The following is a 69706-nucleotide window of genomic DNA, read 5'->3' on the forward strand; positions in this document are numbered from 1 at the left end:
CTCGTTCCTTAACCGTTCCTTAACCGTTCCTTAAATTACTATTCATTCAATTTCATTTTTTTTTAATTTCAACTCAATTCAATTAAAAAAACAAACACATTTTATTAAAAAACACACAACATTAAAACAAAGTTACAACTTAAACTTAAAAAAATAAAAAGCACACAATTAAAATCATAAAAAAATAAAAGTACACAATTTTAATAATTTCATCCGCCAAAGTTTGCCCAAATGTGCTCAATTAGATCATGTTGGAGTTGGGTGTGTTTGTGATTGAAATGAGTATGAAATAGGAGTATTTATAGAGTAAATAAATAAATAAATTAAAAAAAAACGGCTATAAAATTAACGGTCTCATTACCGTTAATAAAAAAAAAATTTATTTTTTTTTTATTAAATTCGATTTTTTTTTTAAAAAAATGAATTATTGCGTCATCGGGACGAAGCCCACTCGCGGGGCAGCGAGTGGGCTTCACGCGTCGAATGGGAGTCCGCCACGTCGCCTCGGCGCGTGGCGGAACGTTTCGTTCCGCGTTCCGGAGGAACGAAACGCGGCACGTCATGGGAACGGTGGCGGCACGGAATGGCGACGGAACGCACGCTGCAACGCGTGCCGCCGCGAAACCGTTCCTCCGGAACGGCATAGGAACGGCGACGGCACCGCGTTGCGGATGGCTATGGCTGGGCTATTTATGATGTGGCAGGAGGATTTTTAGTGCTGATGATGTGGCAGTGGCTAGACTATGTCTGAGCTATTGCTAGGCTATTCCTATTGTGGATGGCCTAATAATTGAGAAAAATGAATAACATAATAATTGTGATAAATATATAAAGACTAAGTAGGGGTAAATGCGGAAATGCAGAAATAGTGGGCTGAGAAGTAGCCTAGGTTTTAGATCACACATCCGGGCTATAGTAGTCTACTCGTCTTTATCCATTTCTTCTTCCGCCATTTCCACTTCATTTCCATTTTTCTTTTCTGCCAGTTGTTACATTTATCCATCTTCCCGCATTTATTATTTTCTCTCTCTAATACTATATTATATCCTTATCTTTATCTTTCTTTCTCTCTCTATCTCTAAACTCTCTCTCTCAAAACTATATCCATCTGGTTGCCGAATACTAATTTCTCAATTTCTTCTTTCTATCAAATTTGTTCGGTGATTCTTCAATCGTCTTCTCCTCTATTCAACCACGGACAAATTCCGGAAGGTTCATCGGCGCTGGCGTCGACGGCTTATTGTTGTGATCGAAGGTGTGCGATTTTGCGTCTTCTCCCTTTTCTTATTCTTTTGACTCTTAGATTTCTCTTCTGTGTATTAGTTACAAATTGTGGAATATGTCCAGACTTCTTCTCATTTACAGTACTTCTGATTTTCCTATTTTGATGTTACTACATGAATTATTCGAGTTTGGTGTGCTTTTTGCTATTTGATCTGCGTTTCTTAATCTTGTAGCGTTCAACTAACTTTTACTACAACTTTATTTTCCTGCCTACAGGAGTTGAATTCCGAGTATCGTGACAACGCTCTTTGTGAAGAAATCTCCTCTTTTTAGGCTAAGGTGAATAAATTTGTTTTTTATTTCTTTTTCTCTTTTTTCTTGGGTGTCTCTTTGGATTTTTTTAGAAAATCAATGCTTTGAGTACCTTGTCTAAATATAAGCCAGTGGTTTCTAGAACATGTTTATCGCACGAGAGCCATTCTATCAAATTTTTCTTGATTAACTATGAATTTAGCAGTCATTCATTTTATACAAGCATATTTTGCGGTGGATGTGTTTCTTATCTTTCTCTAAATGCTCTTCTTTGGAAACTTGGGTGGATATATCCGTACAAGTTACAGCATCCTTTGAATATATCATGTTTCAAAAGTTTAAATATTTGCCCCAATTATGTACTCCATTAGTATAGGTATAACTGCACAGTGATGGCTCTTGCGATTTGTGACTGCCGTTCAGCTCGAGTTTTGATCCGCAACTAAAAATCTATGTATGTGGCTTCTGCTGTTCAGTCATCCGAAGACTGCTAGTGCATCATGTATTATCTATAAAATTCTGTTAGATATCAGTTGTGTTGTGCATGATCTTTAAATGTATCTCTTTCTTGTTTATTATTCCCTCCGTTGCAACTAAGATGTCCCACTTTTTTGTATGAGATTTTAGGAGGTTTTATTTAATGTGTTATGTGGTGAGAGTAAACTTGGTTGAATGTATTAATGAAGAGAGAAAAAGGTAAATGAAGGAATAATGCATAGAGAAAAAATATAGTTGGATGTATTAATGATGTTTACTTGTCCAAATATGGAAGTGTGACATCTTTGTTGGGACTTGGGACAGGCTAAAAAGTAAAAAAGTGAGACATTTTCATTGAGACGGATGGAGCACATATGTATAAACAGTTTTGTGTCTACTCAGTCAACCACATTTTTCTGTTAGACATCAGCATGTTGATTTTGATAGCAATATTTTTATCGCCTAGGCATGCTTTGATCAGCCAATGCTATTTAATTTGGACATTAACTAATGCAACAACATTTCAATGTTTTTTCTATACATTTGTAATTTTGTACTTTCCTCTAAAGTTTGGTTTGTTATTATCTTCTTTGTCTTTCTTATGCAGTAGACCTACTTCACTAGTTTTTTGTTCTAGATTGTCATTTTTAGTTGATCAACTAGATTGATGTGATACTTGCAGACTAGAGTATCTATTTAATTAGTGGAGAAATGGAGCATTTTTGAATCCCCCTTTTCTCTTTTTATTCCCACTACTTTATTTATCGTTCAACTTTTGTCTTACAAAGTTTAGTACTGAAGAACTTATGTTAACCAAAGTGTAGAAGTGTACTTATATTTAGTACTCTCTAAAATGCTCTGTTATGTGATGTAGACTTGTTGATAGAAAAGTTATGGCAGCCTTTTCATTGACTTCTATAATTGCAGTTTCTAAGGAGCAAGTTTGTGGGGACTCTTCTCTGGAAGTTCCATGGCCTCAAGATCATGTGGAAATTTCTTTGACTTGGCTTCTGGAGAATTGGCGGACGTTCCTCCAACTCCCAGAAGCCTTCCAAGAGTGATGACTATTCCTGGAATTATAGGTGATGGAAATGGGAACAGTGATGTAGAATCAGATAGCGCATCAGCTGTTTCCCGTGAGAGGAAAATTATCGTGACAAATATGTTGCCATTGATAGCTCAAAAGGATAATGAGACTGGTAAATGGCGATTTAGTTGGGATGAAGATTCACTATATTTACAAATAAAGGATGGGTTTTCGCCTGAGACTGAAGTTATATATGTTGGATCTCTAAAGATCGAAATTGAGGCCAATGAACAGGAGGAAATTGCACAGAGTCTTCTAGATGAATTCAATTGTGTACCCACTTTTCTTCCTCCTGATATCCAGAAAAAATTCTATTACGGTTTTTGTAAGCAACAGCTCTGGCCTCTTTTTCATTACATGCTGCCTATGTGCCCAGATCATGGAGATCGATTTGATAGACAACTGTGGCAGGCCTATGTGTCTGCAAATAAGAAATTTGCTGATAAGGTCATGGAAATAGCCAATCCAGAGGATGATTTCATTTGGATTCATGATTACCATCTCATGGTGCTGCCTACTTTTTTAAGGAAGCGCTATAACCGTGTCAAGCTTGGCTTTTTTCTTCACAGTCCATTTCCTTCATCAGAGATTTACAGAACATTGCCTGTTAGAGATGAAATTCTGAAAGGACTACTAAATGCCGATTTAATTGGTTTCCACACATTTGACTATGCTCGTCATTTCTTGTCTTGTTGTGGTAGAATGCTAGGCCTTGACTATGAATCCAAGAGGGGGCACATTGGACTGGATTACTTTGGTCGAACAGTCTACATCAAAATCCTCCCCGTAGGTATTCACATGGGGAGACTGGAATCTGTGTTGAATCTGCGTTCTACATGCAATAAAGTCAAAGAATTGCAAGAACAGTTCAATGGAAAGAAAGTGATTCTTGGAGTTGATGACATGGATATATTCAAAGGAATCAGTCTAAAGTTACTAGCTTTTGAACAGCTCTTGCTGCAGCATCGAGAGTTGCAAGGTAAACTTGTGTTGGTTCAGATAGTTAATCCTGCAAGGAGCTCTGGAAAAGATGTTCAGGAAGTAAAAAAGGAAACATACAATGCTGCTAAAAGAATTAATGAGCTATATGGTTGTTCAAACTATGTACCTGTTATTTTAATTGATCGTCATGCTCCTCGGTATGAGAAGACCGCCTACTATGCTGTTGCCGAATGTTGCATAGTTAATGCAGTGAGGGATGGGATGAACTTGGTCCCATATAAATATATTGTTTGCCGGCAGGGATCTTCTATAATGGATGAAGTTACTGGTACAAAACCAGAATCTCCCCGGACAAGCACACTTGTCGTGTCGGAGTTCATTGGTTGTTCGCCCTCTTTAAGTGGAGCTATTAGGGTTAATCCATGGGATATTGATGCTGTTGCCGAGGCCATGAACATGGCGATCACCATGGCTGATGCAGAAAAGCAATTGCGGCACGAGAAACACTATCGATATGTTAGCTCTCATGATATCGCTTATTGGGCTCGCAGCTTCATGCAGGACTTGGAGAGAGCTTGCAAGGATCACTACGACAAGCGCTGTTGGGGCATCGGCTTGGGCTTGGGTTTCAGGGTTGTGTCACTTTCTCCAAGTTTTAGGAAGTTGTCAGTCGATCACATTGTTTCATCCTATAAAAGGACTCACAGAAGGGCAATATTTCTGGACTATGATGGTACTGTTGTATCTCAATCCTCCATGGTTAAATTCCCCAGTCCTGAAGTGGTGAATATGCTCAATGCTTTGAGCAATGATTCTAATAACACGGTGTTCATAGTTAGTGGTAGAGGAAGGGATCCACTAAGTGAGTGGCTTGCTCCGTGTGAAAATTTGGGATTGGCTGCTGAACATGGGTACTTTCTAAGGTATTGAACATAATCTTGTTCTTGTACTTCTGTTTTATCGAATGTTGGTGTGCCCTTTGATGCTACTCAACATCATTATTTCCTTTGTTTGTCAGGTGGAACAAAACCTCGGAGTGGGAGTCATTAGCTGCGGATCTTGATTGGAAAGGAATTGTCGAACCCATTATGAAACATTACATGGAGGCAACTGATGGATCTTCAATGGAAGTTAAAGAGAGCGCATTGGTCTGGCATCACAGTGATGCTGACCCTGACTTCGGTTCCTGCCAGGCCATGGAACTCCTAGATCATTTGGAAAATGTTCTTGCAAATGAACCTGCTGTTGTCCAAAGGGGTCTGCATATAGTTGAAGTTAAGCCGCAAGTATGTCTTTCTGTCACACACAAATACTTCAACTCTCTGACTTTATGGGTATAAGTTTTCATATTGATGTATCTCTCATCTGTAGGGAGTGACCAAAGGTTTGGTTGCTGAGAAGGTGCTCTCAATGTTGGCTGCTGATGGCGAGGCACCAGATTTTGTCATGTGTATCGGGGATGATAGATCGGATGAAGATATGTTCGAGAGCATATCAAACACCGTCTCTAATTCATCCGCCACTGCAGTTCCGGCGATATTCGCTTGCACTGTTGGGCAAAAGCCGAGCAAGGCTAAGTACTATCTTGATGACACTGCAGATGTTGTGAGGATGCTTCGAGGTCTTGCCAGAGCTTCTAACCCGAATCCTCGGCGTAGTGCCCAATTCAAGGTCGCATTCGATAGAGTTTTCTGACCGAAGTCGAAGGTAGGTTTTGTACTATATTTTTGCTTTTGGACTTCTGAGTTGTGACAAGGTTAAAAAAAAGAAAAAAAAGAAAAATTGACACGGGTTCTAACTTTGAATAGGGTGTGGTGTGGAAACGTTGAGGTAAAATCTTCTCTTGGGATGTTGTGAAATACTTTATAGTGTAGAAGAGCATATTGTAGTTATGCAGATGTTGATAATGGTTGCTCTTCATTGCTTAGATGCCACCATTATTTTGTATATAGTTGAAATTTCCCCTTCAAATGTAATCCTAATTTCATCACGATTTCAGCTTATATCTTTTTCTGCATCCTTTTTTTTGTTTGAAGTCTTTGCATCTGGAATTTTCAATTATGTAGTTGTTATCATATTGTTAGTTAGGTGATTAACCATATTGAAGGATTACAATTTTTAAAATCATAGCTCATTTCCTTTTGTTTATGTTTTAGCCTAGCCGCTATAAAAGGAAAATTTGGAAAAGTGTGATGAATTGTCTACATCGTTATCGTGTTTATCAAGATGGATGAATAATAGTGGGTACCAGTACTATATTTAATTTATAAATCTTATCATGTTAGTTTTCGTGACAATAAGATAAGAAGCACATAAAGCTGGCTTGCATGTGATTACACCTAGCTATATAGTGGATATTTTGGTCATGGTACTTTGATAAATAACACCAAAATATACAAAATAGAACTATCCATACTAAATCTTTTTCTACAAAAAATGATTGACTTGTTGACATACACAAGATCAGAAATAAAAAGGACACATTAATTAAACATCGTTCTCAAACAACACATCCAAAGCTTAAACTTCATTACAGTGACATCTTAAATTATAAAGTATCATTATATTATATTCTATTTTGCGAAAAATATTTACATTAGTAGACGTCTAGACTATAAATCTTTTGATGCACAATTAATAAAGTATATGGGAGAAAAAAAAGTGATTCAAGTATGGGATAAAAAGAGAGAAAATTGGCTGAAGTGATGAGTTGTATATGTATAAGTTGTAAATATGCATATGTATATGGATAATATATTGTGATATATTTTTTTATAAATAGATATGAATTAATTTTGGTAGATGAATTAAAATGGAAGTATATAGCTATTTTTCGTGGAAGCAAACAATACTTCCTTATAATGTCATACTATGATTTGCACTTTTGTTAGATCATTATAATAATTTTCAAGATTGACGTCCAATGTTTCGTGATCACTTTTAATTGTTGGTCGTACATAGATAATTAGATTTGCATTTCCCTTAAATTTGTACTCCTATAAATTATAATAGCAGTAAATCTTTTTTCAGGTAGCCATATTAGGTTTTGCAAACCATATTTTTCATAAATGCAAAAGGCTAAAATGCCCACTAGCCTGTTGATGTGTGTGTGAGAGAATAAAGTTAATGGGCCAATCTATTGTGGACCTACTTGCCTTTTGGCAAACTTGTCTGGGGCCCTGAAATAAGTCCATTTCCAACAATTGATGGTGAATATTGAATATCATTATTTAAAAATATAATAATTGATTAAAAGTAAATTCCTCTAATAGGCCATGGGATTTAGTGTCCCACAACATAATTGTTAACATTTCTTTTGTTGCTTAAAATGAAAGCGATTAATGAATTTTGACAATGTATATTACACACATTTATTGCACATTCTTATTTTGAACAAGTCAATCATTTTTACGATTGACATATAGCCAAAATTGGTCCTGAACATATAGCCATTTTACGATTTTGGTCCTAAACATTATCTTTTGGATTTTTTGGTCCTGCACATATGGACATTTGATCATTTTGGTCCTCTGTCAATATTTCCGTTAAAAACTAACGGTCAACATTATCTTTTGGATTTTTTGGTCCTGCACATATGGACATTTGATCATTTTGGTCCTGCACATATGGAATTTTGATCATTTTGGTCCTCCGTCAACATTTTCGTTAAAAACTAACGGTCAACGGCCGATTTTTGACTAAAACAATGGGTTGGGTCGGGTCGTGTTTGGGTCGGGTTTGGGTTATACGTTAAGAAAAAAAATAATATTTTCTTAAAATCTAAGCATAATATTTTCGTTAAAATCTAAGCATAATATTCTTAAAAAATTAATTAATATTTTTTAATTAATAAAATTAAAGTATAGTATTTTTTAATTAATTTTTTCATGAATTTGAAGAAAATATTATGCTTAGATTTTATTACAAATAATTTTTTAATTATTTAATTTTATTATATAGATTTAATATTAATATACTTTAATTTTATTATTTTGATTAAAAAATGATTATTTTAATTTGGTAATTTTTTATTTTATTGTGTAATATCATGTTTAAATCGTATAATAACATCATGTTTTAGTCGTTATAATATTTTAATCAACAAAAATAACTAAAAATTAAAGTTTTATAATTTTTTAATTAATAAAAAATAATTATTTTTTTTCTTAACGTGTAACCCAAACCCGACCCAAACACGACCCGACCCAACCCATTGTTTTAGTCAAAAATCGGCCGTTGACCGTTAGTTTTTAACGAAAATGTTAACGGAGGATCAAAATGATCAAAATTCCATATGTGCAGGACCAAAATGATCAAATATCCATATGTGCAGGACCAAAAAATCCAAAAGATAATGTTGACCGTTAGTTTTTAACGAAAATGTTGACGGGGGACCAAAATGATCAAATTTCCATATGTGCAGGACCAAAATGATCAAATGTCCATATGTGCAGGACCAAAAAATCCAAAAGATAATGTTTAGGACCAAAATCGTAAAATGGCTATATGTTCAGGACCAATTTTGGCCTTTACTCTTTGAATTGTCAAAATCTTAGATAACATTTGAAGTAGCATTTTTTAGTTTTCAAACGTTATATTATAGGATGATGGACTTGATTCACTTTCCTACTATTTCATTACTGCCTGGAAAGAATGTTTTCAAAAGTTTATATCTAGAGCACTCCAATCCAATGTGATTTGAAAACAGAATTTATGTTAAATTGTAGTATTGGAAAAAAGGTAGATGAGAATCTATTTGACTAACAAATACTAGTAATTGGTGTTAAATTATGTTTTTTTATTAATTGATTGAAAATTAAACAAAATTACTAGTAAGCAACACACACAACTTTTGTCTCTTTTCATCCCATTCTCTCTCCTCTTCACGCACTCGCCCCTCACAAAGTCCATAACTTTTTTTTCCTCCACCTTCCCTTTTTGCTTCAAGAATCTCAAAATCCACAAAGAAACCTTTCACCCCACACCCTTTTCTCTGCTAGGGTTTGATTTCCGGCAAATGCCGAGCTTCTCACTCCGTTTCTGAACCGGTTGCATCATATTTTGCTAAAAATGGTGTTGAAAATGGGAAAAAATGTTGTTGTGCTGCTTTTCACTCTTACTCTCCTCTTTGGCGGCGTGTGCTGCGTTTCTGCTCCTTCCTCACCCGCCAGTAAGTGCACGCATTGTGCGTGCGAATTTCTAGAATTTTCTCTCTCCATTGATCTGTGCTGAAATTCTTTCATTTTTTGGGTACAGGGATTGTTAATGGGGCTTTCTCGAACGCATTCTCGATGCTGATGAAATGGACTCTGTCGCTCAAGGCAACTACTAAAACTGGTAAGGATTGGATTCTGATTCCATTCCTTTTCCCTTCCTCCAACACTATTTTGAAAAACTCTACTGATTTGCAGCCATTTCGGGGCGTCCGATGATGAAGTTCGAGGGCGGATACAATGTGGAAACCGTGTTTGACGGAAGCAAGCTCGGAATTGAGCCCTACTCCGTCGAGGTCTTGCCAGATGGCGACCTTCTCATTTTGGATTCCGCTAACAGTAATCTCTACAAGATTGGCTCATCCTTGTCATTGTGTGAGTTCCGTTTATTTGCTTCCATTTTTGTGAATAATGTGTGTTGATTCGGGAAGAGAACAAACAAACTGAGAGTGTTTTTTTGGTTTGTGATTGATCAATTGCATAAACATCAACTGTATGATTTCCTTGATTGCTATTGGAGCTCCTCTTGTTAGCAGTTTTGATTTTAGGGATCTGCTTTTCCTTGTTGGTATGAGGACTAACTTATGCAATTTTGGTGAAATCAGATAGTAGGCCGAGGCTGGTTTCAGGGTCGGGAGACGGATACTACGGACATGTGGATGGGAAACTTAGGGAAGCAAGAATGAATCATCCGAAGGGGCTTACCGTTGATGACAGAGGCAATATCTACATTGCTGACACAGATAACATGGCGATCCGGAAGATAAGTGATACAGGTGATTTGATATACTTCAGCACTCACTGCATCTAACTGCTGGCTTCACATATATGAAATCAACTACAAGCGATTCAGATGCGTTATTAAGTCCTTTCATATGTACTTGAATCACTAATAGAACATGACTCATTCTTGATTTTGCTGTGGTCAATTTTTTTTTCAGGGGTCACAACAATTGCTGGGGGCAAACGGGTTCGTGGAGGTGGACATGTGGATGGACCAAGTGAGGATGCAAAGTTTTCAAATGATTTTGATGTGGTGTATCTTGGAAGCAGCTGCTCCCTCCTTGTTATCGATCGTGGAAACAAGGCAATTAGGGAGATTCAACTCAATTTTGATGATTGTGCTTATCAGTATGGGAGTGGCTTCCCCCTAGGTAAAATTAGCGTATGATTATCTTAGTTACGTTAAGTTCACAAATAGTAATATACTAACTCTTATAACTTCTTTTTCTTTTTTTTTGCAGGAATTGCTGTGCTTGTAGCAGCTGGCTTCTTTGGTTACATGCTGGCTTTGCTTCAACGCAGAGTTGGTTTGATTGTGTCTTCTGAAAATGTGAGTCGTCATCCACTTATTGCATCTCACTTCATCTCCGGAAAGTAGTTCTCCATATAATTGTTCTTGTGGTGAGGATTGTTGGCAATGTGTAGAAAGAAGAAAAATGTGTTATGGATCTTTGTTCTGAATCTGCTGCTTCTTATCTATATTTGATAACAGTATGCTGTTGTTTGCTCTTGAAGGATCAAGATGCCGTGAATGAGAGTTTTCCCCAAAGTAAGTTTCAGAAGCCATTAAAAACTATGATGAGGCCACCACTGATTCCATCTGAAGATGAGCAGGAAAAGCAAGAAGAAAGCTTTCTGGGATCTTTGGCGAGGCTGGTGGCACAGACGGGGGAATCTGCTGCCGATATTCTAGGAGCAGTGTTTCCCATGTTCAAGAAGAAAAAACCGAACACTCAATATCAGACCCAATATCCGTATCAGCAGCAGTTCAAGTACTCAAATGCTTGGCCAGTGCAGGAGAGCTACGTTATACCACATGAAGACGAGCCTCCCTCCATTGAAACCAGAGCTCCTACTCCTAAGAAGACGTATGCCTTCATGACTAAAGACTCGGAGAAAATGCAGCAGCTTAGGCAAAGCCGTGCCTTCTATTCTGGATGGGATGGCGATCTTCAGAAGCAGCAGCAAACCAAGAAACAACAGCATCTTCATCAGTATCACGCATCACCTGCTCAGACCTACTACGAGCAAAGCCCTGAGACAACTAATGAGATACTTTTTGGAGCAGTACAAGAGCAAGACAAAAGGAGAGAAACTGTGGTGATCAAGCCCCTAAACCATGGTGTTTCTTACTATGATCGTCAAAACATTCAGTCTCGACCTGGCTACAATCATGACCATTGATCAGTTATGCATACAAAGCTACTGTTCTTTGATTTGATCAAGACTACTTACTTGCCAAAGGGTTTCGGTTGTGGAATCTGGAATATAGCTAGATGCAAGATTACAGTATTAGTATACCTTCTTTGAGAGTGGAATCTGTTTATTCAAGTAGGGTAGTGCAAAGTTTACAATGGCTATTTCTGTTGTAGCTCTTTGAAAACAGACTTCACCGGTCCTGTGAAAATGGGTGGAAGTTAATTAAATTTTCCTCAGTAACTAAATACTAGTCCTTTATTTTATTTATTGAATTATGCAGCCAAAGAGACTTCTCAGTTGATCAGGTTAATTTAAGCTCTGTTTTTTAGAGTGAAGTAGTTGGGGTTGTCACTTGTCAGCGGATCCAATGTTCCTAAATAATTTATATCGACTCACATTAATATAATACGAGTAGTGAGCAACAATGAACTAGGCAGATACAGACATTCATCTTAATAAAATTATTTGTGCAAGAATGTCTTTGAGTTAAAAAATATCTCATGCTGTTGGACGTTGCATTAGTTTAATTTAGATCAGTGGACTGTCACTACAATTTGAGGGTCCGAGTCCGAGCACGTTCTCACGTGACCAAGTAAGGGTAAATTATTGGGATCTGTTAGCCAGGTCACAATTTAGATTTATCTCAGTTTTATCCATATTCTTGGAATGTTAGAGCATCTCCAGTGGGCGGATGTCCCACTCGGACATCCACTAGGACTTCCCAAAAACACCTCCTGCCACATTACTAGAACTTCCCATCCCACTGCCACGTCACTAGGACATCCCCTTCACAATCCGCCCTTCCCACTAGGACTTCCCGCAATAAAAAAAATAACAAATTCACAAATATACGTAACGGAATTATAATTTTGACACGGAATACGGGAAAATTGCAAATGCTTCATTAAAAAAAATTACATAAAAAAAGAAAAAAAATACATAATAAAAAAGAAAAAAGTACATAATAAAATTTTTGACTCGGCTCACTCCTCGTCGTCCGTGCCGCCCTCGCCGTCGCCCGTGCCGCCCCCGTCGCTAATCTCGGCGCCATCATCTCTAATGGGTGGCATGCCCAAATCGCGTCGACATCCATCGATGACATCCTTCAACATCCTTTTGTACACAGGATCTGTCGTGCTATGCCACCTATGCATGGTCCAGACCAAGCTAGTCGTTATCTGCGCGCGGGCGAGACGGTCATACTCTTATGGGGGAGCAGGGGCCTCCGATTGGACCTCGAACGACCCGCTGCTGCTTCCCCTAGCCTTCCGCTGCGCAGCCTTTTGCCCAATCGGGCGACGACGCCGGCGGGAGTCTGATTGAGGTAGCGGGGACACTTCCTCGGCTTCTGGGAGCTCGTGCGAACCAGCACTGCTGCTGTATTCACCGGAAGCGTTGATCTTCGTCCGTTTCTACCAGCCCGATTCGACACCCCCGCAAAACTTTTGGGAATCCTTCACCACGAGATAGGACTCCCACTTGTCGAAATCTTTGAACTTCAAAGATCTGTCGGGGTACTGCGCCAGGGCACGGTTCTTCACATCCTCCTCGGACATACCGCTGGTTGCCTGGCGGAGATTGTTTTGGTAGAGGCCGACAAATCGACTAAGCTTAGGCCTCAACCGCTCCCACTGTTTCCGGCATTGTTCGGGAACACGACTCTTCGCCCCAGCCGGTTTGTGTGTGAGGTAGGCTTCAGCGACGCGATGCCACAGTCTGTCAATATGCTGGTTAGCACCCACATAGAAATCCTCGACTATTGAAACCCAAGCCTTCGAAAGCGCGACGTTTTCCCACACGCTCCAGACCGTCCGCTTTCCCGTCTCCTCATCATCCTCCTCCTCAGCCACCGTTCGCGAGGAAGAGCCCGTGGCTTTCCCCTTGCCCTTGCCCCTGCCACGACCCTTGCCCCTGCCCCTTGCCGCTATCCCCACATCATCGGAAGTCTCCCTGATTGGAGATAGCCCCAACTCCTCAAAAGAGAAAGTTTCCACGCCGGTGAACTGAGTCTCCGGAACAAAACTGGAGGGGGTATCAGTAGACAGCATATCGATAACCGGGCGATAGACATCGTCCGCTAGTGGTTCAGGGCCCCTGCCACCCCCTCCACCAGGCATGGTCTGCATCATCCCACCCATCCCCATCATATTTGGGGTCATGCCCCCCATCACCGCTGCCCTGGGCATCATACCACCCATCCCACCCATCCAATTGTACATACCGAAGTAAGGGGACATCATACCACCCATCCCACCCATCCTACCCATTCCACCCATCCCCGACATTGTCGGAACCATTGTCGCATTTCCGCTAGAGTTTCCCTCCAGTTCGGCGGGAAACGTCGGAGTCAGCGACTCGCTCGTGCCGGGGGAGGTTCTGTCGTTCTCCATTAAGTAGAAATGAAATTTGTAGTAAAAGAACAGAGAAACTTGTTAACACAAGTGGTGTGAATGAAATGACAGGCAACGAGCCGTATATATAGAGTTTAAAAAAAAAAATTAATACCGGATGTCCGACCCACACCACAATGGCGGACGTTCGCCCGCCCGTCGCCCGCACGTCCGAGGACATCCGACGTCCTTACGGGACGTCCGTATCCTACCTTCCACGCCACAATGGCGGACGTCCCGGTCGCCCGTCGCGGATGTCAGACCGGACGTCCGCCATTGGAGATGCTCTTAGAGAGAGAGAGGGGGGGAGGGGGGGAGGGAAGATACCAAAACAAACATAGAGCTGCCATAATGCATTTGAAGCATCTGCTACAATCGAAACAAGCATTGTATGGTTATATCACACTTACAATACGACAACGAAGACGACACATTGCGTGGATGACATATACTTCATCTTCGCCTCACCAATCCCAACCGGCTGTCAAAGGAATCGACTTTAAGAGCTTCACCTTCAAAACTAGCTAGATTTGCCTTAATCATACCATCAATCGTTTGGTGCTCATGCTTGCTTACTGGCTCCACAATTTCATCTGTATTCACGGGTGCCATCAAAAGCCCTTTGTCAAAAGTGAGCAGATCTTTCAGTTGATCTGCCACCTGCTGTGAGATGACTGTATTACTACTATTGCTACTGCTACTGCTATTACTATTACGTACTTCATCCAAGTCCAACAAAGACACTTTTTTTACAGAACTAGGACGAGACTCTAATGGCGTACGCCTAAACATGAGGGATAAGTGCGAGAGAGTGAGCAAAATGATCTGTTGACCGCGCAAATATACTGTAGATTTAACAACTGCGCTTCTCAAGTCAGAGAAGAGCATCGGTACATGTCTCTCCAGACTCATTTGGCAACGTGTCCATGTCCAGAGGAGCTGATGACGTCTGACGCCTTCCTGTCTACAAAGTATAGTTAGATAATGGTGGTTATTAGTATTACGCAACTCACTTATATAAGCGGCCAGACTTACATATGGAATAACATATGGGCGGATCACAAGGCCAACAGCAAGGCTGATTACGCTGCAGAGTCCCAAACCAAGAAGCCAGGCAGAGGTGGTTCCGAGAACTGCAAAGAATGAATGGCATCTTAAGACAGACACGATAATGTTTAATATATGCAGTCATCTCACGAAAGAACTTAAAACTCCTCATATGTTTAGCAGTAGGGAAGTACTAAGTTAAACACCTGGAGAGGATTAATGAAACTAAACAAAGAACCTAAAAATACGGCAGTTCTCACCAGAGCCAGACTGCCTGCTACAATCTTCTGTTCTCAAACTTATTTGACGAACTAATCTGTTGCCATGGTCAGATATCAGCAAAGCACACATTTCAGAGATAAAGGTCAACTCAAAATCATCAGAAAATGATGCATCACGAGCAGGTCCATCAGCATGGCCAGCCTTTTGTGAATAACCTCCAGCGATTGTGGTCACACCTGCAATATACAATATAAGAAAGGAATCAAACACGACATGTAAAGAACACGATTATTGTTCTCCAGCAGGAGGCCAGATATGAAGTGTTTAGATTATTTAGAATCAAATGATTCTTGTAGTATGAGAATAAGAAGGAACAACAGGGGTATCAGCAAAACCTGTAAGTTGTAATATAAAACATAAATGCATCACATAAAAGTATCCCTTAAATCAGTAAAAATTTGTGAATATGCTTCACTAAATGTTTTTAAAAAGAGCATATGGCAAGCCTACTTCAACCAGTTAAACTGATTCAGGATTTCATTGGTCTCCTCGACACTGAAACAATGATGTATGTTTGTAAGCAGGCAAAAGAATGTATTGTCTGCTTAAACATGTCCTTGATGTATCCACCTGATTTGGTGATCTTCCGAATGGCATGGTTACGATGGTCAGCAACATATAAATTCCCGCTGAGATCAACGGCAAAACTCTTTGGCTTATTGAACTTTGCTGAAGCCAAGTCACCATCCACATACCCAAACACTTCATTTCCTGCCAGCTTCTTCATCACAGTCTCTGCAAGACAACGATCCCAAGAAAAGTTCATTATATCATAAATTCCCTTCACCCTTCCATTATTAGTATTCACCAATAAAAGATAAGATAAATTAAAAATTTGAAGTATGGACTTCATGTATTAACTTACAACCTCCTAAATACGGCACCGCGTCCTCTGATTCCAACCTACCCATAACACACAAACATATAGAACACGTTCTTGAAATAGCATATTAAATCAAACCATCAAATTTGGGGCACCTTCTACGATAAATGCATTTCTTTGAAAACCACCTCCAAGTCTCCAACCCAACTCTATATCACCAAATACATAATTTTAGCATACAACCATTTCCCACTCATTCTTTAAATTAAGTGTGAAACAAAATTTACTGTTTTTGCTTGAACTTAATTAGAATAAAATCACTAAAGAGACAAAAAATAAAAGCCTGCACTAAAGGATCATTGTTGCACAATTCTATCAAAACCACCTCCATGTCATGAAACAGCCATTTGAGTTTGGGACAGTGTTCTGTTAGTTTGAGACACTACAATTCATTCCCAGTAAATGTAGTGTAGCACTGTTCCTAACCCTAAATTCAGTAAAAAAAAACACAGTTTGGTTGGAGTACTAGATAAAAAGATTAAAGTTTTTAACCGTTGGAGGTTGAGGTTGTAGGCAGCAATGCAGTGTAGAAAGTGCTGGCAACGGAGTCGAGAATGATGAAGAGATCGGACGGCGGAGATTGATGCAGGATGGACTGAGGATTGACTTTGATGTTAGACTTGTCACCATCGATGAGTGTGGTGACTGTGTAGCCGTCTTCATAAATGATTTCCCCACTTCCACCAGCCACTGGAAATATAAGAATTAACTTAATTTCCAAATATCGTAATGATCAAATGGTTCGATTTTTAACCGACAATTTTGATATTTTCTCGATTCTTTTACCTTGGACTAGAATCACACAAAATTGCAGGAAGACAACGACGAAGCAGATGAAAAAGTTAGAATGCGCCATGATCGATTTGCAAGGGGAGAGAGACGATGACTGTTATGTGCACAAGTGAAAAAGGCAAAGCAATGTTACTTGCACCATATCTTCAAGGGGGGAAAGGGTAAAATACTAAAATGAGCTAACTCCAAGATAAAAGGTAAATGGAGAGCTTCAAAGGAAAATATAAAAATAATATTTAGATAAATGAGGAGGTAAAGAGAAATAACTATAATATTTATTTCTTTTTAATAAAATTTCATGTTCTAATAAAAAAAGTATTTGAGGAGGTATTATACTATTTTTTATTTTGAGAAAGTATTTTTATTTCTTCTTGAAGAAAATATAAAAAGTTAGTTACTTTTATTTGCCTTCTTAATTTATCTTTTTCTTTTGGAGTCTATTACTTTCTAAGAAAGTATAATCACATTTTTTATAAGGTAAATAAGAAATATACTTTCTCAACTTACCTTTTCTCTTGGAGATGCTTTAATATTTACTGTACTATTTTCGAAACCACCCCAAATCTATTTGCAAACATTCCAAAGACCCCCTAATAAAAGGAAAGGGGAAAAAAGGAAAGAAATTTCTCAACTAAGTTCATCTACTACTATTATTTTAATATATTTAACAAATCTTTCTTCGAATTTAGCAGCTACTCTGGCATGTTCATTTCCGATTTCCAGATCCAATTATTGAATTCCAGCTTCTCCAGATCTCTGCATCAACGCTCTGTTTCTTTGTGATCTCGTATACTATACTGCGGCGGTTAGGCCGTTAAGAGTGTGTGAAATTCGACACAGCTGGATCTGGTTGAGCTTTCTCGGAGCTTCAAAACGGACCCAATCATGAACCCCTTCTCCTCCGGTACTCGCCTGAGGTTAGTCGTAACTTATGCATGTTCATAATTTGTAGTCTATTTATTTCATACTCGACTCTGGATGGATCAAGTGTGGAAATGCGCGCAATTGCGATAGGTCTGCTTCGTCTTTGTTTGTTTTGGTTCTATTTTTGATGAGTGTTCGGTAATGTCGCATTGGGGCGTATGTATAGGTTTATTTCAACATTGTATTGGACCTATTGCTGTGGATGTTCGTTTAAATTATTGGACGCGGGATTTCTGTCTTTCTTTTGGGTTATATGAGGAGTTCATTGATGAATTGTGGGTTGAATGAGGAGTTCATTGATGAATTGGTTGATAAAAATGATGTGTAGATAATTCAAATAAAGCTAGTAGGGATAAATATAAAACCTAGATGTTGCGAACTGAAGATACTCCTGCATTCTTGGTACTTGGTAGAACAATTAAATCATCATTTTGTGATTTAAACTAATTATATAGCCTTAGTACTCTTAGGTAATCGTGCTCCTGCGCTTAATAGAAATCCTCCGTGTTTCCTGTTAAGCGTAAAAGTATCTTCTTGTTTGCTGTAAAAGTTAGTTGTTTAGTTGTAGTGAAGAATCTCCCTACAGAAGAACTCAACACTAAGGGGTCGTTTGGTAGGTATGTTACGGCAAGATAGCGAGCTTTTTATGGGTTTGCCATGCGTTTGGTAAGTAAGTTTGCTTTTTGAGAGCCCGTGTCATGTATCTAGCCCGCCAAAAAAGCCTATGTTTCACCATGAAACACTAACCCACCAATACTTGCCTCATGGGTTAAATCTAGATAGTAGGAGAAATTTCCATGAATGCCCTTCATATTAACCAAACCAAAATGGTTAGTATGGAGGTTATTTTTGTCCACAAAAGATATACACCATCCGTCCATGAAAAATAGTCTCATTTTACCATTTGGGGATGTCCACAACAAATATTCCCATTTCTAAAAATGGAAAGTTTCACTTTCATACTTTACCTATTTTTTTTCCTTCTCTCTCTTACTCTACCAATTTCTCATTAAAACCTGTGCCGTCCACAAATGTGACTATTTTTTGTGGACGGAGGGAGTAACATGTTTTTCTGTCTTATATATCAAACATGGATTCATGATAAAGTGAACTTTTAACTAAGCTATCAAACATGTCAATAAGATACCTAACTAGTCATGATACATATCATGGTTATTATCCTACCTAGCAGAAATATAGTTAGTCTACCAAACGCGCCCAAGTATGTACTATGATATGTTTATCTATTTTCATTCATTTGCATTGCAATCATATTATGGAACATTAGCATAAATACCTCAAAAACCCAACTTGAATTCGGGGCCATGCATACAGTTGCATTTCGTTGTGCTGATTATATCGATAAGATTGTACTGAAATAAGTTCAATGTTTCTGCTAGGGATATGATTCGGGCTATACGTGCTTGTAAAACTGCTGCAGAGGAACGTGCTGTTGTTAGAAAAGAATGTGCTTCTATTCGAGCTTCTATAAGTGAAAATGACCAAGATTATATGCATCGCAATTTGGCGAAGCTCATGTTCATACACATGCTTGGTTACCCAACACATTTTGGTCAAATGGAATGTTTAAAATTAATTGCTTCTCCAGGATTCCCAGAGAAAAGAATAGGCTATCTTGGTCTAATGTTGCTCCTTGATGAAAGACAAGAAGTTTTGATGCTTGTTACGAATTCCATAAAACAGTATCCTTCTTACTATGTAGGATGAAGCAACATACACAACCATTTCTACAGATAGTAAAATAAGAAAAATGAAATCACTACATATGGTCCATCTCTTTCCTTGTCCCTTGTTCTTTATTTTGCCTTAACTTATGTAAAGAGATCTAAATCATACAAACCAATATATTGTTGGACTTGCTCTTTGTGCTTTGGGTAATATCTGCTCGGCAGAAATGGCTCGTGATCTTGCACCAGAAGTCGAAAGATTGCTTCAATTCAGAGATCCTAACATCAGGAAGAAAGTAAGCTCTTTAAAGACAGTATGAGTCTAGAGATCTACCTATATTGTCTGTCACTAGTTTCCAGTTAAGCTATACCACTGTTGTGATGTCTTCACCTATCAGAATATAATGCTCAAAAACATCAAGCACTGTACTGATATTACTTGCTTATTGGCTATTTTCGGTATTTTTGTCAGAAGACTCAGAACATGGGAGGTCCGACATGTTTCATTCCCTATGTAGACCTTATTTTTTGTGACATAAACAGGCAGCACTATGCACAATAAGGATAATCAAGAAAGTGCCGGACCTGGCTGAGAATTTTATAAATTCTGCTGCTGCCTTACTTAAAGAAAAGCACCATGGAGTTTTAATAACTGGTGCGCAGCTTTGCACAGATATGTGTAAAGTCAGTACAGAGGCTCATGAACATTTTAGAAAGGTATGTTTTGTGTCAGTCGTGTGTGCTTCCTGGAGAAAGGCAAAATGACCCAACATATGAAGATCCAACTTAAAAAGATTCTAATGTTCTCTTTGTTTTATTCTTTCATTTTCCAGAAATGCATAGATGGTGTGGTCAAACTTCTAAGGGATCTTGCAAACAGTCCATATGCACCCGAGTATGATATTTCTGGGATCACAGATCCTTTACTTCATATTAGATTGCTCAGGCTTTTGCATGTGTTGGGCCAAGGAGATGTTGATGCTAGCGATACTATGAATGATGTCCTTGCCCAGGCAAGTTAGCTGCATTGGTCTAAGCTACAAAGAGAAAATTATTGATCACAATTAGCTGTTTATACTAATTCCTCCATAAAAGCCTTAATTATGATGTTTGATGCTTAACTTTCAATATTCAGCACTTTCAAAGGAAAATCGGGTACCCTATTTCTGAATGTTATTTTGTTTCCCTTATGTTTTAGGTGGCTACAAAGACCGAGACAAATAAAAATGCAGGCAATGCCATACTCTATGAATGTGTTGCTACAATCATGAATATTGAAGATAATGGTGGATTACGCGTGCTTGCTGTCAATATTCTGGGAAGGTTTTTGTCCAGCCGTGACAACAATATTAGGTAATTTTCTATGAACAAGTCATGGGACCACGAAAAAGTCAAGGAAGCTGTACGGTTTGGTCTTGCATAACATCATGTTTGCCGTGATATACTTTTTTCAGCTTATCTATACTTTATTGTGAACCGAAGCTCACATGCTGCTAAATGTTTTAGTGAGCGCTTGGCATACTCAGTAATGGGCACTGCAAACTGTATCTTTAAGTATAACACTAGCAGAATGATGATATTTTGCCTTAACTTCAATAATCTTAAAGAATAATTTTGATGCATAATTTTGCTCTTCAACTAAAAGTCTCTTTCAGGGATATTTTGATGCATAATCTTGCTCCATGAACTAATGATATCAATCATGCTTGCATCATATTTATTTTCTCGAATTCATTAGGGAAGTTGTAACGATGACCTGTTCTCTGAGGCTTATATATCTTCTACTCTTAATGATGAATCCTTGTGTGGCAAGCAAGGGCATTGGTGGCTGTATTATTCTATTTGGAGTTCTTCACTTCAATGTTGGTTGAATGTACCTGGATGGTACTCCAATTTTTCTGGATCTTTTTTCTACCTAATTGACCTAATTGAATGAATGTCATCCTCCAGATACGTAGCATTGAACATGCTGATGAAAGCTATTTCATTAGATAGTCAGGCAGTACAGAGGCATCGTGCAACAATTTTAGAATGTGTAAAGGTATCATGTGACCACAATTTATTTTGTTTCTTTAACTGCAAAGTTTTCCCTTTTAATTTTCATATGTTCAATTGAATTCTTCTGTTTCAGACATGATACTGTTTATCTACGGGAATTCACCATGCATTTTATTATTTGAATCTTGACTTCAGTTCTTCCGTTCCAAGTGGGTTTCCTTTACTTGGTAGTAATATACTCCCTCCGTCCGTGAAATGTTGTCCAATTTTACCATTTTGGTCCATCCGTGAAAAGTTGTCCACTTTGCTTTTTTTTTTTCTTTCTATTTTTGGTAAATGGACCCAACTTTCCACTAACTCTTTACACTCACATTCGATTATAAAACTAATATATAAATGTGGGACCCTCATTCCACTAATTTTTTCAACTCATTTTTCTTCACATTTCTTAAAACCTGTGACAAGTTAAACTTGGACAATATTTCATGGACGGAGGGAGTATATGGTAATGCATGACTTGACTTGTGAAATCAGATTAATCCAGTGGGGTATTTAGTTCCGTGCCATCTTATAACTTTGATGATATATTCTCCTAGATTCCCAATCCAATTTATAACGCTGTTATGTGAATTAGTTATATACTTCCCTGGAATCCCAGATTCGCAATCCAAATTTTCAATCCTGTTAAGTGAATGGATTTTATTTATTTATATCCATGGAATCCACAAGTTTCTGCTTAAAATGTTCCTATTAGAACCATCAATTTAAGTTTCTCAGTTTCTTAAATTTCTTTCATCCCGTTTCTCCAACTACCTTCAAACCGTATTGTTCTAGGATAACATATAGGATAGTTATAAAGCCAGCTGATTCGTTGTCAGGATCCAGATGCTTCAATCCGTAAAAGGGCCCTGGAGCTTGTTTATCTTCTGGTAAATGAAAGCAATGCAAAGCCTTTGACCAAGGAGCTTGTTGACTATCTTGAAGTAAGTGACCCGGAGTTCAAGGGAGATCTGACGGCCAAAATATGCTCAATTGTGGAGAAGTAAGTTGGTTATTCTGAAGTTGATAAAGAAGATTTTCTTTCCTTGCTAATAATTTATAATTGTCCTGAGTTGTGGCTATATTTGTTTGTCCCTTTAGAAACCCACAAATATGAAAGGCTTTAAATTGTTTTTGTTCAACTGTAGATGGGTTTTAAGCCACACTTTTGAGCTATAAGAAATTTTCATCAGTGATTCGTTTCACTTTGTATAGGAACCAGATCATGGTTTGTGAAAATAATAGTTTTAACAACAGGACATTTAAAAGTTCTTTATTTCCATTTTCTCTAATACTAGTTAGCTCCTGCAACTATTCTTACAAGTCACAATTACAGGAATGTACTTTTCATGTTAAAACATTGTTTTATCCCTTCATCTGTAGTTTTACTCACTTTATCACAATTTTATTCTCTGAACTTCCATAACTGTTCTGTTTCTCGTCATTTAAAACAGTGAAAGAATGCATGATTGCAATTTGTGTTTAGCAATATAAATAGCTTGAATGGATGTGGAATCTGATATATTTTCCAGTTTATTGCATTTGTTCATATCCTTACTCGTCTGTTTTTGTTACTCCAGGTTTTCCCCTGAAAAATTGTGGTATATTGATCAGATGGTGAAGGTTCTGTCAGAGGTACGCCTTTGTCTTAAATACTTTGAAGAATTTCTGTGTACTTCTATTATTTCGACTTTAGAGGTTTTTCTTGATGATTGATGAATAAATATTCATGTATTTAAGCTCGAGAAGCAGGTTATTTTCTTCTTGGTATAGGGAATGTTCAATATAGGATGCTTAAAGCTTATATGTCCGTGGTTTGAGAATGCCAAGTACTTGTGCTGCTATTGTCCTCATCGAAGTATTTCAGAGAAATCTTTTGATTCACATTAAAATATAAACTTAACGAACCCCCTAGTTTGACTCTGTATTGTATATATCTCTTGATTTGTTATCATAATTTTGTGCGTTTCAATTTTTGAAAAAAAGTTGCTGTCATGTTCATCCTGTTGCTTGTATGTATTTTTTGCAAAAGCAAGATATGCTATTGAATTTTCGTTAATCCAATTTATCTCCTACTTTGATTCTGTATTGTATATATCTCCTGATTTGTTATCAGAATTTTGTGTGCTTTTCAATTTTAAAAAAAGTTGCTGTCATGTTCATCCTGTTGCTTGTATGTATTTTTTGCAAAAGCAACATATGCTATTGGATTTTCGTTAATACATACTCATTCATATTTTCTACAATCAAATTCCTATAGACAGAACTGGGCCTCATTAAATTATCTTTATTTCTTGTCATAATGAAGAGAATTGATTTTTGTGATAGTGTTTCAGGCTGGAAACTATGTAAAGGATGAAGTTTGGCATGCACTTATTGTCGTTATTACTAATGCTCCTAACCTACATGGATATACTGTTAGAGCTCTATACAAGGCTGTTCAAAAATCAAGTGAACAGGTAGGCATGCTGCAGAGGTGTAATCCTTCTGAAATTTGGTTAAATTGTCTTGTCTGAGCGTCATGCTTATTTTTCTATTTCTTCATAAGGAAACACTTGTTCGAGTTGCCGTGTGGTGCATTGGTGAATATGGGGAAATGTTGGTGGGTAATGCTGGTATGCTTGATGTTGAGGATCCCATCACTGTGAGTTGATGCTTCTTCGGATTTTCTTAAAAAAAATTGCCATCTTTAAATTCTTTGACCTTTCTATTAATGGAACTTGGAACAGGTAACTGAAGCTGAAGCTGTGGATCTTGTAGAAACTGCAATTAAGCGCCATTATTCAGATCTCACAACTCAAGCAATGTGTTTGATCGCACTGTTAAAGCTATCAAGTCGATATCCTTCATGTGCAAAGTATGTTGGCATTGGTTCCCTGCATATTATCCCAGGGTTGCCTGTTTCTAGTTACTGTTTATTAATCTTAATTATATGATCAGTTACCATTATGAAGCCGGGAATCATTTTTTAATCTATTGCAGGAGGATAAATGACATTGTCCTTCATCAGAAGGGAAGCCTTGTGCTTGAGTTGCAACAAAGAGCCATTGAATTCAACTCTATTATTGAGAAGCATGGGAAAATTAGGTACAGATCCAGGCTTTCAACCATGATTAGAAAATTTATACTTTCTTTTCTTTGCTTCTATATTCAATGTCAACTTCTAAGATGATGCTGTGTGGTCCAGATCTGCATTGGTGGAAAGGATGCCGGTGCTTGATGAGGCAACTTATAGTGGGAGGAGGGCTGGTCCTGTACCAGCTGTGGTTTCAACTTCATTAGGAACTCAACCGAAAATGTCAAATGGTGTTGCTAAACCCACTTCAGCTCCTCTTGTTGATTTACTTGATCTTAGCTCTGATGACGTTCAAGCACCAAGCTCTTCTGGTGGAGATTTTCTTCATGATCTTCTTGGTGTTGATCTGTCTCCAGCTTCCACAGGTTGATTTTCTTATTTTTATATCTGATTTTTTTAGATTGAATATTTGGCAATGTCTATATGTCATCTTTGAAGTTTTTATATGATGCCAAGACTTATTCGATATACATGCATTGGCATTGATCTGCCTTTTCTTCTCTTGAGCACTTGCAAGGGTTTAGGAATTATGAAATCCATAGGTTGTAAAACAAGTATCATGTTTTTTGGACAGTCTTGTTGCATTGAGTTTACTGTTAAGTTACTCTCAGGTGAAAACACTTTATGATCCCAACTATACTAATCTCTGCACTTTACCATCTCAACTTTAATCATAACAGTTTACCATTTAAACTATAGATTTTCTTCAATCAAGTTCCTACTAGTTTTAGTCTTTTATGACCACTAGTTACAAAAACCAAAAAGTTAAATACACTGTGGTGGCACCATTATATACCCCTTCATTAATTTTCTATTTCTTCTTCTATATATCTTTTGTTTATTATCTGTATTTTATATTCCATATTTCGAAAACTGAAACATGACAAGATGAATTTCTGTCGAATGTTGGATAATCATCAAGTTATGGATAAAGTTTGGACGGTTATCCAGGGGAAGATGGTAAAGTGTAAAAACTCTCATAGTTGCAACGGCAAAACACTTTTACCCCTTCTCCTTATTTCAACATTGAGAATAAAATTGTTCTAAATTAGTTTTTGGTTTCTTTTACCTCTTTCACTAACATCTGCATGTCTTCAGTTTCAGGAACTAATAATAAGGCCCCAAAGAATGGAACAGATGCATTGCTAGACCTTTTATCCGTTGGAGCTCCTACAGCACAAAGTAGTTCTTCCATGCTTGATATGTTATCATCTGAACAAGATAACAAAAGGTCTGAGGGTCTGCTAGACAATTTTGCATCCCTTTCTACATCTTCAGCACACTCCTCTTCAGCTGTTTCAAGTTCTTCAATGATGGATTTGTTGGATGGATTTGGAACCAGCTCGTCTGTTCCTGGTATGTCCTTTTCATCAGTCAAGTTCCCTTGTTTTTTATATTACTACATTTCTAGTACTTTGATGCCCTAGCTATAGTTGCAGAAACAAGTGGCCCATCCTATCCATCAGTTGTTGCATTTGAGAGTGGCTCGTTAAAAGTAACTTTCAACTTTTCGAAAGAGCCTGGAAATCCTCAGACCACAACAATTGAGGCTCAGTTTGTGAACAAGTCTCCTGATATCTACTCTAATTTTGTATTCCAGGCTGCTGTGCCAAAGGTATTTTAAGCATGCAATTGAATTTATATGCATCTGTTTTCCTGTGCTGGAAGTCCTAAGAGATTATTCTGCTCAAAGTGACTCCTTTCTTGTCCTTGTACAAGCTGGAGAATTACTGTTTTGTTACTTTGTATTTATCATATGATGGTTTCTAAGTCAATCATCTTCCCTTTCTGTTATTTGTGGTGATATAGCTCTTATTGCTAAGCCTTTTGTGCACAGCCTCAGTTATTTTGTAGTGTCGGCTTGCAGAATCGTGCTCTTAATATTTTTGTCCTTGGTGGTTATCGCATCTATCCTCATATCGTTTTGTGAATCCAATGTACAGTTTCTTCAATTGCACTTGGAACCAGCCAGTGGCAGTACGCTTCCAGCAAGTGGTAATGGGTCGATCATGCAGAAGCTAAAAGTTTCAAACAGCCAGCATGGCAAGGTAAGATAATCCATATCTACTCACATTATTTACCGGTTGCATATTATTAGAATTAATATTGCTTAGTATAATGTTACATATGTATGTGTATATATCTTCAGAATTATGTATTGAGCAATAGTATTGCATGACCTGTAGCACCCTTCTATCTTAAAATAGAAAAGCATTCCAATGTCAGTCAATAGGTTAATAAATGAAAAGATGCAAGAGTAGTTTTGTGAGTAATCTGCTAATCTGCATTTCATAAGAGTATGGTTTCACTTTCAGAAATCCCTGGTCATGAGAGTAAGAATAAACTACAAGGCCAACGGCAAAGATGTTTTGGAGGATGGTCAAATAAGCAATTTCCCCCATGGTCTGTAGACTCATGATTCTGGAACGGGGAAGCACGATCAGTTTCAGATGAAAATACTAAGATACGGTGGCAACTGGAGTACGATGATTTTGAACGACGGCCGGTCTTTGCCTCATCACTACCTCCAGGAAAAGTTTCTTTCTTTCTTGACAATCTTTCGACTTAATTTTAACCTTTGGGTGCATACATACTTGTTTGTAGTACAGATATCTTATTTGAATGGATTATCGATTGTATTCAGGCTGTGTGTAAATCTTAAAGAGAGAAATGAATCTACATTTGTTTTTTTTTGTTAATTTTAAATGTTTGTTAACCTTCCGTAATATTATCATGAATATATATATATATATATATATATATATATATATATATATATATAGAGAGAGAGAGAGAGTAGTGATCAAGATATAACTAATTTTAAGTGTATAACTAGAGAATAAATTTCAGCCACACATCTTAATACTCTAAATTAATCTTATGGCTAAGCTATTTTTACATGTTTTAAGTAAAAAATAATTAACAAGGGCATTTTTGGAAACCATATTCAACTCCAACCGTCTCCTTCAAATTTCCAACTCCAATTTTAGAAAAAATGAGGCTTTTGTTCACACTCCTTTTCCTCTCCCCTCTCTTCCTCCTCTCCCCAACCTCCGCCGCCGAGCTCAACATCACCCACCGCGCCGGCGCCGCCAATTGCAACCTGTTTTAATCCTGTTTTAATCCTGCAATTAAATTAATTGCTTTAGTTGCTGATTTAGTTTTGAGTTCCGATTGATTTGTAATGGTATACTTGTGTGAGAACAACAATCGAAAGGGAAGGGAGTGCAAACAGGGAATCGGCTTCTCTGTTATAAATTCCTTTGAATTTGGTTTATTTTGCATCTTGCAGAAGGATCCCTCCAATTATATTCCAAACAAACATAAGTACCTGCTTTTCTGTTTCAGCTGTGATTATATTATATTGGATGCATTGATTAGAGATAATGATTTATAATTAAAGACGACAAACTTAATTAAGAATGCTTTCGTGTGAGATCGGCCTTCTTCCCAATCATTTTAAATTTTATTTTAAATAATTATTAAATTTGATTCGAAACTTAATAAACTCTAGCTAATTGAGGAAATTATAAATCTAAATTAAAACTTAAAAATTTAATCAAACTTAATTGAGTTTTACAATTGGATTTATTGGGATCAATTTTGTCACTATTAGCATTATTTTACTTCACTCTTGTTTACAAAACACATCACTCTTAGTATGATTTTACTTCACTATTGTTTACAAAACACATCACTCTTATTATGATTTTACTTCACTGTTGTTAACAAAACACATCACTCTTATTATGATTTTACTTCACTGTTGTTTACAAAACACATCACTCTTAGCATGATTTTTACTTCACTCTTGTTTACAAAACACATCACTCTTAGCATGATTTTACTTCACTCTTGTTTACAAAACACATCACTCTTAGCATGATTTTACTTCACTCTTGTTTACAAAACACATCACTCTTATTATGATTTTACTTCACTCTTGTTTACAAAACACATCACTCTTATTATGATTTTACTTCACTCTTGTTTACAAAACGCATCACTCTTATTATGATTTTACTTCACTCTTGTTTACAAAACACATCACTCTTATCATGATTTTACTTCACTCTTGTTTACAAAACACATCACTCTTATTATGATTTTACTTCACTCTTGTTTACAAAACACACCACTCTTATTATGATTTTACTTCACTGTTGTTTACAAAACACATCACTCTTAGCATGATTTTACTTCATTCTAGTTTACAAAACATATCACTATTAGCATGATTTTACTTCACTCTTGTTAACAAAACACATCACTATTAGCATGGCTATAGTGATATGAAGTAAAAATATGGTGCTTTAATTACAATGTTTTTAAAATTAAGAGTCTAGTTAATTAAGCCCCACGGCAGCTGCCACATCATCTATGGATGCTTCACATCCATATATTCGCACGCAATTAAAGCTCAATTCTGCGTATAAGCAATATCAGAGGGGTTAGAGCTGCAGAGAGGAGATGCTTTCTGTCGATTTTGCTGCTCTATGACTGCGGGCGAGGAGGCGGAGGAAGACGAACGAGGAGAAGCTGCGCGTTTTATGACCAATCTCTTCCCCTTTGTCTTCAGCAACAACTCGAAGCGCACGCGGTGGGACTGCTCCTTCGCCGTCCGTAGCCGCGGCCGATGGGGCAAATGCGGCTGAATTTGTGAGTTTGAATGCTGATTGAGTTTTATCTATTCAATTGGGGATTTTTGTAGCTGTTGCTGCTGCTGAGAATTCTAATTTGGGGGAAGATTTGAGTGTTTTTTTTTTCTGGCAATGCAGCCTGATCAACGGAAGAAAGTGAGCTCTTTTTTTTAGTAACGTGAAATATGGTTTCCAAAAATACCCTTTTTAATTACTTTTTATTCAAAACATGTAAAAATAGCTAAGCCATAAGATTAATTTGGAGTATTAAGATGTGTGGATGAGATTTGTTCTCTAGTTATTTGGTTAAGGGGTGTTTGTCATAGATCACTACCCTATATATATATATATATATATATATATATATATATATATATATATATATATATATATATATATATATATAGGGTAGTGATCTATGACAAACACCCCTTAACCAAATAACTAGAGAACAAATCATAGCCACAAGATCAAAAAAATCAATGGCTAGTATTAATTTTCAAATTTAATGAGATCTTAGCTCTCTCAATCACAAATTTACTTAATAATAACAAGATAGGGGTATTATGGTCTTTGCACATACATAATTAGGCTACGTCATTGGCAAATTCAATTCATTTGAAAAAGAAACATTGTTCTCCTTCGTCTACGCCGTTGTTGTCGGTTTTCCTCCAGGATTCCGCCTCCTCCTTCGTCTACGCCGCTTTCGGATTGCTCTCAGCCGCTGAATTCATGCTTTGGATTCGCCGGAGACTCATCGAGGAGGATGCTGCCGCTGTTGTCGGTTTTCCTCCAGGATTCCGCCTCCTCCTTCGTCTATGCCGCTTTCGGATTGCTCTCAGCCGCTGAATTCATGCTTTGGATTCGCCGGAGACTCATCGAGGAGGATGCTGCCGCTGAGCGTTAGATTCGGAGATGGCGGATACTCCGTTTCTTCAACACTATCTATGGAGATTTGGGGGGCAAAGGATTTTGCCGAGATTGCCAGTTTGAACGTGTATGGCAGTAGAAACAGATTTTGTTGTATTTTTTAGTATAGTTTATAACTCTTACGTTCTGATTAAATAAATATTCCACTGAATTTTATTTTATTTTCTTGTAAGTCTTACTACTATAGTTAATGATGTGTTGTGTACTCCATTTTATCTTGTAAATCATGGTAAGAGTGATGTGTTTTGTAAACAAGAGTGAAGTAAAATCAGAATAAGAGTGATTGTTTTGTGAACAACAGTGAAGTAAAATCAAAGTAAGAGTGATGTGTTCTGTGAATAAGAGTGAAGTAAAATCACAGTAAGAGTGATGTGTTTTGTGAATAAGAGTGAAGTAAAATCAGAATAAGAAGAGTGATGTGTTTTGTGAACAAGAGTGAAGTAAAATCAGAATAAGAGTGATGTGTTTTGTAAACAAGAGTGAAGTAAAATCATAATAAGAGTGATGTGAATTGTAAACAAGAGTGAAGTAAAATCAGAATAAGAGTGATGTGTTTTGTAAGCAAGAGTGAAGTAAAATCAGAATAAGAGTGATGTGTTTTGTAAACAAGAGTGAAGTAAAATCAGAATAAGAGTGACGTGTTTTGTGAACAAGAGTGAAGTAAAAATCATAATAAGAGTGACGTGTTTTGTGAACAAGAGTGAAGCAAAATCATAATAAGAGTGACGTGTTTTGTGAACAAGAGTGAAGTAAAATCATAATAAGAGTGATGTGTTTTGTGATAGTACTATATTTTTAAATTTTAAACTGCATAGTAATATTATTTCTCATTTTTAATATACAGCAGTTCAAAATGCATGGTGGGTTTTACACACTCGGCATTATATATTTATAAAATCTGATTTTCTAAATTTATAATAGAAAATTAATTTATGACATAATTTGTAAAATCATAGAAGATAGTAGTAAATCAGATTCTTATTCAACTGGGAATTAGATTGAATCATTATAAGAACACAGGTAGCATGCAAACGCACAATTAGTGTGTGACTGTGTGTTGCTGGTGCTTGGTTCTGTGTATTGAGGAACGAAAATTGACCAACCCTCTGTTCTCGGACTTTTTCAGCGGCGGCCACCACACTGCCGCCTCTAGCTCTGCAGGGAACTTCTCCAGCATCGCTCCGATCAGGGGGAGAAGTTACGCTCTGTTGAAAGCTAGAACTCTCTCCATCGCGCATGGCACGTCGGTTTCGGTAATGAGATCGGTTATGATCAGCGTCGTTTGGATCTCTTTGTGTAGTTGCTTGAACAATCTGGTGGCGTTGCGCTGCTCTTCAGCGAGCTGCGAGGGTTGGAGCTTGTTCACCACCACCGTCATCTCCACGAACAGCCCGGCGGAGGACGCCTTTAGGGGAAGAACCGGCGTGTGCTGCGGCGGCGGAGAGGCCGGCCATGCAGAAGCGAGTTCTCCAACAGAATAGCCTCTTATGAATTTAAAATGATTTCCAAAAATACCCTTGCCTATTTTACATTATTAAAATACATAATATTTGTTCCATTAAGATGTGTGGTTGAGATTTGTTCTCTAGTTATACACTTAAGATTAGTTATATCTTGATCACTACCATATATAAGGGTAGTGATCTATGGCAAACACCCCTTAACCAAATAACTAGAGAACAAATTACAGCCACAAGATCAAGAAAATCAAGGGTTGGTATTAATACATGTAATTTTTGAATTCAAGGAGAAATTAGTTTCCTCAATTACAAATTTACTCCATAATAACAAGACGGGGGTATAATGGTCCTTGCATCCAAAATTACGAACCGAGATCACATATTCTTTTCATTTGGAGTTTAATTACGACTCGCAGATCAATTCAAGCTCAGCTCACTGTACTCCAATGGCGGCTGAATCCCCAATCGATTAACATTGAATTAAGCTGGTCTCGGTTTCAATTCGCTGATTTCAATAAAATTTATCGATTCAATTCGTCGAAAATCGGGTTTCTGTTTGCTGTTTGTTTCTCTCTTCGATATGTTTCAATCGAAGTGAGAGAATATAGCAATTGGCTCCATTTCAAGTCAGCAGCAGGTGTTTCCGACCTCCATGGTGCTGCAGGAGTTGCGGTGCGAGAAGAGAGGTTACGAAGATGAACATCAGCCATGAATTAAGTTTTCATTCTGCATTTAAATGTCAGTGTAAAATTAGGCGCAGAAGATGAACAATATTGCCAAAAATGGATGAATTAGATTGGAAATAACATCATCTCGGTTTTAATTCAAAAGTTGTCGCATGTTTGTAATTAATTAAAATTCATTTTACAACAAAATGCTTCAGCGTCATTGAATCCAATACGAAACCTAAGCAACATACAGAAAGAAAACTCATATACTCCAACGCGGCTCGATTATTACAAAAACAACAGTAAAGTAAGATTATGCTAAGAGTGATGTGTTTTGCAAACAAGAGTGAAGTAAAATCATGCTAAGAGTGATGCGGTTTGTGAACAAGAGTGAAGTAAAATCTGAGTAAGAGTGATGTGTTTTGTGAACAAGAGTGAAGTAAAATCTGAGTAAGAGTGATGTGTTTTGTGAACAAGAGTGAAGTAAAATCAGAATAAGAGTGATGTGTTTTGTGAACAAGAGTGAAGTAAAATCAGAATAAGAGTGATGTGTTTTGTGAACAAGAGTGAAGTAAAATCAGAATAAGAGTGATGTGTTTTGTGAACAAGAGTGAAGTGTTTTCTGAACAAGAGTGAAGTGTTTTGTGAACAAGAGTGAAGTAAAATCAGAATAAGAGTGATGTGTTTTGTGAAAAAGAGTGAAGTGTTTTCTGAACAAGAGTGAAGTGTTTTGTGAACAAGAGTGAAGTAAAATCAGAATAAGAGTGATGTGTTTTGTAAACAAGAGTGAAGTAAAATCATGCTAAGAGTGATGTGTGTATTAATTCATGATAATCACTTTTGCTAATCACTTGAACAATGACAACTAACATCCCCGAATCATGAATAATATACACACATAGAAAGGAAACGCATGTTTATCTCAAAAAATATGAAAAAAAGTCCAGGTTAATTCAGTTTCATAATTATATGCCGATTTATTACACTATCCAAAGTTCCATACAATATACACACTACTAACTTCCGCAAAACTACTCAGCCCCAAAACAAAACCTTCATAACTGAAAAAAAAACATAAAAAATGAAGAAAATAAGAAGAAAGAAAAGGTAAAAATCATGGATAATCTGGAAAAGAGTTATAGGGGGACTAAACGCCTTAAACACATGGAGCAGTAGAGTTTGCGCTTAGTTTTGAAAAAGAGCGGCACGAAGCAGAATCTCCAGTTGCTCTGCACGTCCAACGCCTGCACCATTCCGCCGCAGTAGGGGCACGCACCGCCCGCCACCTACCGCCCAATCACCCTCTCGTCTCGGCGCATGTTCGGCTGCGGCGGAGAGGCCGGTCGTGGCGGTGGCTGGAGACAATTCAGATTCAGATTGTACAAATTGCGCAGAAGACAATTCACGTTGATACATTTGAGATATTGAATTCCAAAAATGCCCTTTGGCTATTATTTTTTATAAAAATCTGCAAGATTATTTAAGCCATAAGATTAATTTGGAGTATTAAGATGTGTGGCTGAGATTTGTTCTCTAGTTATACACTTAAGATTAGTTATACATTGATCACTATCATATATATATATATATATATATATATATATATCATTAGCGGCGGATGGAGGTGGGGTCGGCCGACCCCACCGCCATCCCTGGTGAACTGCCGGAATACTCCTCCCAACGGCCCCCGACCCCACGGCGTTCGGAACTCTGCCCCATGATTCATCTTCAAGCTGCGCGTAGCTTTTGCACCTCTATTGTTATTTCCTCTACTGCTAAATCTTTTATGCGTGGGTTTAGGTTTGGGCCTTTTCATTTATTTTAATTAAAACATGCAGGGAATACTTTCTTCATAAATAATTTATCTCTATTATAATGGTTAATACTTTCTTTACAAATTACAACTAAGATTGCTCGGTATCTAAATTAATTTTAATTCAAATTAAGGGTTTGAGGCGTAGAGCATAGGCTGTGCAAAAAAAGATTCGGTGCATTATATTATAGGAGTATAGTTTATTGAACATCTTGTAGTCATGTTTTATTAATTAATTTATTTTATTATCGTAGTAACTGATAAATTTTAACCTAATTTTAATAGATATTCCTTCCGTCCGATAAAAATATGAATATTTGGAATGAAACGGAAATTAATGTACCATTGTTAAAATAAGAGAGAAATGGAAAGAAAAAGTAATTATAGTATTGTTAGTGGAGAATGTGGCTCATCTACTAGAAAAGGAAGTTACGAAATACTATAAAAGGAGATAATTTTATGTGACATTCCAAAATGAAAATGTATTTATTTTTATGGGACGGATGGAGTAATATCTATCTTTTACTTTTAGTTATTGATTTTAGTTACCTTCTATTTTAGATTAACAGATACTCCATTCGTCCCACAATAAAAGTCATATTTTGTCATTTCAGTCTGTCCTACAATAAGAGTCGCATTTCACTTTTTATCATAAATGGTAAATAGGTCTCACATTCCACTAGCTCACTTCACTCATATTTTATTATAAAAAATCAATATAAAAAAGTGGGCCTCGTGTTCCACTCACTTTTCCTACCTACTATTCTTTACATTTTTTAAAACTCATGTCTACATCAAATGTGACTCATATTATGGGACGGATAGAGTATTCATTTTTTAAAAAATCTCGAGTTTCCATCAACTCTTCTAATGCTAATGGCGAACAAAAACAACAGCAACTAGAAGATATTTTCGCAACTAATTTTGACAGTTTCATAATATCGTAGAAGTACATATAAAATAGAGATATTTCATTTATAATGTATCTTTATAAGTATATATATTAGTATATTTTATTATTTCTTTTGACCCACGGCATTTTATTCATGGATCCGCCATTGTATATCCTATCACTTGTCGCCATGCCATCTCTCTTTCTCTCTTTCAAAACACATAGTAGTAAAAGATTACTAAGACACAGCATAATTGTGTAAATAAATTTGTTGCTAACAAATGAAAGTATGACATCGTTAAAAAAAAAAATTTTAAGTATGACATCGTTGTCTCTTGATTGGTCAAAAGAATCTATAGCTCAATCACATAAATGTCGAATCAAATGCAACCCTTTTCCAATCGTCCGTATACGGCTGCTCTAACTTCAACATGATTCTTATTTTTTTATAAAAAAGATATCAATATTATATTCAAAGCTTTTTGATAGAAATACTGACATTGAATGGTAGGAGGTTCGTATTTATGCGACGGTGCGTGTTCATCATTTTTCAATACAGTACGTGATTTTTCAGCATTATTGCTAGTGCCCATTGAATTTAACGTTTCCAATGATCGTTTGGTTATGATCGGATTCACTTCCAAAAACTAATGCTCTCTTTGTACTAGACTAAAATTTTCAATTTGACTCCGCATTGTTTTTCATAAATCTAAAAAAAAGTGAGTGTAAAAAGTTGATCGAATATGAGTCATACATTATACTATATATTGAATTTATAATAAAATATGAGTAGGATGATTCATCGTGAGGTAAAGAATTATTCTTAAATAAAATACAGAAGATCATTGGGTTGTGTCCAAGGCATGGCTTTCTTGGTTATTTAAACCAATTATTTAATTTGAAAGAATAAATGTTATTAATATTAACAAATATACTAGTAGTATATGTAAAATGAGAAAATATCATTGTCTATTACTCCTTCGCCGTGAAATAATGTCTCATTTTTCATTTTGGGATGTCCGCGATTCATTTTCCTTTTTCTATTCTACTAAGTAAATGGATCTCACCATTCACCTAACTTATTACACTCACTATATGTATATCTACTATTATAAAATCAATATATAAAAGTAAGGTCCACTTCCATTAAGTCGTGCCGAATCAAAATGAGACTCTAAATGGTGAACGGATGGATGGAGTACTTCATTAATCCCTTTTTAATGCATCACCTTAATTATCTTATTTAACTCCTATTTTAATAGGCTAGTATTACTTAAATGAGAATTAAAGGAGTAACAAACACCTGAGCCTCACTCATTATTTATGCTATACGTGATCATTTGTTTTCCCTATCTTATACTCTTTTATTAATTGAAATTGATCTATATATCATTAAAATTAACATTCTCCCATATTGTGTAATCTGGCCACAGTTAAAGACACAAAATCGTGGTAAAATTGGAGAAGAAACCCTATATATATAGTTGAAAATGAGCATCAAGTGTGAGCTTAGATGCAACTCTGCACCTTACCATTTTGTATACACGCTTACTGCATTTGCCATATTAATATATATATATATATATATACTTGCTCAGACTCAACCAGGGAACTGCTATTTACAGCATCGTCTGCCTCTGTGTGTCTCTGTTTTTGTGTGTATGAGAGAGAGAGAGAGAGCGATGTTTTAGAGAGCTGGTAAAAATAGATTAGCATATAGTACTATAAAATGGATTGAATAAATATATTTGGCCCTTATTCTAGACTGACCAAGATGAAATTAGAAGGCTACAAACAACATATTATCAAATTAAATCCTAATAATAAACAAGCATACAACTTACTACAATAGTGAAGAAACATGAACACCATCAGCATCCACTGTTGTTCATGCTGCTACTCACATTCAAATCATGATGATGAAAACCGTAGTAGCCCGGCGGCATGCTACTCATTCTCCTCCTCCTCCTCCTCCTTCATCAGCTCCACCGGCCTTGATGAGGGCCCCACCGAGGGCAGCTTCGACAGAAGGGCTTCGAGGCTGCTCATCGATAGGGCTATTCTCATCCCCTCAGCTTGAAACTGATGATCGTAATACTCATTTGCAAGCGGATTCATCATGTTGTTTTGATAATGCCACGCTTCTTGAGGCGCACCGTATGCATCCATCTTCATAGGGTAGCCTGCTGACGATGAAGACGATGACGGATGTGGCAACAAAACTCCCGGTATGCTCTCGATGTAGATCACCTTCTTTCTCAGCAGCACTACATAGCTCAGGTCCTCAACAACCTGCACCACATTTTCAATATTTATCCATCTATATTAATTAATACTAATATTTAAGAGAGTGAGAACCTTGTGGACAGCTCCTAATTGAATGACACCTTCTCTAACAGCAATCAAAGCAATAGTCTGCAATAATGGATGTGGGCTTCAATTTAATTCCTTACTAATAGTATTAAAAAAAAATTGAATGATTGAGGTTCATTGTACCTTAATACCAGACCGGAATTGAGCTTCCCAAGTCCTGGGGTGCTGTTTGTTCCCAATTATTATACTGTTATAAAACCAATTTACTAATTTATTGATTTGAAATAATTAAACTATACTTACAGAATCAGCTGAGTTATGCCATGCAGATAGGAAGTTGATTTCTTGATCATTTGGCTCTTTGTGGATCCATTTGTGGCTGTGATCAGCCGCCACTTTCCCAATCAAACTGAGAATTAATTAAACAGTTTAATGAAATAATTAATTAGTAAGTAGTACTCACTTCTCTACATACAAAAATACATACCCTTCACCATAATTGTAGATTTCATGTGACATTTTGAAGAAGAGGTCAGGCTGCAACCCACATTCCTTCACCTCACCAGCAGAAGCTGCAAAATTGCAAAAACCATCTTCCCAAACCAGTATCCTGATTCAACTAAATCCACATCAATACTACTTACTACTATATGGACTACTATTATTAGTAACCTAAAGCTTACCAGTTCTTCCTCACACCTCTTGACCTGTCATACACCCCTCCTTCCCCATCCCACCTGTCATAAAAAACCATCAAATGAATATACATACATACATAGAATAAAGAGTATATATGTAAACACTGACTTAGGAGGAGGATAGTTTCTAGGGAGAATCCTCCAAAAAACAGCATAAACCCATTGGGAATTCTCATGTATGCAGAGACTCCTAAGAGTGTGTTGGAGAAGATGAGTTACAGCTAGAGAATTGAGTTGCTCTTCCATTCTCCTTTTCTTTTTTTGGTGGGGGTAGTGAGAGAATTGAGTACCTCTCACTCTTTATACTATTGTGAATGTTTGTTGAGCCAATTTACAAAACAAGTAAAACCCCAACATCTCTTTAGACCCTTTATATAAGGGTAAGGCCACCACCAACGCCTCTCTCTCATTTCTAATACTATAGTAGTATAATTTGAGATGGCCAACGCTTTATGGTGTCGAGTTTTTCAAACCTCCATTCAACACAAGAGCCCTCTATAGTCGTATGCTTTTTTCGTATCATCCATAATCACTACCTCCCATTTATTTCTCTTTTCCTCCCTGACACACTACCACTCATTATCACACTCATTATCACTATTTACACACATCTGCCTAATCTCAATTATGGACTATCAAATTAAATGCCTCCAACTCCAACTAGCTATAGGACTAGTTGGTAATGGTATTGGTAGCTAGAATTACAATTTTAATTAATTATTATTATGCATTCTTACTAACTAATCTACATTATTTCTCCCAAAACCACCAAACATCCTATAAGATTAATTCAGAAATTAGGGATATATAGCAAACATAATTGTATAGAATGTGTCACGTGTTAATTCGTTATCTATAATGAATGACTGCAAATGTATATAGACAACATTATGATGGTACTATATTTGATCAAGCTGTGTTAGGGGTTTAATTAGGATCGTGCAAATTTATTTGATATTAAATGCACCTAAAATTGATGTTTTCAATAATACACCTAGTCACATCATGCTAACGCACTTAATTATAGGCAGGAATTAATCATCTTCCCTATTTAGGACAAGTGTTTGTAATCTTCTTGACTATCAAAATCAAGAATTTACTCGCAGTTAAAACCTATGTACTGTAAATTAATAATCGAGTTATATTTACTGTTAGAACACATTCTAGAATCTAGACAGCCTAGGCGGCTAGGCCTAGCTAAGCCAACACTATACAAACTTTATGAAATTAAAATACAACCATGTATATATTTGAGAATTTATTCAAATAATGATTAAAATCTAAATATTAACAAAGACCATTATTAAACACTATATTTGGCGATCTAATGATTCTAATGGCTTGAAATAATGTCATGTGGAATTTTATTTTCTTCGAAAGGGTTAAGCCATTGCACAAGGTCCCCCAAACAAAGAGGGGCCTGGAAAATATTTTTGCAAAGAAAAGAAAAAATTATAAGTAAAATGAAACTTATGAGATTTAATAAGGACACAAATTGCATAATACTAGTAGCCAATTTTTTGTCAATATAACCACAAAGACTCAAACCACAAAAAGTGGTGAGCAAATAAGTACATAATGTGCCCATAAACTCATAACCCATTTTTAATGTGCCCATAAGTACATAATGTGTCGATAAATTAAGCATGAAAAAAATCAGGTGATCTTGCCCGTTTCTAATTTAAAATTTCTCTTCGGTTGACCAACCAAGATCTATTGCCACCTAACTTCGGTTAAAAGAACATAAGAAAATTAGGTAAAAAAATAATTAAAAGAAGCCCACAGATGTTTTTTTTTTATTTTTTTACATTTGTCATGGTAAGAAGATGGAAAAAATAAATGCATATATGAATGTGATGTGAGTAGAAGGTTGTGAGAGTACTCCTTTAAGGGCATCCGCAGTGGTGTGGATGTCCCGGCGGACATCCATGCGGACATCCTAAAAACACCTCTTGCCACGTTGTACGGACTTTCCACTGCGGATGCCACGTCATACGGACATCCCACTGCACAGTGGCGGACATCCCCAAGGACATCCCGACAGACTTCCCATATTAAAAAAATTCACAAATTCACCAATTTAACAATTTACGGAATTAAGCAATTTACGGAAGTAAAATTTCGACACAAATATGGAGAAAATGAGAACACTTTATTTAAAAAAAAACATATTTAATTAAAAAAATACATAAAAAATTACATAAATATAAAAAAAAACTGCCTTCTCGGGGGAATCCGCCGCCGGTACCCTCGTCGCCACCGCCGCTGCCACCCCCCCTCGCCGTCGCCATCCGACGTCTCGTCGAACCCCAAATCGTGCCGCATACTGTTGAGGAGGGGTTTAAGCTTCCGCTTGTAATGAGGGTCGGTCGCTTGGCGCCATTCAACCATCGCACGTAACAAGGTTTCATGTGCCGCGATGCAGGCGAATGAGGGGTTCTCGGGATTGTTTTGGGTGGGTGATGCCGATTGAGCCTCGGCGGATCCGTTGCCGCTTCCCCCCGGAGTCCCCGCCGCGGCCTTTTGCCCAACCAGGCGACGGCGGCGGTTCGACGATGTGGGTGTGGGGAACTCTGCCTCGGCGGGGGGGTGGAGAGCTCGTAGGAACCAGCATTGCTACTATACTCCCCGGAGGCGCTGATCCTCGTTCGCTTCGGCCAGCCAGATTCAACGCCCGCAGTGAACTTGGCCGAATCCTGCGCCACGAGATAGACATCCCAATACTTGAATTCCCCGAACCCCTTTGAAGGATCGATGTACTGCTGGTGCGCGGCAAGCTTTACGTCCTCGGCGGACATGCCGCTGGACGCCATGTACAGACAGTTCGTGTAAAGGCCGGCAAAGGGCTGAGCTGCCTCCTCAGCCGCTCCCACTGTTTCCGGCATTGTTCGCCGTTGTGAGGCTTCCCCCCTACCGGTTTGAACTGGAGGTAGCTTTGGCTAATGCGCTACCACATCCTGTCGATGTGCTGGTTCGACCCGACGTATGGATCCTCCACTACACTGATCCACGCCTTCGCCAGCGCAATGCACTCCTCCATGCTCCAGATGGTCCTCTTGTTCCCGCTGGACCCCTCCCCCACCTCAGTGGCCCTCGACCCACCATCGTACACCGCCGCAGACGATGTAGTGTCTCGTCCCCTTCCCCTCCCCTTTCCCCTTCCCTTTCCCTTCCCCCTTCTCCACGTGGGCGTCGACGCGTCCGTGGGAAAATCCTGGATCGGAGACAGCCCCAACTCCTCCAGCGAGAACGTGTCGAGGCCAGTGAACTGGGTCTCGACATGAGTACTCGTCGGGTTGTCCAGCGACAGTAAATCGATGTAGGGCCGGTAGATGTTGTCCACCGGTGATTGGGGGACCCCCTGCCTACTCCCCCCCGCACCCGCCGGCGACCCCTGCATCATCCCTGGCATCATCATACCGGGCATCTGGGGCATCATCCCCGGCATTCCAGGCATCATACCCGGTATTCCGGGCATCATACCGGGTATTTGGGGCATTCTGGAACACCCCCGGGCATCTGGGACATTTAGCTCATCATCCCATACCACTGCGGATACATGTTGTAGTACTCGGGCATCATCCCCGCCGGCATTTGAGGTTAGGGCATCATCCCCGGCAGTTGGGGCATCGCGGCAGACATCGGCGTCGTTCCGCTGACGGGAAAAAAAGGCGACGGTGAGTCGCTCGAAGCGGGGGAATCGCTATCGTGGTGCTCCATTGTTCTTCGAAAGAAAAGTGTGTTACAGAGAGAGAAACTTGTTAAAACAAGTGGTGCGATTGAAATGAAGTGCAACGAGACGTATTTATAGATTTTTTTTAAAAAAAATTAATGCAAAAATCGGGAATTCCGCGCCGACGTCCGTGGGAGTCAAAGCAATGGCGGACGTCCCGACGGACGTCAGCAAAAAGGCGCAGACATGCGGTGTCCGTATCGGACGTCCGTATCCGTTGAACAGTTGCACAATGGCGGACGTCGCGCACGCCGGTCTGACATCCGCACGGAAGTCCGCGGATGCTCTAACAGTGTATACATCACTCTCAATCTCTGACTCATCGTGTACACACATATCACAGTTTTAATAAAGAGGGGTCGAATTCCTCAGTGTACTTTTTTTTTTCAGTCTTTGGTAACTTGTACTGTTTTTTTCCTTACATACTGCTGCATGATTACAACAGCTGATCATATAAAAATACATGCATATATACATCATATATATGTGTGTGTTCCACCAATTATAATCTACTACTATGAGTGTTGTGCAAAGCTATTTTTGCAGATTCTTTTTAAAAAAACTCCTAAAAAAACTGTTCTTTTTGAAGCTCAGTAAATATAAGTGTGTGTGTGACTATATAAATAATTAAAATAAAGCAATATATTATTAGTATATATATAGATGGTGTGAGTGGTTTCATATCTACAAGGCTGACAGAAACATTAAGAAAGTCCTTTTGACCATTCATTAACAAGAAAATGTACTGTTTATGCAGTGGTGAAAATTGATGCAACCAACTCCACATGATTTATTAAAAATAGAAACAAGAAAACAACATCACAATTTTAGTTTCACTTCTTTTATCCCTCCCTTGGATTCTTCTTACCCAAAACCCATCCCCTTTTTCACACACACCACACACTAGAGATAGATAGAGAGTAGGGTTTTGTGAAGCATATAGTATTGGCAATGGCATTGTACATTGACATAATATTGGTTGGGTGCGTGTATGTACGACGGCACAAGTAGAGAAAAATTGGGACAAAATCTGAGGAAATGATGTAAGCAATGCTTGGGTTTGGAAATAATAATTTCACAGTTTTATTAAGACTATTTGCCCTAAAATTCTTTTTGTTCTCGTACATTAAGTTATGACTTTTTAGTCCCTAACATATTGATTTGGTACCTTTTAGTCCCAAACATATTGTTTTGGTCCTAAATAACCATTTTCTATTAAAATTAACAGTTAAAATGTTTGATCAATTTAATAACTTAATTATAATCTAGGACTAAAGTCCAATTTTGGTCCCGTACATTTTCCATAAAATTCTTTTCGAATCCCATATATTAAGTTTGAGACCTTGTTTGGGACCAAAATGTACCAAAATAATATGTTAGGGGCTAAAAGGTCACAAACTTAATGTAAGAGACCAAGAAGAATTTTAGGGCAAATGTAAAGGACCAAAATTGGACTTTAGTTTTTTATTAATTTTCACATTTATTGTTTCTGATTTGGGATAGTGATGGTTGTAGTGTTATTGGATTTTGTTCTTATTTATAAAATTTAGCTACATATATTAAAATTTCCCAGATTTTCTGTGGATTTTGTTTGAAAAATAATGGCATGAGAGAGAAAGAAAAGGTTGGGTGAAAGATAACAAAGTGTGGGAATGCATTGCCCCATCCCTTTCCTCCATTAAGGAAGTGGAATCTCTGCCCTTCCGGCCCATCCTTTTCATTGTTGTCTCTCATTATTTTATTTCAATTAAATTATTACACCCAAATATCCAATAGTTTTCATCTACTGTACATATATCTACTGAACATTATTCACCATTCATATGTAAAAATTCAAGAACGGGTCTTGATGACAAGTTCATATACTCCTTCTATCCCAAGATAAGACAGTAGAGACATTTCTTTTGGACATGAGATTTAAGAAATTGATGTGTTAAAAATTAAAGTGGAAAGAGTAAAATAAGAGAGACAACATAGATTTTTGCCAAAAATAACTCAACTATATTAGATCCATTTAAAAAAAACACTGACCCAATAATCTTAGGATAAAGGAAGTAGTATAAATTAGTGCTATACTCAAAATAAATACTCCGTATGATACGGCAGCTTAGTATATATAATACGATTATATCTCCCGAAATATCTCCCATATCTCTATTAATATATTACCATATCTTTTTCGTATCTTTATTATCTTGTTCACCAAGTTAGGTTATTCATAGGAGTATTATAAATATGAGTCTTTGTTATCTTTTGAAGGAATCATGAAAGAAATATAATTTTCTTTATCGTTCTGTCTTTTATTTTTCTGCAATTTACTTTTCCGTCTTTGTTCATCGGTTGCTCGCCGGGAGGATCGCGCGAACGGACCTTCAATATCCGGTGAATTCTCGCCAATTATCATTGATACGGGTTTCTCCCTATCAATATAGGAGACAAATATTGGTCTTTCTCCTCGATTCCCGGTAGAATTCTCCCTAAAATTATTTAATGATGATGATCTGACATCTTGGATACTTTTTCATCATAAATTGGTTTTAGAATGCTGTGAAATAATTTGTTTTTCGTCTTTTAAGTAATATTGCATTCGTGCAGTAAAACGAATTACGTTGATTAAATAACTAACCATTTAAGCGGTAGCCTACGTCATTATATATGGTCTTTGATTTTCTTTAATTACGTTAACAGAATCAGGATTTCGGAAGATTCTGAAATTTATAATGTTAATCATTTACTTTCTTAATACTACTAATTTTCACTACAAAATAGTTGCACTTTTGATCGTTGAAATTGGATACCATATAAATGACTTGATCGATATTGGTTAAAAGAGTGCACAAATTTAATAGATATTGGTTGATATAAAATTCAGTGTATTTTGTTGGAGTGATGAATTTAGATACTCCCATGATCTTATACTAAAAATATATGCAGTTATTAGTTAAATTTCTACAATTTCCCACATGTCTCTGTAATTTTTTGACATTCTTAATTCAGAGATCGGCGTTTAGCATTCAATCCTTCCAGCGGCCAAATATGCATATTTATCTCTTCCCCTTGCCCCATCCTTCTTTACGCCACCGCCTTTGCCGCCGCTGCCGTCTTCTCACCCCCTCCTCCCCCATATAAAAGGGAAAGAGACAGTAATCATTTAAATCATGAATTTGAGTTAAATTCAGATTTGTCCATAATCTTTGAAATTGAAATCACCAAATTTCAATTTTTCTCATTTATCATATTAATAAACAAATCTACGTATTTTGGTAATGTCATAAACAACATTGTTTCAACATAATAAGAAAAGAAATAAGAGCATAAAGAAAAAGAAAAGAAAAAATATTTATTTTAGTTAAACAAGTTGTACTAATTGAACCTCATAAAAAAACGACATTCTATGCATGCATGAGATAATAGGAAAATCTAAAACTTTGTAATTTAATATTCTGATTTCAAAGATTATGGGATTGACTAGAATTTGATTAAACTTTATGATTTAAATGTCTAATTAATTTTTTTATCTCTTTTCTACTTTATTAATATTAATATTAAAATATGTTTTATTTGCTATCTTTATTATTTTGTGGACGGAAGGAGTACAATTTTAGCTTAACTGACCTTGATGCATGAAAAAGAAAATTACGCAGTACTCCATAAAATATGTCCTAATCAAATCTAGAGATGGTGGTTAATTAAGTATTTTGATCATACATCAAAATATAATTAAATATTCAACAACAAAAAAATCTCATTATCTTATGACAGCTTGTGGTATAATATTTCGCACTAAAATTAAATAGGTTGGGTTAGTGGAAGACTTGATGAGAGCATGGGTGTATATTTGTCAAAGAAGCAAAGGGAAAATATTCAGAGGCAGTGATGAAAGAGCTGGATGCCACACAAGTTAGTCAAAATGGTTCCTTTTGGCATTTGATAGTAAGATATAATTATTCATATATATAATGAATTATATTATGCCAAAGCTCTTTTGTGGGAGCGCGCATCGTATCCTGAAGACTTGATCTAAACGAGTTTTAAGAAATTGTTTAACGATATGATAAATTTTGGTAGAAAAATTATTAGAATACAAAGTCCATTTATTATAAAATATACCCCAAAGTCCATTTATTATAAAATATACCCCAAAAAAATATGAAACATATAAAAGCGGTTAGAAAAAAAATATACTGGAAAAAGAAGACATGAAACATATAAAAGTGGGTAGGAAAAATATAACGCTGCTATATTACCGACGTGACTGATGTTGGTGGCCAAGTTTTGAAATGCAATTGAGGATCTATATATTGTATTGATTGGTCATAGCGTTGAGGAGAAACTAAAGAAGTAATAAAAGCATTAATTGTGCTTGTAAATTATTGAAGTAATCAGTTATATGTTATTCAATCTATTATGAATTAGAAAATTAAATTTTGACATGGACAACAGTCATTCTTTTCATAATGAACTAGGAAGTAAGCACCATAAATTAGCCCATTTCTCATGCTTAATTAGTTAATAAATAAAAGAAACCTAGTTATTAAGAAAAATGCTTGTGTAACCCTAATTAAGAAAAGAGTTCAATCATGTCAACCCATGTAATACTTATTATGAATTATGATTAGAAGATCTAGGATGCAGTTTCTGTTAATTACTTTTTGCAATCATTGGTTCTTCTTATTCGTGGATTAAAATATTAAGAATGATTATGTTAACCAATGAAAGTAATTGTTGAGTAGGGTTGGATAGGCTATGGAAGAAAAGGAAATATATTGAGAAAAGCTCTTTTGAATGTGGTCCTTTTAGTGCGCAATTACGCATACATACCTTAATTTTCGGGGTTGCCTCATTGTTTCCTTAAAAACAATTATTCAAAGTAAGTCTTGAAATGATCACATTGATTACATATTTTTTTTATTAGAATGTACTCATATTTTAAAAGTTCGAACTTCCCTATAAGACTAAAATCTTTGTACTGCCTTTCAGTATATCAACCATCGGCATCGGCACGTTTGTTGTGTACATGCCACTTACTCCATCAATAGTAAGTCCTATTTTCTTTTGGTGGGAATTTTTTAAAAATGTAAAAAATGTAATGTGAATGAGTTAATAAGGTGATATGTCTACTTACTATCATTATAAAATGAGACTTCTATTAGTATATATACCAAAATGGTAAAATGAGATTTCGATTAGCATAGGAATAAAACAATATGAGTATTATCCAAATTGTACAAGTACATATCTAGTTCAATTCTTTTTACATTATCATTGAGTTTCATCATGTAATTTGGAATAATTGGGGTGGGGGTGGGACAATGGGTGATGCTAGCATCTTTAGGCAACAGATGCATTGAAAATGACTCGATGGAATGAGCATCTATCTAAAGCTTTCTGATTTGTGAGAGAGACCACGCTTAAATTTAAAATTCTGGCATGTACAATATTTTAGCAACTTGAATACTACTCCTACTTAGTAGTATAATCTTTTAAACAGTAGTATAATATACTACTTTATCACAAAAATAGTCACGTTTTGCCATTTTAACATTTCCATCAAAATTATTATCTAATTTATTTATGGTAAATTTATCTCTAGTTAACTTGGTTATATTTTTCACTAACAATATTTCAACTTTTTTTTCATCAATTATGTATTAAAATCCGTGTCATAAAAAATAAAATTATTTTTCGTGGATAATTTTAGTGTTATGAATATTACCTCCATCCATCAAAATTAGTCTCAATTTCTATTTATGGAAACTTTTCCAGCGGTGCTTTTTTCCCTCTCCTATTCTAACCACATTTTGTACAACAAAAAACTGGTTTATTTGAGAAAAAACTGATTTATTTATGTATTTAATTAAAACATATGGGCGCTTATATAGTACATGGAACGTGCATAATATTATTGTCATATATTAATGATTTGGCGTATAAATTTTTTACTTTTTTGGAACTATATAATGTAATTAATGCATACTTTAATTCAAATTTGAAAAGTAATAGAAAGTCAATTCAAATATAAAAATTAAAAATTAAAAATTAAAAATGAGGCTGAAGACTAATCAAGTCTTTTTAACTTGTCCACTAACTACATTTATTATTTTAACATATATTCATTAATATATCAAATTACTAATATAATCTTATTTGGTCGTACAAAAAATTTGGTTATTTATCATCACTCTTTCTATTTAGCCCTTATAGTTTACTATCAATTTCCGTATCGTCCATGAATGAGATTATTTTTTTTATAGTTGGATGAATATTTATTTTGCGGTGACATGAAATGAAGAGGGATGTGACTCTTTTATGGAAAGACTCAAAAGGGGAGGTTGTGTTTACCAACTCCATTGGCATATTTTGCACTATCACAACATCACTTCAATGTCAACCGGCAGCATCGTCTGTACTTTGCTTGATTTGAGTTCATCTTTACAGAAGAATTGCACATGCTCAATGGTTTCCATCTATCCAAGATGCTCTTTGTTCTTCTCTTTTTATTGTTAATAGTTACCAATTTCATATTCTTCATTTTCATTACTCCATATAATATACCGACGTGATGGTACTAATATTTATAATTGGAAGCCAATTAGGTAACCCTAAAAGTGAAATTGGATAATTTGATTAGTCTAATCATGAAATTCTTGATTTGGAAGGCCCATTACATATATGGTGATGGTGGGTCTTGGTTGGTGAAATTTGTTGCTTTCTAATGTGAACATTTCTTTAACAGATATTTAGGATAAGTAGTCACATGATTATTGCATGGTATAATTTTTGGGGGGTATAACGTTTTTAGAAATGAGAGTTAGTGGTTCAAAATGAAAATGGTCTATATGCTTATGAAAGTTAGGCCTAGAATTGGGGCCCACGGCCTTTGGGGCTTTAGTTGGTCGGACCTATTTAGTAGGTAGGCCTAACCTTACTGCGAATCATTCATTCATTCATTCGGATATTGGACTCCAATTATTATCTCATGCTATAAAAATCATCAATCTTCATATAAACTCGGCTCACCGTCAATAATTGGGGTAAGATTTAGATTTAAATTTTGATTTTGACTAGCTAATGAGACGGTCTCATGAAAATTTCTATGGTTTATAAAACAATTAAATAACTTAACACAAGTCAAATTGTTTTATTCTTATTAAATTAGAAAAATTAATGGAACAGAAGCAACTACCATAGTACAATAGAATGGAGTATAGTTTTAGAATCATGTATAATGGATATTTCTTAATATGCAGCAAATAAATCCATGATGGTAATTGCGATTTTTTTTTTGGAATTATCATGATTCCCAACTGACATTTTTGTTATCATCATAACAAGCCTAGTCAATATTATGAGAGTTGGGTCTGGCCGTCTGGGCCCATTAAAACTTCAACCCATGCAAATGCTGCCTGATATTTTAAGGATATAGTTACGAGTAAGCTGAAGAATTGGGCCGGCCCACTACGACACATATATTAGACAAACGAAAAAAAAGAGGGACACTTTTAAGGCCTCGAAACTGAGTAATGAGTATATATTTCTTGAAGGTTGATGCAGTTATGCTGATGTAGAAGAAAAGGTTTCAATTGCAAAAGAGGTGTGTGATTTTTTCTCCAGGGATTAGATAATGCCATTGTATTGTCTATAAACAGTGAACGAGCTGCATATATACAAATTCATCAATTTATTTTAATTTTGAAAAGCAAAAGCCTAGAGGATGAGATGGAAGTGGAAACACAAATGACAAAGATGGAACTAATGCTCCTCTGTCGTAAATGTAATCCTCTCTCAAGCACCTTCTTCTTCATCCTTGGATTCATTTTAGCATGTCTTGTGTTGTGAAGCAAAGATGAATATGGAGAATCCACAAGCCATGAGGTCCCCTTACTGAAAGATCATGTTGTTCAAGCAGCCATAAGCTTCCCAAATATTGTTGTGTCTGAAGCTCAAGTGTGGGAGTATATATGTAAATTATACTCCATGATATGGGTCATAAGTGTTGGAAGTAGCAAGAAAAGTGAAAGTGATTCAGCCTTGTTGTGCAATGTGAAGATGCCAAACGTGAATGCAAGGCATGGTGCACGAGCGAAAGCAGCTGCCAACTTCACACAAGCTGGAGCTATGGACCAGTCAAAAGTGAATGCAGTAGCTGGTACAAATGAGAAGGCCAATCATCAAGCTCACACGAGTTGAAGCTGAGAATGATCCAAACAAGACTGCTATGGTGCAAGACCACTCTTGTACTTGGAGAGACGTGGTGATCAAGGGATTAAAGAAGAAAGATGCTTTGCAGAGAGTTAGTTAGATTAAGAATGTAAAGCACGATTAGTTTTGTACTATGTAGATTAGAGCATATGGTAGTATATGTAAAAGAATCTTGCTCTATTGATCATCATGGAAAATACAATATGAGTTCTTAACAATATTTAGTTCATCCTTCTTCTTCTTCTTCATGTCTTTAGCTGCATGTTTTCAATAAGAAATGTAGATATTTTCGATTAGGGTAGAATGGTCAAACAGAATTGTTTTTTGATCAAGTGGATGACATGTCCCAGATTTATATAGTGTACAGAATAACATTCACGTGGGCGTCGTTGGAACACCATTAGTATTATTCTGTTTAATATAATGTTTAATGAGTGGTGGGTTTTAAAATATGGCATGAACGATGAATGAAGCATGTGCTGATACTATTTTACCTGCCAAATTAATCTTATCTTGACATGTAAATATTTGAATATTTTAGTTATGCCAACTTGTCCAAAGGCTCCTTTACTTACATCAAATTAATTCCAAATCTTCATCAATCATCACAGTCCTCCAATGGCGACGACTTGGATTCGGAGCTCGCTGCCGTATGCAGGGATGGTGTCGGCAGTTATAGCTATAGCCATAAACCAGATAACAAGCAAAATGGCCATGTCCAATGGCACCAGCTTCTACATTTTGTCCGTCTATTCTAATGCTTTGGCCGCTCTCATTCTTTTCCCTACCTCCTATCTCTTCCATCGGTACGCAACACGTTTCCATTTTGCCTTTTTTTTCTCTATTTATGGCTGATGGTTTCATTCTTGGCAGGTCAAAGCGCCCCCCTTTATCGTTCTCGGTGCTCTGGAGGATTTTCTTTCTTGCTTCTTTTGGGTTGGTGGATCAATTTTTGAATTTTGTATTGACTTCCATCTCATGACAAATGTTGTTTACTTCACTGTGTTTTACATGCTAGATTTCAAGAATAAATTTTTTTGACTGTGCTAGCTTAATTACCATGGTAATAGCATGATCAGATGGGGAGTTATTTCCGCATCATATTTTAATGACACTAGTTTTTTTATGCACATTTTGTTCAATGATTCATTCAATATGTTTTTATCTCAACAAAGACTGACTAGTGCAGCGGAAAGGGATGGCAAAGAATTTATGTTTAATACTAGTGTGCTTATTTGTTGAATCTTTTGCCAAATTATATGCTAAAGTTTACTGCTTCTTGACTTTGGTAAAGAAAGGCTTCAAGATCATACCATTTGCTAGATGAACTCGGATTTGGCACTTATGGAAGACAAGGATGCTAATTGAATTTATGGATTTTTTGCTGCTAGATGTTTCTCAGAATGGTTAATGAAACTGCATAATTTCTGCTTTAGACACATCATCATTATTAACAAAATGTGCAATCAAGAGTAAATAATTTTTTTTTGAATAAGACACTTTGCCCCATTCTGAATCAAGATTTGTTGGTGGATGATTATTATTGGATGAATTCTCAACTACTAGTAATTACGGAATCAATTAAGTTAATATTTACGTCACATTTGGATGTGAACCTTAGAATTAGATATATAACCAATGCTTTAAAAAAGAAGTCTTAATTGCGACATTAAATCTTTTAGTTAATCATACTCTCTGTACTATCACAACTCACAAGCAACATTGTTGGATTTCACGAAACGAAACCATGTGAGTTACCTCGATCAAAGGTGCATATATATATATATATATATATATATATATATATATATATATATATATATATATATATATATATATAATTTTGTATTAAACCTTGTTTGTTTTTATAAGTTGAGATAGTGAATAGTGTGTGGGAGAGAGATGGGGATGATGGAGGCGCTTCCATACATAGGAATGGTGGTGGTGCAGTTTGCACAGGTGGTGATGTTGTTAGCAGCGGAAACTGCCATAGCAAACGGGATGACTACTTTCGCATTCCTCTCATACTCCAATATCTTCTCTGCAATTCTTCTTCTTCCCATTTGTTTCTCCATTTACAGGTAAATCAATTCCGCTGCAAATCTCAATATTTTTTCATGATATTCTGTGTGGTTGTAGATCCGATCCTCCTCCTCTCCTGCCGGCCTTCTTGTGTGGCTTTTTCCTGCTTGGATTCATAGGGTACGACAAATAATTTGTGATTACAATAAATGTGAGTGTAATGACAACGGCGTATATATGTAGATTCACGGTGCAGGTGTTGGGGATGACTGGGCTTATATTCAGCTCCGCATCACTCTCCACTACAATACTCAACCTCATCCCAGCCTTCACCTTCGTCTTCGCCGTTATCCTCAGGTCTGTGAGCCCTAATTTCGTTCAATACAACTCATACTCAACGGCTGAATTGAATTGAATTGAATTGAATTAAATCAGGCTGGAGAAATTCAACTACAGAAGCTCGACTAGTTTGGCGAAATCAATGGGCACCGTGGTCTCGATCGGGGGAGCGGTGGTGGCGACTCTGTACCAGGGGCCTTCCCTTTTGGGGAATTCCAGTGATCTCCTGACGGCAGTATCGTCTACTTGGGTGGTCGGGGGGCTGCTCCTGAGCTTGGACAGCGCTGCGGCGGCGATCTTAATCATTGTGCAGGCGTTGGTGGTGAGGAAATGCCCTGCTGTGCTCATTCTCATGCTCTTCTACAGCTGCTTCATCGCCGTTGTAACGGCTGCGGCGTCTGCGATCGTGGAGAAAGACCTTGACGCTTGGAGCCTCAACTCCACAGGGAGGTTTATTCCTGTTATATTATCGGTAGGTTGGTGGAGCTAGCACAGTGTGTGTGTGTGTGTGTGTGTGTTTGATTAGTACTCCTACTTAGTATATGAAGTGAAATTTGATGCAGGGGCTATTTGGGAATGTATTTCAACTAAGTATAGGGATGTGGTGTGTGAGAAGAAAGGGTCCTGTGTTTACGTCCATTTTCCATCCAATTGGAGTCATCGTTTCCATCGTAGCGGGCGTCCTCATCTTGGGAGAGACCGTCTATCTTGGAAGGTACACTTTTTTTTTATTTTATTTTATTAAAAAGGCTTTATCGAACTCGAGATTTTTGGTATTGGGAATTGTATAAAATACGGTACTCAAACTTAAAAAATATCTCCATCCGTCCCTAGACTTTGATGTAATATCATTGGAGGGTCGGGTCGGTTGCACTTTTGGACTTTTTTAGTCCAAAATACCCTCCAGCCCCTTAGGGATTTTAGTCCATTTACAATTTTCTAAACACATCAACTTTTTATGCAGATTTTCTTATTCTATTTTTCATTGATCTATTGTACACAAAGTTTATACTAGTATGTAGTAATGGATAGTGGTGATGTCTTTGCATATTCAGATTTAGAAATGGTGGCACTCTCTCACATCACCAATAGACTAAAATAAAATGTCATTCAAGAATTAGAGAGTATTTAGAGCAAATAAAAGTCTAAAAATGTCAAAAGTCCCTCCATTGGTATTACATCAAAGTTTAGAGAGGTTTGAGGATAATTTTAAAATTTGAATGTCGCGTTTGATGCAATTTCACAATTTAGGTACCATAAATATAGTTCACTCCAACTACACTACTAGTAAACCAACACACGATGACCCAATTTATATAGGAGTACATGGTACATTCGTTTTTTAAAAATCAAAACTTTTAAAACCACATGTGTTTTATTGAACAATTATTAAAGTAAAGAAAAAGTGATTGAAATATTATTAGTGAAGAATGAGTTCTACCACATTAGAGAAATATTATTAGTGGAGTATGAGTTCTATTTAGAAAAAAAATTAAAATAGAAACTTTCTAATTTTAAACATCGAACCAAAATAGATTATTATTTCTAAAAGACGGACTACAACCAAAATTTTCCGCACCCGCCCTTGCACCTAAGTAATGGAGTATTTTAGTTACATGGAGAGAAGGGATTGTTTAGTTAATATGGTTGAAATTGGGTTGCAGTTTGGTCGGAGCGATGGTGGTGATGGCGGGATTCTACGCTGTGTTGTGGGGAAAAGCTAAAGAAGCGAAAGTGATTGACAATGAGGACGGGAAGACTACGACGCCGCTGCTGCAGGAACAGGGACAGGAACAGGGCCAACTAGCTTGATATATGCAAATCTATATTGGGAAAAAACGCAATTACTAAGGTGTTCATCCATCCCATTTTCAGTGTCCATTTTGAATCGCACTTCAATTTTTAGTCAATCTTTCCCTTCATTATTTTTCCTTATTCTTGACTACACTAATTACATTTGTATTATTGTATACTCCTACCTAACTTTTATAAAATACAAGTATCAAAGTGACAAAGTTTGTAGAACCGATGATTTCATCGAAGCAAAGGCAGGGAATTCATTAGTATAAATAATTTAATTGGAATAATAAATTTTTGAGCAAATTATAGCATGAAAGATATGACAGTGCTTTTAAATTTCTAGTAGTAACTAGTACTCCCTCCGTCCCACAATAACAGTCACACTTTGTCATTTTGGTCCGTCCAACAATAAAAGTGACGCTTCATTTTTACCATAAATGGTAAGTAGGTCTCACATTCCACTAACTCATTTCACTCACATTTTATTATAAAACCAATATAAAAAAGTGAGTCTCATATTGCACTAACTTTTCCAACCCACTATTCTTTTCATTTCTTAAAACTCGTGCCCACTATAAAAGTGACTCCTATTGTGGGACGGAAGAAGTAATATATTAGGTACATATCCGGATGTATTCAGATTAATGTGTATAAAACTGTTAGAAAGGAAAACTAATTACTCCCTCCATATTCAAAAAATAGAAACATTTGAAACGGTGCGGGTTTTAATGCACAATTAGTAAAGTAAGTGGAAAGAATTGGTAAAGTAGGAGAGAGGAAAAGAAAAATGAGTAAAGTAAGAGAGATGAAGAGAAAAAGTAGTGAAAGTAGATTTAGTGGATTGTGGGGTCCATGTCCTAAAATAGAAAGATTTTAAAGTTTCTATTTTAAAGAAATGGCCCAAAATGGAAATAGTTGCTATTTCTAAAAAAACGGAGGGAGTACATTCCTTGATTAGGTGTGATCTAATGGTTAATATAAGATCCACTTGGAATTAATTAAAATAATTAAAAATTCGAAAAGGGTATGGATGGTAGAGCCAAAAAATGTCTGGTATGCTTAGCCCATGATTCATGCCTCCCATGAATTTGATCAAAGAGTTGTGATTAATGTCGAACCAATTTTAAAGACCGAATTAGAGACCAAATTAAGGCCATTAGATCTAGTTTTTTGAAGAGATGTTCTGCTGTGTAAATTATTTCGATCTTCATTACAAGCTCATTTTACTTCATTGTATTAGATTTTTACTTAAAAAAATTAACTCCTATATAAGGGAGGAAATTACAAATAAACTCATATACTATAGATAGGATGAAATTACAACTGATGTCAAGAGGGCTCGAACTCGGCACCTCATTCAATAATGTCTAAGCTCCTTGCCGCTAGGACAAAGGCTCTGGACGTATTAGGTTTTTACTTCATTCCAGTACGTAATACCTTGAAACTACAGTATGTTTTTACTTACTTTCAGTAGGTTTTGAAATGATTCAACACATGTTTCATTCAAATTCATTGACCTGGGTTTTTACTTTATTTACTTTAAAAATGCAATTTATTCCAGTATGTTTATTACTTCATTAAAACGTTATTACTTCATTGGACAATGTTTTTAATTTCATTCCAGCAGGACTTCAAATGCTCCTACCAATACTACATTTAAATTGTTTATTACATCATTTCATGTGTTTATTACACCATTCAATTAGGCTATTATTCATTTTTGTTGTGAGTGCCGTGGCGACGGTGATAGACATTGTAGAGAGAAAGAACGGTACGCGATAGCGAAACCGCCTTTACGTACTGGAATAAAGTAATAATCCTATTGGAATGAAGTAAAAACCTACTGGAATGAAGTAACATATTCTGGAATGAAGTTAACTCCCCTAATATGTTGTATGACTAATTTGCCCGGACGGAAGTAAAATAGGCTCGTGATTAAGGTAAAAATAATTTATATATTTGCATATCTCATCCATAAGAAACTAGATCTAAAAATCCTAATTTGGTATAGTTTTGCGGTTCAATTAGGCTATTATTCCATTTTGTTGTGAGTGACGTGGCGACGGTGATAGACATTGTAGAGAGAAAGAACGGTACGCGATAGCGAAACCGCCTTTACGTACTGGAATAAAGTAATAATCCTATTGGAATGAAGTAAAAACCTACTGGAATAAAGTAACATATTCTGGAATGAAGTTAACTCCCCTAATATGTTGTATGACTAATTTGCCCGGACGGAAGTAAAATAGGCTCGTGATTAAGGCAAAAATAATTTATATATTTGCATATCTCATCCATAAGAAACTAGATCTAAAAATCCTAATTTGGTATAGTTTTGCGGTTCAATTAGGCTATTATTCCATTTTGTTGTGAGTGACGTGGCGACGGTGATAGACATTGTAGAGAGAAAGAACGGTACGCGATAGCGAAACCGCCTTTACGTACTGGAATAAAGTAATAATCCTATTGGAATGAAGTAAAAACCTACTGGAATGAAGTAACATATTCTGGAATGAAGTTAACTCCTCCTAATATGTTAGTATGACTAATTTGCCCGGACGGAAGTAAAATAGGCTCGTGATGAAGGCAAAAATAATTTATATATTTGCATATCTCATCCATAAGAAACTAGATCTAAAAATCCTAATTTGGTATAGTTTTGCGGTTCAGTAATAAGGAATGGATTTGCATATAATGGGACTCTTTGATCAAAACTACATTTTATTATATAATAAATTTGATGTATTTATATAATATATATTTAATTATATATGCTACAGCAAAACGGCCCGACCAGTGGTTGGACCAATCCGACCAGTTGAACCATGAACCAGTAACTTCGTCGGTTCGCTTGCCGGTCCGATTTTAAAACATTGGTCTTGAACTAATTATTGATTTTGAGATACAAGTGTAAGAATATAAATGATATTCCCTCCGTCCCATAAAAATATGGACAATGGATATGGCACGGGAATTAAGATAAAATTGATAAAGTAAGAGAGAGGAAGAGGATGATATGGTAAAGTAAGAGGAGGAGAATGATAGTTAAAGTAGTGTTAGTGGATAGTGAAACCTACATTATTAAATTGATATAACTTTCCAAAAATAGAATGCACATATTTTTATGAGAAGGACGAAAATGGAAAGTACACATATTTTTATGGGACGGAGGGAATACTTGTTAAGTTCATGATACGCAATAATCAGACAAACATATCTCTAATCATTACTTAGATGGAATAGATAAAAGTATTACAACAACAAATGCTAAGGTAGAAACTTAACATAAATCTAAGATTATATCTTCATATACATACCTATTATACTTTTATGTATACACATAAATGTCAGAGTTAAGTTAGTAGTAAAAACCTAATTTCTGATAACAATTTTCATGTACATAGAGCTTTGGATCGAGCACATGCATTCCCCTTACACAGATTGCTTATGAGCCAGGCTCACCGGGGAAATGCCTGAGCTTCTTTTTATAAATTCAGACCCAGCTAAGCCTAGGACCACCGGTTAATTGGGCTAAGCCCAAGGGGGAAATATATACTTTTATACAAAATTTAATTATAATTAGTCATTTGCTAAAAATAATCATGACGAATCGCCTAATCGGAACTATGAAATAAAAATGACGTAAACATTAATTATGCTAAACACTTAATAAGTGACGACACCGTTTTACTATACCATATAAAGTATGATAACTTAAATAAACTAAAAAAGAATAAGACGTAGAAATGTCAAGAGACTCTGCACTCTACAGCAAATCCCCGACGTCCAGAAGATCAATTTCATCATTTATTCTACAACATCACATTTTGAAGCTCAAAAAAACCACCTACGTTTCTACAAAGAAAAACATCTTAAAAGGAAGCTAATCAAGCGAGATCGAAATCGAAGTCTCATGAATCTAGCTTTGGAATCAGTTCGTCATCTCACCACTCATGGATTTAAGAATGAACCATGGAGCCAAGACGCGAATCCATATAGTCTACGTCTTTCCATATGTTTCATTTTTTTGGTTGAGGGAACGAAGATACTTGATCTGTGACTCTGTATACATGGTATATGGAGTTGTCCTATTTTACCTTGGGTTGATCCTTCTAAACTTACGCCTGAAGATTCGAATAAGCATGATGTGGAAATGAATGCACTTCTTCAATCTAGTGTAGTTCAAGAGGTAATCATATTAAGTTGCTTTGCACCCTTGTTTATTGTCATTTAGAAGATGATCTTTTGTCTACATAACTAATTATAGTTTTTTATAGATGTTTGAAACTACGCGCTAACAGGAATTCATGGAGTATTTTCCCGACGTGACCGATCCAGCTAATGCGACTCTAGCATTTAGGTCGCTCGCGCGTCAATGGAGAAAACATGGGCTATTTGCTAGAAATTACCTGGGCCAACGTACATTCTTTGTGCTCTCGCAATTGGAGCAGCAATACATCCCAGTGAGTGGTACGAATTCCATATTGATTATTTCTTTTATTAATTTAATCTTACTTAATCTTTTTCCGGTCTTTAATATTCATGTAGAGTCCATTTGAAGCAACAAGTTGTGGCTAAATATGCACGGATTCCTATGAGAATATGAAACTCTTTGGATAGAGGATTGGAGCAAATGTGTGTCCTGAGATACACACATTACCGTGCATACGTGATCGATGAAATCCGACCTGAGTTCGAGAAAGTTTATGAGAATGGTGTGCTTAAACCGAAGGTTAAGAAGAATCTGAGAGGCAAAAGGTTTACTTGAGAAGTCAAACGTGGACAATTGGTGATTGTGTCAACTATGTATATGTATTGATTGTAGAGATACATCTAATACTTAATCCAATGTGTCAAACAGATTATGAAGGTTGTGGCCCACTTGTCAAGTTCCTGAGAAGAGGAACAAACATCTTCTTAGATCGTATGAAGCAAATACCAAATACTCCCTCCATCCCACAAAGATTGTCCCATTTTTCTATTTCCGTCCGACCCACAAAATTTATCTCATTTCACTTTTTATCATTTTTGGTAGTGGACTTCATATTCCACTAACTCATTCCTACTCATATTTTATTATAAAACTAATATATAAAAGTAGGACCCACATTCCACTAACTTTTTAAATTCACTTTTCGTTACATTTCTTAAAACTCGTGTCCGGTCAAAGTGAGACAATCTTTATGGGACGGAGGGAGTAGTATTATGCAAGAAGTTACTCGCTTTTCGAAAAATAAGATAGAAGACATTTCCTCTGGACGTTAAACCAAATAGATTTGGGCTTCAATGGCAAGTGGCAACAGCCCAATATGGAAACTTTCGTCCAACTTTTTCGACAACGACGAAGCTAGGCTTGTGAGTTGTGTGGTGTATTTTTTTGGATGGAGAAGTGGTGGCGCGAATAGACAAATAGTATGCGATATAGATGCAAGACGAACGGCGGCATGCAGACATGATGGTTTTGATATTTTTATTCATATTACTTCTGTTATTTCATTGTATATAAACTTATTTTTATGGAAGGACCCAAAAAAATAAGACTATTTTTATGCAAGTGAGATCACCTACAATATTTGATGGTGCTACATCTCATATTACACACAGATGTAAGATGTAGGAGATGTAACATCAAATGTTATAGTTTATGACAAGATAGTACTCCCTCAATGCTCCATCCCTCTGTAGTAGGGCGTCCCTCTCAATTCTTTGTGCTTCTGATTAGTGATTAAGGATTTGTAATAGCATCTCCAACTATTTATACAAAACTTAAACTCATTTTTGAATATGTGTCATACCAAAAAGTAAATTTTACTTTAACCATTTACATCAAAATCAAATGTTACACCATTTTTGAGTATACGTCTCACGGCATTTTTGCATAACTCCATATTTGGTTTGTTATATAGAAAAAAAACAAAAATGGGTTTAAATTTGCAGTATATTTAAAAAAGTTTTCTTACACCAGAAAGGAGATTTGGAGTACGATTAGATAGTCTACAACTATATGCGTTTGTACTATTCAAAATGCAAACCACCTTTTTATTTTTAAAATATTGCACTCATTGTATGTAGAAAAATACTTAGGGAGAAGAGAAGAGACAGACATACTGTGATAGGGAAGAAACTTGTGGGGACGAACCAAAGAAGTGCCGAAAACTCTGACGAAGAAAACTCGTGGGGGAAGAAGGCTAAAGAATGTTGTGTATATTTATTTAGTGATTTATGTTTAAAATGAGCTTAATAAATTGATTTATTGTTTAACATGGGATTAATTAATGTTATTTGGCTTGGGAAAAAGTAACTAACAAGAGCTGAGAACTTTTTATTACGTGAATTTATTTTATTATTACTAATTAAATTAACTTTTTTTTCTAATTTTTTATTTTTATGAGAAATAATTTTGGTGTTTGTAAAATATAATATAAAATTTCATGATATACCATGAAACTTAATAAATTATTACTTAATTAGAATAGTTAAATTAATTAATCAAAATTTATTACTTATAATTTTAATTTTATAAAAGAATCATTGATTTGATAATGTTTTGAGGTTAGTGTGTGATTTAAATGATTTATATTGGTATAATTGGTAAGATATAAAATAAGTGAGGAGTGAATATACTAGTATTAGGTTTAAATTTGGTGTATATGAAATTTTATACGGCCAGGCTACAACTTATGCAATCTCTTCTACTTCTCTCTATGTACCTTACCTCTACTTATACCACCAACATAATCTTTTTTTTTTGTATTACTATCCAAATTTTTATTTATTTAAAATTTTTGTTGTATATAATATTAAAATATATAGCTAAAAAGATATTAATAAAATATAATTAATTAAATTTTCTAAAAATTATGTATAAAATTTGAAATCCTTAATTTTTATTAAAAAATAATTTCCAATTTAAAAGTTATTAAAATAAATAATTATAAATATAATTTTACAATTTAAAAATAAAAAAGTATTGAGGTCCGGCCTAGAGCCCGGTCACGCATAGTCTTGTTTTGGACCGCACTCCTCCGAACAACTAGGCATGGGCGGAGCCAGCCAATGGATGAGTGTGAAAATGCCCCTCCCCCCTTCCCACTCCACCTTATATATTTCTGTACACGTATTTTTAAATATAGAGTGAATTACATAAACCATCCCTGACGTTTCCATTTGTTTGACTCCAGGCCCCTGACGTTTAAAAATATCGCCACAAGTCTCTGGCGTTTAACATAATCACATATAATATATTTGTAGCCATTTTTCGGACCATAATACCCTTATGCCTTGCAGGGCATTTTAGACATATTACCGGTGTGTTGCAGGCGTACTATGCCCGAGGCTGGGTCGGCATCGCTGTCACATCAAATTTTGTCCATTTATTCTTCAGTAACTTCAGTTTAATCCAGAATACCCATGATTAGATAACATTCAACTATCACTTTTTTTCGATTCCATTTGATTTGGTCGCATATTTTGGTCATTGCACTTAAATTACAGCGGAAATGGATATCAAATTGAACAAAGGCGGTAGCCTTCCATGTCAGCAAACGAGTAGACCAGACAACAACAGGTAGGGAAAAGTTTTGTGTTGTATTTCTTGTTTAGAAAAAATTGTTCATATTTCTTGCTGAAAATCCCTTGTATCTGGTTGGTCACAGGGACGGACCTAGCGTATCTGGTTGGTCACAGGGACGGACCTAGCGTATGCCAAGCCGCCGCTCCAGCGGGGGCTTGGCCGGTGCCGGTCGGTACCCACCATGGCCGCCTCTGTCTGCAACTAAGCTACATCTTTTAAGTTTTTTTTACAAAAAGAATGAGGAAGGAAGGAGAGGGAACGAAAGGGAACGAGAAGTAGTAATTGTGAGCATTTAATTTACAGCTATGTGGGGGTCCACTTTTAATTTACCTTTACTTTTTTGTATATTTAAGTTTTTTGAAGAATACGTATATGCTTATTAATCCAATTGATTTGGAAATAAATTGCAGATTTACAATACACTGATATAACCAAATTTGCGTCCTATTTACATGTGGAATACTACTACTACATGCTATTTTTTACATTTAAATGAAAAAAGGTTAGTCAAGATCTAGTTAATTTATTTCAAAATAGAATATTAAATTATGCTTTTAATTTTTTATTAGAATATATTTTTTCCTTTTTCTCTTATTTTAATAAAACATACTATCATTTTAAATATCATCAAAAGACAACTTTAAATTGAAAGTTTGTAATTTAATATTCTGATTTCAAACTTTATGAGATTGACCAAAATTTTATTGAGTCATTATTCTTTAATGAAAATTCAACATATCTCCAAATAAAAAAAAAGAAAATTCAATATTTTAGTGTTTGTTGGAGTAAATATCAATAGTCGGAAAAGTAAATTATAGTAAATTATAATGAATTCAATTACTACAATAATATTGTAAGTATTAATTTGCTTGCCATTGCACTATATATACCCAGAAAATAATTCATGTGTACTGAATGAAATATTAGTGATGATATTTAATTGATAAATTGTAGTAATTGAATTGATTATATAAACACAGAAAATTCAAACAACAATGACAAATCAAAAGAGAAATTAGAAAAGCTATCAGAAGAAGGTAAGAAACTTTTAGGCCGTCAAATCACGCCAAGGTTGCAGCAGCAACCGCAGAGTACAGGCTGCCATTGCAGAATATCATGTGGTATGACCATAAGGCCCTTTTAGGGCTGACGTGTCTTTTTGTCCGAAAAAATCCGATATGTGATTAAGTTAAATGCCGGAGATTTGTGGAGATATTTTTAAACGCTAGGGGTGTGGAGTGAAACAAATGAAAACGTCAGGATGGTTTATGTAGTTCACTCTTAAATATAACTCTAAGTTATTCACTAAATGTCCTCTTATTAAATTCTCAAAATTACTCTACATATAAATTTGTCCATGCTGTAATGATTTTTTAGCTACGCCCCTGCCCTTGCCCCTGCCCCTGCCACCCCCACCCCTAGATATGTGTTGCATATCATCATATGCCCTAATTAAATGGTTAAGATGAATTAACTACCCTAACTAGTACTGTGGACAAAGGCATCACTTTATCAGTTAGTAAAAAAACATGAATCAAACAAAAGGTTTAGCTAGGAATTAGTACTTCGTAAGTAGCTTTGCTAATAATACTAGTATTGAAATATACATCCATTAGAATCTGACACACATATATTGATTTTTATTTGCAATTGAACGCCGTCAGTATATATGGATTTATTATTTATAGGTTTGTCCATATAAATGATCTAATTTGATCCCGAACCGACCAATAGCAATAATTTTGTTTAAAACCATTTGCAAATTAATGTAAGTGGCGAGGATATACTAATACTTAATCGATCTAAAAAACGTGCTTAGATCATCTTAAAAAGTTGACAAAATTCCACGTAAACATGCCATAATTAATTGGCAACAACGTGACGTATTGTTAGGTCTTATTTCCGTCAAGACCCCAACAATTAATTCTGCTGATGCACCACTAAAAAACACTGAAACTACATAACCACTAATTAATTAATTAAAATAATGACGTCCATTTATTATTCCGAATTAAACAACTGTCTAACAAAACCTTTAATTGGTGCATATATAGAGTACTGGGATCACACGTTAATTAATTAGTGATCTTACTACTAATCTCGTTACCTTTAATTTTATTTTCTTTTTGAGATAATCTCTGGAGCTTTTAAAGGAAGCAGTAATTACCGAAAAGGAAAAAAAATGGCCTACTATTTTTATAGGTACACGTAATTAGAGGGGCAGTAGTTGACTAATTGAATTTTTGTAGGGTCTTAATTGATATCAACCATTAATAATCCAATTTCGTAAACCAGTTTAATGATTTCATCTCCGCCCCCCCTGGCCCACATCATTTTTTTTTCTTGGTAGAACTTATATAAAGAAAATAACTTTTTCGATTTGCCATTTTATGCCATTTTATCACCCTCCGTTTTGCTTATCGTTTATCCAACTTTTACGTTTTTCAATATTGTCACTTCAACTTACTATTTTCAACTCATGTTTTGTGTTTTTCTAGTTGTACCATTTCACATTGTTGTACAACTTTAGAAGTATAAAGTCCATTATTCTAGATATATAATGTATATTCAAATAGTGGTGTTTAAAAGTATGACACAGACGAATCGTTGTTGATGCGGAATAATAAAAAAAAAAAAAACAAGTTAGAATTGCTCATACAAAAAATAAATTAAAGTATATATGACGAGCGACAAATTGACAAACTTGGAAAAGTTAATATTACCAAATAATAATAATGCAGTAGTATTTTGTAATAAAGGTTTAGGTCAGAAATGGACAATACGAGCAGAAAATGTGAGAATATATGTGAATAAATCTAGATATGTATGATGTATATGGGCTTTACTAAGTATGCATGGGGCAGAACGAGTTGCAAAGTCCCTTAAGTAGCTTCACATGAGCATGAAGGGTTACATTGAATTCCTTCAACTTTTTGGAAATACATAATGCAACTTTTCGACTCTATAAATATGAAGGAGAATTGAACTTGATCGACCATTCATTTCACGGAGTGATCAGAGAGAGATACTAATAGACTATATATATAGAGAGAGAGAGAGAGAGAGGGGCCGGAAAGATGAGGAGGGTGGCGACGTTAAGCGATGTGATGGCATGCGGGAGCATGGTTGTGGTGGAGGGTTGCATTATTGGGCTGACGATCATGGCTAGCACCGCGATGGCTAAAGGGATGAGCCCTTTCGTGTTTGTTGTCTATACAAATGCCCTTTCTTCACTCATTCTCCTCCCATATTCCTTCTTTTTTGATACCAATAGGTATATATATAGCACATGAATTTGATTCTTCTTCAACCTCAGTACCCTAACATAAAAACATTTATGTGTGTTTTTGGCGTATTTACATATACATATATAAAATGTAGGTGAAGCTTAACGTACGAATTCATGTAACGCAGATTAACTAAGTAATATGGTTTGTGAAATGGTCAGGTCGGAAGGGACATGGCTCACCCTACCTTTTCTCGTTCAAGTCTTCGTCCTCGGTTTAATAGGGTTTGCTCTCTTTCGCTCTCCACGCACACACGTTCACATGAAGTTGTCATAGACAAGTAATTATATAGTATGTTGTTAAAAATTGCTTTGCAGGGTAACAATTGCTCAAAACCTAGCGTTTGTGGGTTTGAGCTACAGCTCTCCCATTGTTGCATGTGGCTTCGCAAATCAGATGCCTGCTTTATCTTTCATTTTGGCCATACTCCTCAGGTGCTTAATTATTCAAACTAATCTATTCCTCAAACCTGACTTTAATCTTTTTTTTTCACCTACTGCATATCTATTCCTAATCAAGTAGTACAAATCAAATGAATAATTTAGAAATCGAATATTGACATTATTCTCTACGTATTTGTTAGCCCTAAAAGCAAAAGATAGTCAATAATTTAAACGATATTTTCATAGTATAAGAGGAGATCAATGAGTTGTTATTGAATATTGTGTGTATTTGGTTTGCGCTGAGCTGTGAGATTCATCAAATCAGTTTAACAGATATTAACTGATCACGTTGATTCTACTTTATTAAAGTTACGTATTTAATTTATCTTAACTGAGCACTCAATTTAAAATTAATTTAAAGTGATTAAAAAATTAACAGTAGAAACGTGATAATGCACAGTACTAGTAAAAATTAAAAGCATAAAAAGAGAGTTGTGTGGCTGCTGCGGATTCGAGCCCAGGCCACAACGTGGAATTCTTACCACTAAACTACAGCCACATCGTTGTTAAATAACCTCACTACTAATTATATGTTCATGTGACACGGAGCTCAATTCAAGTTTGGGATTTAATGAATATTTATAGAAACAGTGTTGTTGAAGTTGAACAACTAATGACTTGATGGTTTGTAAATAGTTATATGAGAAGAGATAGCGTATTTATTAGTGATCAGTATGACATGGACTCCATAACATATGTCTGTTGCTTCCGATAATTATGCATGTGATTGTCATTCTTTTCCACTCTGGCTCATTTTTTTTGTAGTATCATTTTGTTGATATAGTTACTTTTCTATCACTTAGTCATCTAAATCTGACATTTCTTCAGTATCTCATCTATGACATGTTACTATTTGAAATCATGTACTACTACTATATAACAAAAACATTTTTACTATCGTAGGAAAAAGTAGTTTTCACGTATTCTGAAATTTAAATACCTTAATTAACATAAAAGTTGGATATAGATAGAATAATTTGCTAATTCTACTAGCACTGTACTAAATAATTAATGTTGTTTTAGGAGTACAAAATTTGATTGGAAGAGGTCAGGCAGCCTAGCAAGATTGATAGGTACCCTCATATCTTTTGGTGGTGCAATTTCACTCACTCTTTACAAAGGCCCGACCATCAAAGCTCCCTCCCTGACCTTTCCTTCGCGGCCGCCGCTGCTAGTCTTCACTTCAACTCATGAAAACTGGGTTCTTGGTTGTAAACTCTTTGCTGCTTCTTCATTTGCTCTAGCCATCTGGAACTTTCTCCAGGTATAACCATTTTTTTTAATTACTCACCTACATATGATTTATGTTAATTACTGAATATTTGTTTAAATGATCATCAGGCGAAAACTCTCAAAATATGCAAACAAGTGATGAAAATAATCTCATTTTACACCTTGTTTGGGACCATCCAAACAACTGGTGTGGCCCTCTACTTTGAAAGGGATCCTGAGGCATGGAAGTTAGGGCTTAATTTCGAACTTCTCATCATAGTCTTAACTGTAAGATCAATTAATTAATACATTAATGTAAAAAAATGAAGGTAAAATATTTACATGAAGATGATGATGATGGTAACAGGGAATATTCAGCAGCCTGATTCGGACGAAAGTTCAAATGTGGTGTACACGTTTGAAAGGGCCTTTTTTTGTGCCCTTATTCAAGCCTTGTGGGATTGCCTACGCCACCACCTTTGGCTGTTTGCTCTTTTCCGATACTTTTCATTATGGAAGGTAAATTAAATCAAACCAATTCCAAACCTACCTTTCATAATTTCAATCTGAATTTTAGTAAAATGGTGTTGTGTGTGTAGCATTATGGGAGCGTTCATCTGCGGTGTGGGGTACAACACCGTGCTGTGGGGCCAGATGAAGGACGAGGAGGCGAGTAAATTAGACGGTCGTAACAAGATCGTCAGTCCATCAAGGGATGAGAAGGTCCCTCTTCTGCAGCAAGATTCTCAAGTGTGATTTTATTATGGATATTAATCTTAATTACTATGATACTATAAATTATAATGCTCTCATCAGAAGATGCATGCACTTTCTTTTTCTGGAGGGGGTTGTTATTTTTCCATCTCCCCATTTTCAATATTTTAATAATCATGCTGTACTTTTGCATCTTATGTAAATGTCGCTTTGTGTTTACGAATATTTCAATTTTTCTTAGCTTTTCCTGTAGTAATTTCCCTGTCAAATATGAAAATGGAAACTTATATAAAAAGGGAATAATATATATTAATTAGACTTATGGATAATTTATTATAGTGCTTCGGTGAAGCCATTAGTTCTTCTTCCATAAGTAGAAACATAGTAGTAGTGATTAATTAGCAAGAAGATAAGCATCCAAATCTTGGAAAGTTTTGAGGGCGAAATCCTTGATGAAATCCGGGTTGGGGGTATCCTCGGTGGCCTTGTCGAATTCGCAGGTCCATTTCAGCAAAGTTTTGTTGTCGCCGTTGCTGTTGCTGCTGACGCTGAGGCTGCCTTTGAAGTTCTTGTAGTACTTGAGTATGTCGCCGTCTATCACACTGTAACTCACGAATTTCTTCTCATCGTCTACTGCTTCGATCTTCTCTTTGATGCTTGAAACTGCTGAGATTCCTGCATTTGTGAAATTGATATGATGACAAATTCATTCACTCAAATTCATTGACCTTGTGCGGGCTTGATGCAAAACAGACTAGCTATATCAAACTAATGTACAGTCGACAATCTTAACACAGAGAGAGAGAACCTTGTGGATAGGTGACGAGGCGCACAGAGTTGACGGACTTGCCATCGCCTTCAAGAATTTGGATGCTTTGGTAGTGCTGAGGCAAGGCTTTGGGGAAGAGAGTAGTGGATTCCCTCATGCTGTTCCAAACCTTTTCTACTTCACTTTTCAACTCAACCTCCATTTCAATCTTTGATGCCATTGCTTAATTATTTGTAGCACTATCACCAATTGATGATGCTAGCTATGTATTAACTTGTTACACACCCCTCTCTATATACACTCATTTTCTCCTTATCTACATTCAATTTCCTTTAACAACCTCACCACTTGATTCCATGCATCTATTAATGCACAACTATTGTTTGCCCAACCACATTTCATTATGCTTCAAATCTCAATTCAATACTACCCAAATTCGTGAATTGCTTCAAATATGTTTAGACATTAAATTAATTAGGGCTGTAAAAAAATATACTGTCTCGAAATAGACTAGGGCTTATTCTAGTTGACCCATGCTGTCTGCTATGATAATGATGATACAGTAACATTTTACTTCGAACAGCAACGAGATCTACTGCAAATAAATTATTATTGAATTACAACCGTACCATTTCAAACATGGTTGTTATCATTCAACTAATTTTTTCGTTTTTTAATGCGTTACGACAACAAAATTACCAGTTTACGGATTGATAGTAGTACTACCTATATGAAAGTTTTAGGACTTCTACAAAATTTGATGGTCCAATTGAAAATATTTCGACACGGGTATTTAATACTTTAATGCCTGATTGCAAAATGTTACACCATGCACGAAAAATAGTCTTATTATGGTTGTCCAATAAAATTAGTCTTGTCTTTTTATAATATGTTAGTAGTACTTTGTAACAAAGTGAGTCCAATTTTTCATTATTAATACTCCAACTCCTTTTTCCGTCTATCTCTTTTACTTTACCAATTATATATTAACACTCGTGTTGTTTACTATTAAAACTATTTTTTATTGACTAATATAATGTTAGTAGTATATTTTTTTAATCTCGAGATATATGAATATAAAATACTCATTTTTGGGGGACATATATAAAAAAAAGAAATAATCATTAGTAATATATTAGAGAGGAAGGCAGTGTTAATTAAAACAGATGGATGGATGGATGTTGTGAATTTTACTTAGCTGTATTATTTTGAAAGAGTAGTGAGGTGATGAATTAATTGAGAAGTTAAAGGTGGGTATGAGTTAGTTCCGAAAGGAAAAAGATGGGTAAGAGATGGATGTGTAATTAATTGCTTGTGTTGGACCTTCAATTTCAGCAGGTGGAAATACAGTAGGCAGTTACAGAACATTAATGCACCACACTTTCTTTTATTTATATATTTACTATTTGTTTATTTCTATAAATAAATAGCGTTGCTAAATTGTACCTCCTAATTCTATGTTAATAGAGTTATTTTTTCTATTTTGAAAAATTCTAAAATAATTGAGTCATTTTTATTTCTGACAAAAAATAATTTTTTCTTTTACTTTATTCTCTCTTACTTTAGTCACTATCCATTTAACACACTATTCTTAAACTATGTGCCAAAAATAAATGCATCTA

At 36.1% G+C, this 69706-nt stretch overlaps 8 protein-coding genes across 16 annotated transcripts; 5 read left to right on the top strand and 3 right to left on the bottom strand.

The window, feature by feature from the left end:
- Positions 1–997: 997 nt before the first annotated feature.
- On the top strand, positions 998–6045 carry LOC121794746 (probable alpha,alpha-trehalose-phosphate synthase [UDP-forming] 8). Of its 2 annotated transcripts, XM_042193074.1 has the most exons (6): positions 998–1255; positions 1501–1563; positions 2941–4965; positions 5061–5328; positions 5414–5749; positions 5851–6045. In XM_042193074.1, the coding sequence occupies exons 3-5, from the start codon at positions 2984–2986 to the stop codon at positions 5735–5737; spliced, it is 2574 nt and encodes an 857-aa protein (XP_042049008.1). In that variant the 5' UTR covers positions 998–1255; positions 1501–1563; positions 2941–2983; the 3' UTR covers positions 5738–5749; positions 5851–6045. The 2 variants fall into 2 exon arrangements, with proteins under 2 accessions (XP_042049008.1, XP_042049007.1); XM_042193073.1 differs by having other exon boundaries at positions 999–1255; positions 5414–6045.
- Positions 6046–8892: 2847 nt separating this feature from the next.
- On the top strand, positions 8893–11724 carry LOC121797151. Its single transcript, XM_042195886.1, has 7 exons — positions 8893–9212; positions 9299–9379; positions 9454–9630; positions 9861–10031; positions 10197–10409; positions 10500–10588; positions 10774–11724. Exons 1-7 carry the CDS (start codon positions 9113–9115, stop codon positions 11440–11442), a joined length of 1500 nt encoding a protein of 499 aa, XP_042051820.1. The 5' UTR covers positions 8893–9112; the 3' UTR covers positions 11443–11724.
- Positions 11725–14171: 2447 nt separating this feature from the next.
- Positions 14172–17020, bottom strand: LOC121797274. 3 transcript variants are annotated; one of them, XM_042196033.1, is made up of 6 exons: positions 16846–17020; positions 16552–16749; positions 15747–15911; positions 15155–15352; positions 14883–14980; positions 14172–14807 (listed from the first exon to the last, which is right to left on the bottom strand). In XM_042196033.1, exons 1-6 carry the CDS (start codon positions 16913–16915, stop codon positions 14301–14303), a joined length of 1236 nt encoding a protein of 411 aa, XP_042051967.1. In that variant the 5' UTR covers positions 16916–17020; the 3' UTR covers positions 14172–14300. The 3 variants fall into 3 exon arrangements, with proteins under 3 accessions (XP_042051967.1, XP_042051968.1, XP_042051969.1); XM_042196035.1 differs by having other exon boundaries at positions 14583–14811; XM_042196034.1 differs by lacking the exons at positions 16552–16749; positions 16846–17020 and adding an exon at positions 16045–16544.
- A 469-nt stretch (positions 17021–17489) lies between these two features.
- LOC121794748 (AP-1 complex subunit gamma-2-like) lies at positions 17490–27275 on the top strand. Of its 2 annotated transcripts, none has more exons than XM_042193076.1 (18): positions 17490–17768; positions 19176–19478; positions 19618–19759; positions 20007–20180; positions 20297–20476; positions 20662–20816; positions 21414–21504; positions 22340–22503; positions 23081–23135; positions 23837–23959; positions 24049–24144; positions 24230–24357; positions 24483–24587; positions 24688–24941; positions 25675–25932; positions 26010–26191; positions 26520–26624; positions 26892–27275. In XM_042193076.1, the coding sequence occupies exons 1-18, from the start codon at positions 17737–17739 to the stop codon at positions 26985–26987; spliced, it is 2643 nt and encodes an 880-aa protein (XP_042049010.1). In that variant the 5' UTR covers positions 17490–17736; the 3' UTR covers positions 26988–27275. The 2 variants fall into 2 exon arrangements, with proteins under 2 accessions (XP_042049010.1, XP_042049011.1); XM_042193077.1 differs by having other exon boundaries at positions 26016–26191.
- Positions 27276–36713: 9438 nt separating this feature from the next.
- LOC121793619 (protein RICE SALT SENSITIVE 3-like) lies at positions 36714–38373 on the bottom strand. Its single transcript, XM_042191652.1, has 7 exons — positions 38100–38373; positions 37976–38029; positions 37780–37902; positions 37596–37701; positions 37476–37517; positions 37338–37394; positions 36714–37271 (listed from the first exon to the last, which is right to left on the bottom strand). The coding sequence occupies exons 1-7, from the start codon at positions 38234–38236 to the stop codon at positions 36927–36929; spliced, it is 864 nt and encodes a 287-aa protein (XP_042047586.1). The 5' UTR covers positions 38237–38373; the 3' UTR covers positions 36714–36926.
- Positions 38374–50480: 12107 nt separating this feature from the next.
- On the top strand, positions 50481–54311 carry LOC121797451 (WAT1-related protein At3g28050-like). 5 transcript variants are annotated; one of them, XM_042196209.1, is made up of 8 exons: positions 50646–50731; positions 50799–51674; positions 51798–52006; positions 52065–52127; positions 52191–52304; positions 52383–52758; positions 52850–53001; positions 53951–54311. In XM_042196209.1, exons 3-8 carry the CDS (start codon positions 51828–51830, stop codon positions 54096–54098), a joined length of 1032 nt encoding a protein of 343 aa, XP_042052143.1. In that variant the 5' UTR covers positions 50646–50731; positions 50799–51674; positions 51798–51827; the 3' UTR covers positions 54099–54311. The 5 variants fall into 5 exon arrangements, with proteins under 5 accessions (XP_042052139.1, XP_042052140.1, XP_042052142.1 ...); XM_042196205.1 differs by lacking the exon at positions 51798–52006 and having other exon boundaries at positions 50481–50731; positions 50799–50861; XM_042196206.1 differs by having other exon boundaries at positions 50589–51674.
- A 10339-nt stretch (positions 54312–64650) lies between these two features.
- Positions 64651–67555, top strand: LOC121796411 (WAT1-related protein At1g70260-like). Its single transcript, XM_042195277.1, has 7 exons — positions 64651–64933; positions 65108–65170; positions 65264–65380; positions 66413–66653; positions 66731–66889; positions 66969–67120; positions 67201–67555. Exons 1-7 carry the CDS (start codon positions 64737–64739, stop codon positions 67355–67357), a joined length of 1086 nt encoding a protein of 361 aa, XP_042051211.1. The 5' UTR covers positions 64651–64736; the 3' UTR covers positions 67358–67555.
- Positions 67556–67599: 44 nt separating this feature from the next.
- On the bottom strand, positions 67600–68396 carry LOC121796412 (MLP-like protein 423). Its single transcript, XM_042195278.1, has 2 exons — positions 68124–68396; positions 67600–67990 (listed from the first exon to the last, which is right to left on the bottom strand). The coding sequence occupies exons 1-2, from the start codon at positions 68302–68304 to the stop codon at positions 67710–67712; spliced, it is 462 nt and encodes a 153-aa protein (XP_042051212.1). The 5' UTR covers positions 68305–68396; the 3' UTR covers positions 67600–67709.
- Positions 68397–69706: the final 1310 nt, after the last annotated feature.

This window comes from Salvia splendens, chromosome 3, assembly GCF_004379255.2.
Source record: "Salvia splendens isolate huo1 chromosome 3, SspV2, whole genome shotgun sequence".
NCBI lineage: Eukaryota > Viridiplantae > Streptophyta > Magnoliopsida > Lamiales > Lamiaceae > Salvia > Salvia splendens.

What these genes read in the sequence shown, in the direction of transcription:
- LOC121794746 (XM_042193074.1), top strand. Translation starts at nt 2,984, where the DNA reads ATGGCCTCAAGATCATGTGGAAATTTCTTTGACTTGGCTTCTGGAGAA. An exon ending in GAACATGGGTACTTTCTAAG is followed by an intron (nt 4,966 to 5,060) that starts GTATTGAACATA and finishes TTTGTTTGTCAG; the next exon opens with GTGGAACAAAACCTCGGAGT. An exon ending in TAGTTGAAGTTAAGCCGCAA is followed by an intron (nt 5,329 to 5,413) that starts GTATGTCTTTCT and finishes TCTCATCTGTAG; the next exon opens with GGAGTGACCAAAGGTTTGGT.
- LOC121797151 (XM_042195886.1), top strand. Translation starts at nt 9,113, where the DNA reads ATGGTGTTGAAAATGGGAAAAAATGTTGTTGTGCTGCTTTTCACTCTT. An exon ending in CAAGGCAACTACTAAAACTG is followed by an intron (nt 9,380 to 9,453) that starts GTAAGGATTGGA and finishes ACTGATTTGCAG; the next exon opens with CCATTTCGGGGCGTCCGATG. An exon ending in TGGGAGTGGCTTCCCCCTAG is followed by an intron (nt 10,410 to 10,499) that starts GTAAAATTAGCG and finishes TTTTTTTTGCAG; the next exon opens with GAATTGCTGTGCTTGTAGCA.
- LOC121797274 (XM_042196033.1), bottom strand. Translation starts at nt 16,915, where the DNA reads ATGGCGCATTCTAACTTTTTCATCTGCTTCGTCGTTGTCTTCCTGCAA. An exon ending in TAGCAGGCAGTCTGGCTCTG is followed by an intron (nt 14,981 to 15,154) that starts GTGAGAACTGCC and finishes CATTCTTTGCAG; the next exon opens with TTCTCGGAACCACCTCTGCC. An exon ending in GCCCATATGTTATTCCATAT is followed by an intron (nt 14,808 to 14,882) that starts GTAAGTCTGGCC and finishes CTTTGTAGACAG; the next exon opens with GAAGGCGTCAGACGTCATCA.
- LOC121794748 (XM_042193076.1), top strand. Translation starts at nt 17,737, where the DNA reads ATGAACCCCTTCTCCTCCGGTACTCGCCTGAG. An exon ending in AGCCGTGACAACAATATTAG is followed by an intron (nt 20,817 to 21,413) that starts GTAATTTTCTAT and finishes GTCATCCTCCAG; the next exon opens with ATACGTAGCATTGAACATGC. An exon ending in TCCAGGCTGCTGTGCCAAAG is followed by an intron (nt 26,192 to 26,519) that starts GTATTTTAAGCA and finishes TCCAATGTACAG; the next exon opens with TTTCTTCAATTGCACTTGGA.
- LOC121793619 (XM_042191652.1), bottom strand. Translation starts at nt 38,236, where the DNA reads ATGGAAGAGCAACTCAATTCTCTAGCTGTAACTCATCTTCTCCAACAC. An exon ending in AATTCCGGTCTGGTATTAAG is followed by an intron (nt 37,395 to 37,475) that starts GTACAATGAACC and finishes CCATTATTGCAG; the next exon opens with ACTATTGCTTTGATTGCTGT. An exon ending in AATTAGGAGCTGTCCACAAG is followed by an intron (nt 37,272 to 37,337) that starts GTTCTCACTCTC and finishes AATGTGGTGCAG; the next exon opens with GTTGTTGAGGACCTGAGCTA.
- LOC121797451 (XM_042196205.1), top strand. Translation starts at nt 50,544, where the DNA reads ATGGCGACGACTTGGATTCGGAGCTCGCTGCCGTATGCAGGGATGGTG. An exon ending in TTCTTTCTTGCTTCTTTTGG is followed by an intron (nt 50,862 to 52,064) that starts GTTGGTGGATCA and finishes GTGTGGTTGTAG; the next exon opens with ATCCGATCCTCCTCCTCTCC. An exon ending in TTCCTGCTTGGATTCATAGG is followed by an intron (nt 52,128 to 52,190) that starts GTACGACAAATA and finishes GTATATATGTAG; the next exon opens with ATTCACGGTGCAGGTGTTGG.
- LOC121796411 (XM_042195277.1), top strand. Translation starts at nt 64,737, where the DNA reads ATGAGGAGGGTGGCGACGTTAAGCGATGTGATGGCATGCGGGAGCATG. An exon ending in ATTTTGGCCATACTCCTCAG is followed by an intron (nt 65,381 to 66,412) that starts GTGCTTAATTAT and finishes ATGTTGTTTTAG; the next exon opens with GAGTACAAAATTTGATTGGA. An exon ending in GATACTTTTCATTATGGAAG is followed by an intron (nt 67,121 to 67,200) that starts GTAAATTAAATC and finishes TTGTGTGTGTAG; the next exon opens with CATTATGGGAGCGTTCATCT.
- LOC121796412 (XM_042195278.1), bottom strand. Translation starts at nt 68,304, where the DNA reads ATGGCATCAAAGATTGAAATGGAGGTTGAGTTGAAAAGTGAAGTAGAA. An exon ending in CCTCGTCACCTATCCACAAG is followed by an intron (nt 67,991 to 68,123) that starts GTTCTCTCTCTC and finishes TCACAAATGCAG; the next exon opens with GAATCTCAGCAGTTTCAAGC.